At 44.1% G+C, this 72,089-nt stretch overlaps 1 protein-coding gene across 1 annotated transcript; it reads left to right on the top strand.

Moving 5' to 3' along the window:
- Positions 1-21,826: 21,826 nt before the first annotated feature.
- On the top strand, positions 21,827-67,756 carry DIPK2B (divergent protein kinase domain 2B). The gene is made up of 5 exons (XM_027533775.1): positions 21,827-22,234; positions 28,150-28,414; positions 58,016-58,189; positions 62,098-62,386; positions 64,077-67,756. Exons 1-5 carry the CDS (start codon positions 22,002-22,004, stop codon positions 64,415-64,417), a joined length of 1,302 nt encoding a protein of 433 aa, XP_027389576.1. The 5' UTR covers positions 21,827-22,001; the 3' UTR covers positions 64,418-67,756.
- The last annotated feature ends 4,333 nt before the right edge of the window (positions 67,757-72,089 follow it).

Here is a 72,089-nt window from a genome sequence, read left to right as displayed (position 1 = left end):
CTGGTCTTCTGTGCCAAGGTCTAGGCTGTGCCTGACTGCTAAACATTTCTAAGAACTAGATCTCATGCTTTTGAATACACATAATTTGCCAGAAGAACGAAAGGCAATCAGAGGCCTTATTTGAATTAGAAGACATGTTTTTAAAGTCTATTGACAGTAAAAGCATCAAAATCCCATTGTGTAAGTGTTGTCAAAGCCAAATTAAGCTCCCTAAGGGCAATTTTAGAGATGAGAAGTTCTACTTCTTTAAAAACTTAAATGCTCAGGGGACAGCACACATTCTGTGTGACTTCAATTCTTCTGTTAAAGCTGTAAAAGAAAAAAAAAGGAAAAGAAAGCTACTTTCTTGCTCTACATTTCAAGTCTGAATAGTGAGGAGAGAGAACAACCCACAATATGGCATAAGAATAGCAAACAGATAAAAGAAAGAATACAAAACAGATAAATAGGCTTTATTAATGATTTCTGGCTAGGCAGAGTTTAAAGAGTTCCAGTGTATTCTGCTGGTACATCTATTAACTTTCAGACAGAATTTATATTTTTATGTTTTTTCCTATACTGAAAAGTAAATGCTTGTGTGTGTGCATTTTGTTGTTGTCAAATTGTGTAGGCCCAATAAAAATGAACTGTTTGCTCTTCTATATATTTGATTCAGACTTCTTTAAAAAGACTCAATTTTCATAAAAGAATAAATGAACACCCAATCCTAGAGTGGTTTGGAATCCAATTTAATCAGTTGTAAGAAATCTGTTGTAACTGATTTCTGTTTCCTAAAATGGGGTTCCAATGAATCAATAGCATAGTGTGTAGATTAGAAAGAAGGCTATGAAATTATCTGTTCCCAGAATCCATACCCTTGAAAGGTACATTACAGATCCTTGCATCCAAAGATGGAGTCTATTTTTCCACCTACTGCATCTACTTTGGCCCTTCGACTTGCTTTGGCCAATGGAATATTGGCATATGTGAGGCAAGGGGAGCCTTCAAAAGCATTTGTGCATTGGCGCTTGCCATCTCCTGCTTTTCTTTAAAACCTACCTGCCTCTATGTAAACATGCCATGGCCTGATAGATACATGACCCAGTGAGCCCTGTTGCCACAGCCACTTCCATCCAAACCCTAGAAGCAGAGCCACTAGTTGATGGGGAGCCAACTGCAGAGTTGTGAGGAAGCCCACCTGAGACCAACAGAAGAATCTGCCCAGCTGAACCCAGACCAAGTTACAGATCTGTGAGCTCCATGTAAATGGTTGGTGTGTTAAGCCACTTGTTATGTTTCAGAGTGGTTTGTTATGCAGCAGTGGTTAACTAACACACATAGACTTTCAAGCTTTTATTCTCTTTGAATTCTAGAAGGTGAACTTCTTAGTAAGAGAAGTAGTGTCTGCTTAGTCTCCCAATACAAGTAATTGCTATCACTTTTGATTTTTTTAATCGTATTTTCCGCCTGTCTCTTCCCATGATGACACTGAGTTGGTAGGAGTTAGGTTAAACAGAGGGTATGACAGTTACAGAATGAACATGACTTTACTTAGGATCATTGCTAGAGCTGTAGGGCCCACTGCAATGAGATTTCACAGTGGGGAAGAGAGATTGGGCTCAACTCTGAATACAACAAAGAAAGAGTGAATTTATAGCCAAGGAGTAGGGGCAGGTTCATGATGGAAGGGAAGGGCCAGAGGATGGAAAATTACTAAGAATCTTAATAGGTCAGGTTAGAGTGATCAGACGTCACATGGGGGGTGGTGGGGTATGAGGAAACCAATCAGATACAGAGTGTAATCAGGTTTGAAGGATGGAGTATTCTGGCTAAAATGACTAGGGATACTTGCTGAAAATTAGACAATGTAGAAAGGAACAAAGAAGCCCAAAAGTTAAGATCTAGTTGGGGAGAGGATTCAGAAGAGCCTGCCTGACTAACGTTTGGTCAAGGAGAGACTGTTTGTCAGTGAAGAGACAGAATGTGAAAATGGGCACTTTCAGCCTGTTTTCCACCCAACACTAGAGGGCACAGCAGCCAAGTAACCGAAGCTCCCTGCGCTCACAGCCACTGACCCTGAGGACTTCCATCCTCAGAGGGCAGGCTGTACTCCTCACTCTGCTGTGTCCTCTCCTGGAGCAAGGCTTCTTTACAGCAGCAGTCCTAGAGCATCTAGGGCCAGCTTCTGCGAGGTTGTGCAGGGCCCACGTTCAGAAGGTTCCCTATGCCAAAGAGTTAACACAGCAGGTTGACTGCTTATCCTTGGGGAGGCCTGCTAGCAAAGTTGGCTCTTGTCTGGAGACTGGGAACTTGGACATCAGGAGAGTTCCCACCATTCCCAGAACTGATAAGGGTGGTTCACTGTGCCTAGACTGTTTGCGCAAACATGAAGGTTTATGCTGAACACCTGCTTGCCTTCTGAGAATGTGGCATTTGGTGACGTGCCAAACAAGGGGTGCCTATATGAACAGCCCTCAATAAAAACATTGAATGTTGAGTCTCTAATAAGCTCTCATGGTTAGGGACATTTCGCATGTGTTGTCACAACTCGTTTATGACTCCAGTGGGAGAGAGCTCTTGGAAATTTGCCCCTGGTCTCTCCCCTGGCCTTCACCCCACACACCTTTTCCCTGTGCTGATTACACTTTGTGTCTTTTCACTGTGATAAATTGTAGACATGAGTACAACCATATGCTGAGTCCTGTGAGCCCTCCTCGTGAATCATCCAACCCGGGGATGAGTTTGGTGAGCCCCAATCCAGTCTCACACTTGGAGATTAATGCTCTGTGGTCACCGTCTTGACATTCTTAATAAGCTTACCTTTGCATCGGTGTTTCCTAAGTGACGTCAGATGGGATAATGGAGCATGTGCCAGAGGCCTGGGGATTGTTCCCACCCCTATCCCAGCCACCCAGGATCACCACTGCACTCTGCTCCCACCAAGGACCTAAGCAGAGGCACGCAGCCCTGTATATGTGCCCTGTGGCATCTCTGGGTGGGGCATGGTGGCTGTGGTCCTTGCCAAGGCTAACAGCTCCTTGGCACACTTTGTGTATGATTCAGGGGGGTGTTGGGAGACTAAGCCTCTTAGCCATCACCAATCCAGATACTGAGCAGGCCTAGGTACAGAGGTTTCAATCCTTTGTGTGTGTGTGTGTGTGTGTCTGATTCTGTGCGACCCTATGGACTGTTGCTCGCCAGGCTCCTCTGTCCATGGGATTCTCCAGGCAAGAATACTGGAGCGGGTTGCCAGGCCCTCTTTCAGGGGATGTTCCTGACCCAGGGATCGAACCGGCGTCTCTTAAGTCTAACCTACGTTGGCTGGTGGATTATTTACCACAAGCACTGACTGGGAAGCCCTTTGGGAGTCAATTATTTTTCATCTGCTGTGGTTTGCACCAGTGGGCCCTTTGGAAGGGGAGCTGCCTGGATAGACTTCTCCAGGTCACTGCACTGCTTGTCAGTCTCACAGCTGGAGAGTGGAGGAAACCTAGAAGCTGGAGAGCCACAAGCACCCAGTCTCAGGGCACAGCCCCAGGGTCACTGTTCACAAACCCTTCAGGACTCCATTTGACCCACAAGGTGCATGCCCAAGGGAAACTGAAAGTGTTAGTCACTCAGTCATGTCCAACTCTTTGCGACCTCATAGCTTGCCAGGCTCTTCTGTCCATGGGTTTCTCCAGGCAAGAATATGAGTGGGTTGCCATGCCCTCCTCCAGGGGATCTTCCCAAACTCAGGTATCCCACACTGCAGGCAGGTTCTTTACCATCTGAGCCACCAGGGAAGCCCATGCCCAAAGAAGCACAATTTTAAATAGAAAATAAAAGGAACATGAAAAGAAAAGTCTTTATATTTTGGTACTTTTAGTGGTTCATTTTTCCTGCTTTTTGAACAAGATGTCACACGTTTTCATTTTGCACTGGGCCCCACAAATTCTGTAGCCCATCCTGACAACAGCTGTGTATGTTGAACTCTTGGCACTTTGCCTGAATCATCTCCCGTCATCCTCACAAGTGTCCCTCACGCTTTTGAGCTGATATCCTAGAACTGTGTTTCTCAACTTTTTCAACCTTGACTCTGATTAAGAAACACACATACACTGTGACTCATACATATGCGCATGCTTAGTCACTCAGTCATGCTCGACTCTTCACGACCCCATGGACTGTAGCCTGCCATGCTCCTTTGTACATGGGGTTCTCCAGGCAAGAATACTAGAGTGGGTTGCCATGCTCTTTGCCAGGGGATCTTCCCAACCCTGGGATCGAACCCAGGTCTCCCGCATTGCAGGCAGATTTTTTACTGTCTGAGCCACCAGGGAAGCCCAAGAATACTAGAGTGTGTAGCCTAGCTCTTCTCCAGGGGATCTTTCCGACTCAGGAATCAAACTGGGGTCTCCTGCATTGCAGATGGATTCTTTACCAGCTGAGCTACATATAAATTAATCAAATGTTTCACTAAATAATACTTATTTTTGAAGGATTGATTAAGATGTCAGAGTAGGAGCATGTGAAACTCATCTCCTCTCCCCCATGAACACATCAAAAATACATCAATGTGTGGAACAAGTCTTACAGGAAACTAACTAGAAACTGGCAGAAAGAGTCCTGTATGATCAAAGCTATAAGAAAGGTACATATGTAATCAAGTAGGAAGGGAATAAAACAATTGGGTTAGAGCTTCTTCCCCTGGGAGGAGACTCAGAAGAAAAGGGAAATGACACAGGTGGAGACTCTCCCCTGGAGAGTAAGCAGCTTGAGCTGCATACTGGGCATCTCAGTTCTAGGGTCCTACACAAGAGAGACAAGCTCCCTTGGCTAGTTGGAGGGCTGAGGGAAGACTGGACTCCACTCATGAGGAGCACGCAGTGTTGGCTTGCTCATGAGGCAGAGGGAGAGGGCGGATTGAAGACTGCTCCAGTGACTGCCCAGTTTCCTGTGGCTGCTCTGGGGTGTGCCCTAGCATGAGCCAAGCAAACACTCCAGGCAACTTACTTCACCTCCCAGCTCTGCATTGGAGTGAGGGCTGCCACAACCAGGGAGAGAGCTCAGCCGTGGGACACCGAGGAGACTCTCACCCAGGACAGTGTCTGGGCAGGGCAAGAGTAGCCACTGCTGGCGCTTACACAGATAATACATCAGGATGGTCCTAATCTCTAACAAACCTGGGACTGCCACAGCCCACACCATGATGCACACCAAGAGCCCACGTGGGCCCCACCAGCTCTGTGGTGTGTGTCCACATTGGGGCAGTGGAGGTTGGGGGTAGTGATTGGCTGTAAGGGACAAATTCCTAGAAATGTACAATCTCCCAAGACTGAACCAGGAAGAAATAGAAAATGTGCATGCTCAGTCGCTTCAGTAGTGTCTGACTCTTTGCAACCCGATGGACTGTAACCTGCCAGGCTCCTCTGTCCATGGGATTCTCCATGCAAGAATACTGGAGTGGGTTGCCATGCCCTCCTCCAGGGGATCTTCCCCACCCAGGGATTGAACCTGAGTCTCTTGCATCTCCTGCATTGCAGGCAGATTCCTTACCCACTGAGCCACCTGGGAAGCCCCTGAAATTGAAACTATGAACAGACAAATTACTACCAAATGAAACTGAATCAGCCAAAAAAAAAACCCAAACAAACAAGCAAAAATGGACAGAGGGACTGAATAGACGGCTTTCCAAAGAAGACATAGAGATAGCCAACAGACACATGAAAAATGCTTGACATCACTAATTATCAGGAAAATGCAGATCAAAATCACAATTATATATCACCTCACACCTGTCAGAATGGCTATTATCAAAACTACAAGAAATAACAAGTGTTGGCAATGATGTGGAGAAAAGAAAAACCCCATTCACTATTTGTGGCAATATAAATTTGTGTGGCCACTATAGAAAACAGTATGGACATTTGTCAAAAAATTAAAAGTAGAACTACCATATGATTCAACAATTCCACTTCTGTGTATTTCTTTGAAGAAAGGGCAAACATTATTTTGAAAAAATATATGCACCACTATGTTTATTACAGCATTATTTACAAAAACCAAAATATGGAAGCATACTTAATGTCCATCAGTAGATGAATGGATAAAGAAGTTGTGTATATATACAACTGAGTATTACTCAGCCTTTAAAAATCATGAAATCTTGTCATTTGCAACAACATGGATGGCCCTCAAGGGTATTACGCTAAGTGAAGTTAAGTCAAACACAAAGACAAATACTGTATGATTTCACCTATATGTGGAATCTAAAAAACGAAATGAACAAACATAACTAAACAAAAACAATCATAGATACAGAGAACAAACAGGTAGTCGCCAGAGGAGTAGTTAAATAAGTGAGGGAGATTAAGAGGAACAAACTTTCAGTTACAAAATAAATGTCACAGTATGAAATGAACAATGTGGGAAATATAGTCAATTATTATGTAATATTTTTGTGTGGTGACAGATGACAATTAGACTTATCATAGTAGTCATTTTGAAATGTATAGAAATACCAAGTCAGCATGTGTGTACCAGGAACTAACATAGTGTTGTAGGTCAATATACTTCAAGAACAAACAACCTCATAGAAAAAGAGATTAGATTTGTGGCTACTGGAGGCAGAAGATAGTGGGAGGAGGGAATTGGATGAAGGTAGTCAAAAAGTACAAACATTCAGTAATACGATAAATAAGTACTAGAAATGTAATATACACATGATAAAGGAAATTAACACTATGGTACATTATATATGAAAGTTATTAAGAGAGTAAATCATAAGCATTCTCACCACAAGGAAAAAAGTTTTTTTCTATTTCTTTGATATTGTATGTATATGAGATGATGGATGTTCACTAAACCTATTGTGGTAACCATTCCATGATGCATGAAGTCAAATCATCATGTTGTACATCATGCACACAAAAAAGAACCAAAGCTGCCTGATATAACGCCACATCTCCCTTCTCTTACATTGTAGAATCTTTTTGCTAAGTTTAATCCCCATGACTAATGGATGTGCCACAGGGTACAAAGTTTATTCCAGCTATACATGCATGCATGTTAGTCGCTCTGTTGTGTCCAACTCTTCTTGACCCCACTGACTGTAGCCGACAGGCTCCTCTGTCCATGCACCTCTCCTGGCAAGAATACTGGAGTGCGTTGCCATTTCCTCTCTCAGGACCATTTCCTCCTCCAGTAATAGTATCAGCCAAATCTATAGATGATAATAAGCCACGTGGGGAGCATGTACTTGTGATCTTAGCCAGGGGACCCCCACACATAGTTCGTGTATCTGTTAGCTCAGGCCTATAAGGGTCTGGCTGCTGCTGCTGCTGCTGCTAAGTCGCTTCAGTCGTGTCTGACTCTGTGAGGCCCTATAGATGGCAGCCCACCAGTCTCCGCCGTCCCTGGGATTCTCCAGGCAAGAACACTGGAGTGGGTTAAGGGTCTGGCTATGGCAGTCCAATTCACTCCAAGTCTTTCTCTTCCAACAAAGAGTCAAGGCACAGAACTCGGATTTGCTCCACCACAGCCAAAAGCAGCCTCTTTTGACTGTGTCACAAAAAAGGAAAGGAAATTGCCATTTGAAAATGGTTTGGGAATGAGAAGACTTCTGAAGCACTAAAATAAAGCCTGCTGGTCTGCTGTTAGGGTTCGTATTTCAACCATCCTTGGCAAATTTGCAGACTCTGCCTCTTGGCTCTCAACTCTTCACTGAGCAAAAGACCTCGCAAATAGAAGACACTAATTTATTGATCTCATGCAGACCACAGCAGCCTTTTCCAAGAGAAGACAGTTAGGAAACACCATTGAAAAAAGAAGCTGGAAGGATGGTCCCCACTCCCAGGTCCTCAGGGGCCACTGAAGTTTGTTCCACTGGTTGGAACATAACCACTATGGCTCATATGGTTTCACATTTTGCCTGGTACAGATCATCTGGTTTTGATCACAAGACAAGCAGAGTAAGCAAGTATAGCTGGATTGACAAAAACCCTCAGCTGCTCCTGGAAAACTAACTACAAATATACTTTATGACAACGTCAATAATACCATGTCCCACTGGGAAAGAAACCATAGCCCAGGCCTCAATTCCTCATCCTGAGCTTTCCCTATTATAAGAGGACTCAGGCAACCTAAGACTTTCACAGGAAGACTGGTTAGGTAGAGATCATCTTAGCATGTCTGAGGGGATGTGAGGAACATGAGCTTTGAAAGTTTCTGCTAGAAAGTGTTCCTTGTTCAAAAGCTTGTACAAAACTGCATACTATTGCTTTCTCTTGGAATTTCATAGAACATTTTGACATTTCAAGAACTCTAAAAAGCCTTGAAGCAAGAAAACCACAACAAAAAACACAACAGCAACAAAAACCACATTTATGCAATCAGAGAAGCCATTATTCTTGTAAAACCTATGAGCATTCTTACAGATGTGCTTTTTCATAGACCACACTTCAAGAAACACTGAGGGTAATCCACATGTATCTTCCCACTCAGAAGTTCCACTTTCTTTTTTATCATTTATTTTATTGAAGTATAGTTGATTTACAATGTCGTGTTAATGTCTGCTGTATAACTAAGTGATTTTACATATATATATATATATATATATATATATATATATATTCTTTGTGACCCCATGCCCCATTGACTGTAGCCCCATTAGGCTCCTTTGTCCATGGAATTCTCCAGATAAGAATACTTGTGTGGATCAAAGAGGACACTAATAGATGGAGAAATATACCATGTTCATGGATCAGAAGAATCAATATAGTGAAAATGAGTATACTACCCAAAGCAATCTATAGATTCAATGCAATCCCTATCAAGCTACCAACGGTATTTTTCACAGAGCTATAACAAATAATTTCACAATTTGGATGGAAATACAAAAAACCTCGAAGAGCCAAAGCAATCTTGAGAAAGAAGAATGGAACTGGAGGAATCAACCTGCCTGACTTCAGGCTCTACTACAAAGCCACAGTCATCAAGACAGTATGGTACTGGCACAAAGACAGAAATATAGATCAATGAAACAAAATAAAAAGCCCAGAGATAAACCCACGCACCTATGGATACCTTATCTTTGACAAAGGAGGCAAGAATATACAATGGAGAAAAGACAATCTCTTTAACAAGTGGTGCTGGGAAAACTAGTCAACCACTTGTAAAAGAATGAAACTAGAACACTTTCTAACATCATACACAAAAATAAACTCAAAATGGATTAAAGACCTAAACGTAAGACCAGAAACTATAAAACTCTTAGAGGAAAACATAGGCAAAACACTCCGACATACATCACAGCAGGATCCTCTATGACCCACCTCCCAGAATATTGGAAATAAAAGCAAAAATAAACAAATGGGATCTAATTAAAATTAAAAGCTTCTGCACAACAAAAGAAACTATAAGCAAGGTGAAAAGACAGCCTTCAGAATGGGAGAAAATAATAGCAAATGAAGCAACTGACAAACAACTAATCTCAAAAATATACAAGCAACTCCTCCAGCTCAATTCCAGAAAAATAAACTACTCAGTCAAAAAATGGGCCAAAGAACTAAATAGACATTTCTCCAAAGAAGACATACAGATGGCTAACAAACACATGAAAAGATGCTCAACATCACTCATTATCAGAGAAATGCAAATCAAAAACCACAGTGAGGTACCATTTCACGCCAGTCAGAATGGCTGCCATCCAAAAGTCTACAAGCAGTAAATGCTGGAGAGGGTGTGGAGAAAAGGGAAGCCTCTTACACTGTTGGTGGGAATGCAAACTAGTGCAGTCACTATGGAGAACAGTGTGGAGATTCCTTAAAAAACTGGAAATAAAACTGCCATATGACCCAGCAATCCCACTGCTGGGCATACACACCGAGGAAACCAGAATTGAAAGAGACACGTGTACCCCAATGTTCATCACAGCACTGTTCATAATAGCCAGGACATGGAAGCAACCTAGATGTCCATCAGCAGATGAATGGATAAGAAAGCTGTGGTATATATACACAATGGAGTATTACTCAGCCATTAAAAAGAATACATTTGAATCAGTTCTAATGCAGTGGATGAAACTGGAGCCTATTATACAGAGTGAAGTAAGCCAGAAAGAAAAACACCAATACAGTATACTAACACATATATATGGAATTTAGAAAGATGGTAACGACAACCCTGTATGCAAGACAGCAAAAGAGACACAGATAGAAATGAATCAGCAGTCCAGGTTTGATGCAGGATACAGGAAGCTTGGGGCTGGTGCACTGGGATGACCCAGAGGTTTGGTATGGGGAGGGAGGTGGGAGGGGGGTTCAGGATGGGGAACACGTGTACACCCGTGGCGGATGCATGCTGATGTATGGCAAAACCAATACAATATTGTAAAGTAAAAAATAATAATAATAAAAAAATTAAAAAAAAAAAGAATACTGGTGTGGGTAGCCATTCCCTTCTCCAAGGGACCATCCTGACCCAGGGATCAAACCCAGGTCTCCTGAATTGCAGGCAGATTCTTTACCATCTGAGCCACCAGGGAGGCCTATATATACATATTCTTTTTCATTATGGTTTATCCCAAGATATTGACTATAGTTCCCTGTGCTATATAGAATAACCTTGTTCATTCATTCTATATATACCAGTTTGCATCTGCTAACCCCAAACTCCCTGTCCATCCCTCCCCACCTTTCTCCCCTTTTGGCAACCAAAAGTCTGCTCTCTCTGTTTGTGAGTCTGTTTCTGTTTCATAGATAAGTACGTTTGTGTTATATCTTAGATTCCACATACAGGTGATATCATATTATACTTGTCTTTGACTTATTTCACTTAATATAATCTCTAGGTCCATCTGTGTTGCTGAAAATGACATTATTTCATTCTTCTTTATGGAGCAGCTCAATTCTTGATGCTGAGTCGACCTGGAGGACAATGCTCTCAGAAGATCAAGGTGGCCCCAGGCCCGTTTGAACTTGGCATTGACAGCAGCCCTGGTGCAGAGCAGTGAAAGTCCTTCCCTTGAAGGGAGCAGCCTGGTATATGTAGGGTGGTGCTCAATAGACTGAGCCCAGATCCCTCAGTTTAAGTCTAGGTCAGGAACTTCAGAAGAAGCACAAAGCCCTAAAAATATTATATGCCCCACTCCATACATATATGCTCTAATTAAAAATAAACTCAACTTAAATTGTAAAATAAATACAAGGAAGCATAACAGAATTCTGAATGGTTCCATAATAACAACTTCAATATTTGAACTGCTTGTCCCCAAATTAATACTCCTGCTCTGCCTAGTGTCCCAAACACTAGTCCTGTCAGCATTCCTACCCCAGGATCTGCCACTTGCTTATTCCAAGTTCATCAGTTGATCTCTTTTGGCTCCAGTTAAAATAGCAAAGGAAGTTAAACTAGTCTAGACCCTAGACTTCAGATAATTGCTATGATTACTTCCAGTTCTAAGGTTCTGTGATTCTTCCTGCTCTATTAACCAGCCCTGATATTGGAGGATGAAAGTCTTCCCCGAAGCAATTCCCAAGGTGCCCACGGTAGGACACACTGCTGGCTTCTCACCAGTAGTTGGAAACTGTGGATGTCTAGTCCACCTGCCCTCGGTGCTTCCTTCATTCCCATCCTAACTGATGGCATCCAAATTCAAACACTGCAGCACTTTGCCTGAGATCTTCCTCTGACTATTGACAGCCTGTATGAGGCAGGCTGGAACTACCATGGAGTTAATATCCCTGAGAGCACCCCTCAATCAACGGTGGCTGAGAGTTGGTCTATAAACACTCCCGCTGTATGATCCTCAGTTGGAGTAACTCCAACGTGTGTGCTCTCCACTATCTCCCAGAATTCCCCAGCAGGACTGAACCTCAGTTATCTACAGTGGTAGCTAAGTTGGCAATATACTCTTTTTTGGCTTCTTTCATTTCCCTATCTTTGCTCCCTCTTCCCCAACCAGTATTTCCTGAGATCACCTCTCAATCCTCAAATCCTTGTTTCAGAGTTTGTTTCTGGGGAACCCAAGCCGAGACACTACTGGCCATTCATTTCCCCACTTTCTTCCCCCTCTAACCACACCTTGTTTTGGTTTAGCTGTCTACCCTGCAAGAAAATGGACTCCTACATGATAAATTCAGTCCCCTTCCCAGTGATGAGGTAGGATGTGATCCAGTGCTAGCCAATGAGATCTGAAGGGAGGATTGGAGGATTCTGGGAAACAATTTCTTGCTCTAAGAGATGTCTCCTGTTCTTCCGCTAGGAGTTGATATATCTGAATGTGAATGCCCCAAACTGCAGCCACCAATTTATGACCAGGGAAGCCAACCTGGAGGGAAAACTGACTCACTTAACATGGAAAGTGGAGAGATGGCAAGATCCTGTCTCTTTTTAAATTATTTATTTATTGACCACACTATGTGGCTTGTGGGATCTTAGCTCCCTCACCAGGGATTGAATCTGGGGCCCTCAACAATGAAAGGGCAGCATCCTAACCACTGAAGATCCTGCCTCTTTGATGTGTTTGAGCTTCTGGAGCCCACTATATCTCTGGACTTTTTACATGAGGTAATAGATTTTGTGGTATTTAGACAAATTTCAGGGGATGACAGAGGACAAGATGGTGGATGGCATCAACAACTCAATGGACATGAGTTTGAGCAAGCTCCGGGAGATGATGAAGGACAGGGCAACCTGGTGTGCTGCAGTTCATGGGGTCACAAAGAGTCGGACATGACTGAGTGAACAACAACAGTAGGAAAATTCTGTTGCTTGCAGTTAAAAATACCCTATCTGATCAACCTTCCCAAAGATTTCAGGAATAAAACCAAAGTTTGTTTTGGAACTTTGCCACTTGAGAAATTAAATCCTGCATAATTTCTAACAGATGTCTTAATAACAGGGACTGGTTCAATAAATTATGGCACATATCATACATCCATGAAAAATTCTCCTTTAAGAAAAATAATGACACAAAATTATTTCAGTGTATTTTTAAGTTACAAAGCAAGTATGGTATAAATGCATTGAAAAAATGTTAAAGTCCATTCCCAGAACCATTAACATTTCATCCACCAAGTTTCTATTAAGAAGATGTATTGCTTTTAATACTTGAAAAAAAGGACAGGATATTTGATAAAGTAACCTAGGCTCCTTCAAGTGTTCCTTCTCTTTCCTCTCCATCAGGTAAAGAAGCAAGTGTCCAGCATCAAAGTACACATTGAAAGCAGAAAGCGATCAGAACTCTTTAAGAACCTAAATTTCAAAAGGTTAGCTTCATGAGCTGTTCAGGGCAGAGCTTTCACAGAAGTCATAAAAGATAACCATTTCTCTTGCTACAAGGGTTACAGGCAATGTAGAATGGCCAACAGCCTGATGGAGATATCTAGGTTTGCCTTCCTGCCTGAGCCACTGACCATCGGGAATACTACAGATATATAAAAAAGAATACCTGATCACCTGGTTTCAGAAGAGGTGGCAGGGTTTGAGGAACATCTTCTAGGAGCTAATTTACTAAAGAGGAAGTAGGGTTCTATTGTGTGTTTGTTTGTTTGTTTGTTTGTTTTGCAAGATGAAAGGAAAACATCCAAAAAGGAAGCCAGAATAAAAATGCAGAGAGAAATTAAAACCAGCCTCACGAGGGTGATGGTGAATGGAGAAAAACAACACAGAGTGAAGCAGGAAGAGAAACAATAGCCAAGAAGCCCAATGGCTGACAACCTCTCCTAAGGTGAGCCCTGGACATCTGAAGTTGCTGACACTTCATGATAACATACAGATAGTCACAGGCACCAGCAATTCATGCATTGGTCCCTGATGAGTAGAGCAATGAGGGCACAGGCTGGTCCCACACGATGGATTCAGAAGGATGCCATGTTCCTTGGGTATGTGGGCAAGGTGGAAAGCCTTCTGAGAACCCAGTGCTGCTTCTGCACATTTGGGAATGCAAGTTAGACTCCCTGAAACCATCAGTACAAACTCAAACCACATCTTAAGAGGCTTTGTCATAGAGGAGCTGGCACACTGTGTTACGCTTCAGAGGAGCTGAGTTCAAGCTTCAGGTCTGGTACGTATTAGCTGTGTGACCTTGGTTGTCCGCTGTGTGCATGCGTGTGTGCGTGCTGAGTCACTTCAGTCATGTCTGACTCTGCATGACCCCATGGACTATAGCCCATCAGGCTCCTCTGTCCATGGGATTCTCCAGGCAAGAATATTGGAGTGGGTTGCTGTGCCCTCCTCCAGGGGATCTTCCCTACCCAGGGATCAAACCTGGGTCTCTTATGTCTCCTGCAGTGGCAGGCAGGTTCTTTACCACTAGCGCCACCTGGGAACCCCTAGTTGTCCATTAAACATCTCTAAACCTCAGTTTCCTCATCTATAATAATAATTATTAGCTTTGCATCCTTCATAAGTTTCTTATAAGAATCTAGTGGAATAATACATGTGACAGCACTTTATAAAACTACAGAAGTCTCCACACTGTAAGGTACTATTAGTGATTTTGAAGTCCTAGTCAGGAAAATCTGAAAGTGGGGAATTAGGGATGGTTAACATGCTAAGGGAAAAAATTTTTTAACGATGGTCATCCAGAGAAGAAACACAAACGTATAGATTTACCACCTTGGAGCAGATGGTGCTGACAGAGAGAAAGCTGAACACCATTAAGTTGTCATCTTTTATATCAAGGGAAACAATTTTAGAAAGAATTTTGAGAAAAGAATCGAAGCCCAAGAGAGCTGAGGGAATTAGGAGATCTCTTCCTTGGGACTTCATGTTAAATAACTTATTTCTGTTCTCCCCCCACCCTAAAAAGAGAAAAAACTTAGACATTTGATCCTAAGACCAATGTCAGGAGAGCATAGAAGAATCACATTTGTGTCATTTGGGCCCTCCAGGAAGCAGACTCTGAGAAGCAGCTGAGTGCATGAGGTTTATGGATTTGCAGATGCCTGAAGGGAAAGATAAGGGGAGAGGAGGCAATTTGGGTCAGGGAGCACCTCAAACCATAGTGCATCTCTGACAAGGCCTCAGCCACCCAACAGGGAGTCCTGGAGCACAGATTTTCCCTTTAAAGGAATTCTGATGGGCAGGGGCAGCCAGACCATACTACCTTCATTGTGCTCAATCATTGACTAGGGGCTGCCCAGAAAACCTGTAGCCTCAGCTCAGAAGTTGAGCTGGATTCTGAAGTGCTAACAGTTGATAGGTTTGATCCCTGGGTTGGGAAGATCCTCTGGAGGAGGGCATGGCTACCCACTCCAGTATTCTTGCCTGGAGAATCCCCATGGACAGAGGAGCCTGGCCGGCTACAGTCCATGAGGTCACAAAGAGTCAGACACGACTGAGCGACTAAGCACAGCATAACAGTTGGAGAGCATCAGCTAACTGCACTCTTCAGCGTGGATCTGCACCCTCTTTCATGAAAAGAGATGGAGCAGTACATCTCCACAGCTGCCACAGTGTTGACTAAGGGAGATGTCAGGAGATCAAAGATATTCAGATATACTGGGGGTTTTTTTTTTAGGGTGGCCTCTAGAAAGTCTAGACTGGACTACTGAGCAAAACTTCAGTTTGTGAGCACTTAACAACAGGCAGTGGAGATCAGTAAAGGCCAATATGGTTCATCAAGAAAATACCTACACCCATGGCTGATTCATGTCAATGTATGGCAAAAACCACTACAATATTGTAAAGTAATTAGCCTCCAATTAAAATAAATAAATAAAAATTTAAAATACCATAATAGCTCATCTCACTGTTTTGTTGTTGTTGTTATTGTTACTTGTTTCTATTGATTTTTATTCTTAAAATTTTTTTTATTTTATATTGCAGTATAGCCAATTAACAATGCTGTGATATTTCTGGTGCAGAGCAGAGCAACTCAACCATACATATGCTTGTATCCATTCTCCCTCAAACTCCTCTCTCATCCAGACTGCCATGTAACATTGAGCAGAGTCCCCTGTGCTATACAGTAGGTCCTTGTTGGCTAGCCATTTTAAATATTGTTTATTCACTAGGTCATGTCCAACTCTTTTGCTATCCCATGGACTGTAGCCCACCAGGCTCCTCTGTCCATCAGATTTCTCAGGCAAGAATACTGGAGTGGGCTGCCATTTCCTTCTCCAGGAGATCTTCCTGATCAAGGAATCAAACCTGCGTCTCCTGCATTGGCAGGCAGATTCTTTACCACTGAGCCACCAGGGAAGCCCATTTTAAATATAGCAGTGTGTAAATATCAATTTCAAACTCCCTACACTGTTGGTGGAAATGTAAACTGGTACAGCCACTATGGATAACAGTATGGAGGTTACTTTAAAAAATAAAAATAGAGTTGCCATATGATCCTGCAATCCCACTCCTGGGCATATATCCAGGGGAAAACATGGCCTGAAAAGATACAAGCACCCCAGTGTTCATTGTAGCACTATTTACCATAGCCAAGACATGGAAGCAACCTAAACGTCCATTGACAGAGGAATGGATAAAGAAGATGTGGTACATATACACAATGCTTTGGGTTTTTTTTCTTTTATTGGGTTTTTTTTTTTTTTTTTTTGGCAGCGCTACACAGCTTGCAGAAACTTAGTTCTCTTACCAGGGATCGAACTCAGGTCCTCGGCAGTGAAAGCACAGGGTCCTAATCACTAGAATGCCAGGAAATCCCCTCATTTACTGTTTTTTACATCACTAGTCTGACACATACATCAGGAGAATGTTAATAATACAGTATAACCAGATTTCAGAAAGATATTTATTGAAATCTAAAGCCATAGCTTTATCATCAAAATGGAAATATGGGAACTGGGTAATAATTTAGTTGGGCACATTCTGATATTCTAAAGCAATCATGCCCATTGAGATCAATTAATAAGACATACATAAGCAGTTAATGTTTTAAATTCAAAGATCCAAAACCAGGATTTTTGGCTTCCAACACCAACTCTTGTGACATCTGTCAAGAATATTATATTTTCCTAGACATCCAAGTATGAAAACTCTGAAATTCCGTGACTTCTTCCTTCTCCCTTGTTCTCTTCATTGACTATGTCTCTTATGACCTCTCACATTCATCCCTTTGCATTCCTTGGCCTTGAGCACCATTTCTTCAAATCAACTCCGTGTCATGGCCTGCCCAGTGTTCTTCACACATTAATCCATCCCACACCATTCACACTGACCTTCCACACCACTCCAAATCATTGGCTTGCTAGCCAGGGCCCCTTCAGTGGGGCCCTTCATTTATGCTTCTCATCTTACCATTTGCCCATGTGTCCACCTGCTAATGGCTCAGCTGGTAAAGAATCTGCCTGCAATACGGGAGACCTGGTTTCCATCCCTGGGTTGGGAAGATCCCCTAGAGAAGGGAACAGCTACCCACTCCAGTATTCTGGCCTGGAGAATTTCATGGACTGTATAGTCCATGGGGTCGCAAAGAGATGGACATGACTGAGTGACTTTCACTCACTCACTCCCACCCCTGGGATTAAACAAATCAAAGTATTGCTCTTACTGTGCCTCCTGCTGGCTGTCGGCTGCCTTGCAGATTTCTTCAATTCTGAGTCACACATTTAAAAAAAAGAAAAAAATCTTCAACGTTTCTGAAATTAGGAAGCACCTTATATTCAAGATCATACAAAACTGTCAGCCTCAGAATTAAGGCAGAAGTGATGATAGGCTCCTTGCTGCCTGTGACTGAGAATTTCACAATGTGTAAAAGGGATAGGTTCATCTAATTGTCATTGCAGCTGTATATTAACTTTGGATACCTAATTTTTACTTAAAATGAGGCAGCATATGCTATAAACTGCTCTGGATGCTTGAGGCAAAAGAGGGGAATATCTCTGCCCTGGTGGAGCATATGTCATGAAGAACTATTGCCAGGTTCTGAAGACTCTGTCACAGGATCTGGTGGATTTTAAGAGAAGATCTTTAACTTCTAGTGACAAATAACTCAATTAGGGGAAAAAGTGAAACTACGGTTCCACCAAATAAGTCATGAAAGCACAATCTGTTATACTTTGTGTGACAGAAAATCATTTGAAGACAGTAACCTGTGTTTTGTTACCCTTGTCCTTTCCTCTTTCCTCCCCTCCCACCAGTTCAAGCAGAGAGTTAGTCCCTTTCTCATTTACTCGGAGGGAGAATATGGCAGGGAAGAAAGAAAACATGGCCTAAAAGAGAGGGAATCTTGGCTTTACTTCCTGGTGGTACTAGGAACAAAAGGGTAAAGTGAAAAAGTGAAACTGTCAGTCGCTCAGTTGTATTTGACTTTTTGTGTCCACATGGACTGTAGCCTGCCAGACTCCTCTGTCCGTGGAATTCTCCAGGCAAGAATACTGGAGTGGGTAGCCATTCCCTTCTCTAAGGGATCTTCCTGACCCAGGGATTGAACCCGAGTAAGGGAGTGGCAAAATTCCAGAAAGAATGTGACACTCAAGGTACATCTAAAGGCATGATGGGCAGTCTTGCAGGCTAAAGCATGTGTCCCAAGTAGAGTTTGAAAGGATTAAGAAGAAAGAGTGGTACCAAATATCTCCATCCAGTGCCTGAATGTTGAGTAAATCCCACAGAGCCACAAAGAAATTCCAGAAGAGAAGGGAAAAACTCAAGAAATAACCATGCTAAGTTTTTCCAGCAATCCAGAATGGAAAGCTCAAAGTAGAAATCAGGTTGAATTATAAAGTGTAAAGCTGTATGTCTTCACATCTGAACATATAGACTGAAAATCTTACCTGCTATACTTGCCATGTCACTGAATTAAATGTTCCAAAGAGACTGAGAATCATGTGAACATTATGAACAGCAGTAAGTCCATGGAAACAGCAACTCAGGAAAATGTTCAGACTCCAAATGTGAAAAACACTTTCAAAATTTGGTCAGGATTCGAAAAAGGGAAGTAGCAGATACTTAAAGTTATAAGGATAATCTTGATCATTTTTAAATGGTTACTTGAAATGGTTACTTGTTTCTTATATTTTTCCTCTAAAAAGCTGCTACTTCAATTGATGCTGGATATTACAATTCACGGCATTTTCAAAGTGAGGAAAAAAATCTGTTTTTCATCATTCTGAGGAATTTCTGCTGTCAAAATCCTACCCATCAGCAACCAAAGTGTCAAAAACAAGGGATTTGTTAAATAATTGTGCTATACCTATATAGTAGAATAGAGTATTTATAAATGGTCTCATAGAAGAATATTTAATGAATAAGAAAATGTTAAAGTTAACTAAATTTTTAAAAACCTGTGTGTGTGTGTTTGTGTGATATCTATAGGTCTGCTTCAAAGTGTCTCTCAAGACCTCCAAGCTTTAATGTTATCTTTTAGTCTAATAGCCAAATGGCACACCTGAAATGTCATCTCATATACCTCATATGGGACATCTACCAGTACTAGGGTGATCAATCATTTGAGTTTTCCCAACTTCCCTGGTGGCTCAGAAGTTAAAGTGTCTGCCTCCAGTGAGGGAAACCCGGGTTCGATCCCTGGGTTGGGAAGATCCCCTGGAGAAGGAAATGGCAACCCACTCCAGTATTCTTGCCTGAAGAATCCAATGGATAGAGGAGCTTGGTAGGCTACAGTCCACGGGGTCGCAAAGAGTCGGACACGACTGAGTGACTTCACCAACCTGAGATTTCAGGACTAATATCAGGACAGCCCTGGGCACACTGGAACAGCTGGTAACTCTAATCAGTACCTGATATCAGGAGCTGAATCAAGCCCCTAGTGTAGCAAGCTGCTGCTGTACTATCCATGACCAACTTTCCTGAGCTCTTGGTCCCCCTGCTGCTGATACCATCTGCAGGACCTAAACTAAAGCCTCGAGGTAACAGTAAGTACAATATGAATGTGCACTCAGTTGCTCATGTCTTTGCGACCCCATGGACTGTAGCCCGTCAGGCTCCTCTTCCATGGGATCCCAGCAAGAATACTGGAGTGGGTAGCCATTCCCTTCTCCAGAGGGTCTTCCCCACCCAGGGATCAAACCCATGTCTCCTGCATTGCAGGTGGATTCTTTACCACTGAGCCACCAGAGAAACCTGGTGTAATATATATTTTGTTAAATCACACTGAATCTAGAACATCATTTCTAGCACTTTCTCCAGGGATCTGTACTCAGCCCTGTACCATTTTTGGTATTTCTGTACTTTTTATAAATGCAAAAGACCCTGTTAAGAAGATGAAAGACAAGTTACCACCTGGGACAAAATATTTGCAAGCCACCTAACCAACACAGAACTAGTGTCTAGAATATATAAAGAATTCTCACAACTTCACAACAACAACAACAAAAAATGACATTTCATTGAGGAGGATATACACTTAGCTAATAAGCACGTGCTTAACCATCAGAGAACTGCTCTTATCCTGCTCTTCCCACCAATCTTTAGCAAAACTCCCCAGTTCTTCAGAGGCCACCCCCAGCCTCCTCTTGACTCCCTTTTCCCCTCTCTCAACCCAAGCCTGCCTTAATTAGCACAGTCATCTACCTCATGCTCTGGACCTTATCTTGGTGTCAGGAGGAAGGCCATCCTGGGGCATCCAGTCCCACCAAGTCAGCCTGGCCACTAAGAAGGGAGTGAAAGTTGCTCAGTTATGTCTGATTCTTTGCGACCCCATGGACTATACAGTCCATGGAATTCTCCAGGCCAGGATACTGGAGTGGGTTGACATATACTCTTTGCCAGGGAATCTTCCCAACCCAGGGATCGAACCTAGGTCTCCTGCACTGCAGGTGGATTCTTTACCAGCTGAGCCACCAGGGAAGCCCAAGAATACTGGAGTGGGTAGCTTATCCCTTCTCCAGTGGATCTTCCTTACCCAGGAATTGAACCAGGGTCTCCTGCATTGCAGGCGGATTCTTTACCAACTGAGCTAAAGGAAGAGGGATTTTCAGGTAAGTGGGGATAAGGGTAGACACAGCTGGGTGCAGGCACAAGGATTTTTCTGGTGCTTTCCCCATCACACCAGAGGCCATTGGGTCCTTTCCCCTCCTTTCTTCTCAGATAGGCAAGAAGAGCTGAAGCATAAACTCTATTGAGTTTTTCTGTTTCCTAAGCCAGGGGTCCCCAACCCTTAGCCATTGACCAGAATTGGTCCATGGCCTGTTAGGACCTGGGCTGCACAGCAGGAGGTGAGCAGCAGGTGAGCAAGCAAAGCTTCACCCATATTTGCAGCTACTCCCCATCACTCTTGTCACCACCTAAGCTCGGAAAACAAGTTCAGGGCTCCCATTACAGTAAGCTGTATAATTATTTCATTATTTAGCACAATGAAATACTAATAGAAATAAACTGCACAATAAATGTGATATGCTTGAATCATACCCAAACCATCCCCCCATCCCCGTTGTCCACGGGAAATTTGTCTTCCATGAAACAGTCCCTGGTGCCAAAAAGGTTGGGGACCCCTGCCCTAAGCGGTAAAAAGGCTTCACCTTTCAAATCAAAATGTGCTGCTTAATGGCTGGTGAACTGACTTCTAGTTCTTTCATAGCCAAATATGGCTGGTGAAGGGGCAGGACGAATTATCCACAGCAGGGGGCTGGGGAGGGGTTGGTGTGTGTGTGTGTGTGTGTGTGTGTGTGTGTGTGATCCATAGGGACAGATACACCCAGAATTAAAACAGTGGAGGGTGGAGGCCTTCAGGATCCTTTAAAACTCCCAGGTGGAAACCAGGTCGGACATACATCCTGCCTGGACCTTTCCTGCATAGCCAGGATATCCTGTGTTTGTCAAAAGGACTGCATAGGGAGGCCCTGGCCATTGTCCATCCCGAAATCTGCCCTTCAGCCCCTCCCCAGCCTGCAGCAGCCGCCCCGGGGCAGAGGAAGAGTAACTCTGGAAACGGTTTTATCAGCATCCTCCACGGACTTCCTCACCTCCTCCCCAGCCTCGTTAGCCCCAAGGTCCTTAGCATCCTCCAGCAGAAACCTGTGACGCTGGGATGGGGTCAGCGCCCTAAAGCCAGCCCCTTCTCTTTTGCCAAGACCTGCCTCTGCGCAGCCCTAAGTGGGTGCAGCTGGAATCCTGAGCCTGCGATGGAGCCTCGGCTGGGGCCCAAAGCTGCCGCCCTCCACCTGGGCTGGCCGTTCTTGCTGCTGTGGGTCTCCGGCCTGAGCTACTCTGTCTCCTCACCGGCTTCTCCCTCTCCTTCTCCGGTATCCCGAGTCCGAACGAGCTACAATTTGGGAAAGACTTTCCTTGGTCTTGATAAATGTAACGCCTGCATCGGGACATCTATTTGCAAGAAGTTCTTTAAAGAAGAAATAAGGTCAGAATCTCAGTTGGATAACTCTGAGGGGCAAAATGTTGTTCCCTTCATGTGATGAGGTCCTGGAATTTCTTGAAAACAAGTCAGGGTGTAGTTTTTGGGTGCGAGCTGAAGCAAAGCCATTTAATTATAGTGGTAATGGGTTAAGGTTGGGATGGAGAGGAGGGAAGGTGTGAAGTCTAATTTCAGCTCTAAATGCTAAATCCAACATTTCCTTTGGAAGTGGGAGCATAAAGTTTTCTTTTTCATGAATGAAGTAGCCCGGGACTATTGAGTTTACCAAGTTCATTTCTCATAGTAGCAGGGAAATAAAATTTATATAAAGCTTACTATGTGATGAACGTTTTTAAACTATTGTTATTTTCGCCTCACAACAATCCTGGGAGTTAGAGATTCGCACCCATGATTCAGATAGTGAACGGAAACCTAGCAAGGTTCAGTGACTGGCTCAAGGTCACCACCTAATAAGTGGCATATCTGGGACTCAAACCAAAGCAGTTCGCTCCAAAGTTTCTGAATGAGTTTTCTGTTGTGAACTGTTACCTTGATCAGAGGAAAACCTAAGTTTAATAAATCTCATGCACATGGCTCTCTCCAGAGAATGGTACCATGCTCTGGAATTCAACCCTGTCAACTCATGTTCAATGAACCTTTACTTAGGCCAAGGCCCAGTACGTGCTATAATGACATTGCTATAACTCTGGTCCTTGCACTCCAGGGGTTCAGGAGGTAGGGAACAGTGTTACAAATAGCAATAAGGCCTGATCTGATGCAGGCCAGAAGTGAAGTGTAAAGGACCTTGGGGAATTCCAGGGAGAGAATTTTAGTTCCAAATGGGGACTAGAGAAGGGCTTCTGAGCACAGCCATGAAGGATGATGAGCTGAAATTAAGTGGGAGGAGAGCAGCTTAAAGTAGAAGGATCAGCTTAAGCAAAGGCCCAGAGGTGTGCCTTCGTGGCTGGAGCATAGGGCCCATGTGGAGGCATGGCACAAGGAGGAGATTGCAAGGGGCAGGGGGCCTTGAATGCCATACCAAGGAATTGGGACCCTAACCTGTGAGCCAGTGGTCTCCAACTTTCTCAATATCAAAGACACTTTGTAATAGACCTCTTCTCTTATGCCCTTGACTTGTAAGATTTGGTGACCAGGCAGAAGGCATTAACTGACAATAATTTTATTTTCAGTCTACATTAACCAAAACTTGAGTATTCCACTAAGTTACTAAACAGAAATAACAAACAGAAAATACCAATAAAAATGTTGAATTTCTTTTGTGAGATGGTAGATATCACAGGGAGTTGAAATGAACTTTTCCTAGTAGACTGTTTTTTTAAAATTTGTATTGGAGTGTAGCTGATTTACAATGTAATGTTAGTTTCAGGTATATAGAAAAGTGAATCAGTATCTATACACATATATTAATTCTTTTTTAGATTTTTTTTCCCATATAGGTTATTACAGAATACTGAGTAGAGTTCCTTGTGCTACACAGCAGATCCTTATTAGTGATCTATTTTATGTATGGTAGTGCATATATATATGTGGAGACATATATATGGGTTTCCCAGGTGGCTCAGGGGTAAAGAAAATGCCTGCCAAGCAGGAGACACAGGAGATGCAGGTTTGAGCCCTGCATTGGAAAGATTCACTGGAGGAGGAAATGGCAACCCACTCCAGCATTCTTGCTTGGAAAAATCCCATGGACAGAGGAGCCTGGCGGGCTATAGTCCATGGGGTTGCCAAGAGTCAGACACGACTGAGCGCAAATACACACACACACACACACACACACGTGTGTGTGTGTATTCTATTATCATTTTTAAAGCATTTTGAATGTTGAAAAATTGAAAGACTTCCACCTACAGGAGTTCTGTAGCAGGCAATGGTGAGAGTGTTACGTAGGGTGGGGACAAGATGAGGCCAGTATTTTGCAAAGATCTTCTGGAAAGCAGTGTGCAGAATGGCCAGGTGATGCAGACCAGTTCTCCTCATCCAAGAGAAAGATCATTGAGAACAAAGCTGAGCAGGAAGGATGCAAGTCAATTTAGTTGGAGACTTATTTTGTTGATCAACTCAATGCAAGAGGAAAGAAAGATGGAGATGTGGAAAATGAACTCAAGAATTCCCACCTAAGAAATGGGATGAATAAAATCAGTAACACAGGGGAAGTGGGTGGAACTGATTCCTTAGAGAAAGAAGGCAGTGAAAATATGGACATATTTTAAGATAGGAGGGAGGGAAATTAAGGGATTCACCTGAGGAAGAGCTCCAGACTCACCTCCTCCTCCAGATAAGTAAACAAGAATATATGAATGTTACAGTCGACTCTTCACCAAGTGGAAAGAAATGAGGCTTTTCTCAGCAGGCAAGTAACGGCCAAATTCAGGAAACATTTCCCCAAATAGGTTTGTGTTCCAGTTCGAGTTCAGGATATTACTTCAGCTCCCTCAGAATTCATTTTCCACATGTGCCTGCCTGAAAGGGAAGTGTGCAGATCCAAGCAGGAAATCACTAGGCAGGGCAGTTTGGGGTCTGGAACGCTTCACGTTGAGAAATCACATTCTCAATGCAAGGAAACTGAGGCCAGTGAATGGGTCTGGAAATGTAGCCTTGTTTATAGTCCTTTTCTCTACATCGTAAATAGTTATTTCCTTATTTTAAAAGTGATATATTTTTATTTTAGAATCTTCAGGAAATATCAACTAAAGAAAACACAAAATAAAGATCTCAGACAATCCCTCACCAAGGATCACCGCTTCATTAACATTTTGGTGTATGACCCTTACTACCTTTTTGCTAAGTGTGGATTAAATTCTTTTCAACAAAAATGTGAGCATATTATGCACTCTTTTGGAAACTTTTATTTAACAATATATCGGGAAGATTTTTCCACATTAACTATTCCCCACAATTTGATTTTTAGCGGTTTCATGGTATACAATTGCATCAGTCAATCCTAATGTATTTAACTAAATCACTGTGGTGGGACAACTAGGGCTTTTTGCACTTTATGTTATTAAAAACAGTGCTATGTTGAACCTCCTTGTGGTTAGACTTTTATGCATATCAGTAATTAATTCCTATAACAAATTCTAAAAGGTAAAATTTCTGGGTCAAAAAAATCTAGTGAATTTTTAGAATTTTGAGACATATATGTATATATAGCCAAATGGAGACTTCTTCCTATAGAGTTTACTTCTTGCACACTCAGAAATGTTTACTATTACTATTATTTCTGCTTTGTATATTCTTCTGAGTTGAGCCCTTTTTTCAGACTTCTTGGCCTTTTGTATTTCTTCTTTGATAAATGGTCTGCAAATTCACATCCTTCGCCTCTCTTTCCAAAGGTGTGTTTGTTCATCTTGTTCTTGTTCAGCTCCAAACATTTCTCCACTTTGAAAAATGATCATGATGCTGCCTTTTGAGAAAACCCACCCCAGACTTTCAGATGGTAAGCTGAAATGCTGTTGCCAGACAAGCATTAGCACTCCAAGACCTGTCCTCATTAAGAATTGGACAATGCTTGTTGTTCAACAACAGAGAGTGAGCTCCTGAGGCTGACTGGGTAGGCTGAAGACACATGATTGGTGGATGATGTCACCTTTCCTTCTTTCCTTATCTGTTCCCTATTGATTCCTGGGTCAGGAAGAGCCCCTGGAGAAGGGATAAACTACCCACTCCAGTATTCATGGGCTTTCGTGGTGGCTCAGACAGTAAAGAATCTGTCTGCAGTGCAGGAGATCTGGGTTCAATCCCTGGGTAAGGAAGATCCCCTGGAGGAGGGCATGGCTATCCACTTCAGTATTCTTGCCTGGAGAATCCCGTGGACAGAGGAGCCTGGTGGGCTACAGTCCGTGGGGTCACTAAGAGTCAGACATGACTGAAGAGACTTAGCATACAGCTATAACCCCTAATAATGTTACCAGTCTGTTCCCAAGAGCTAATTCATAAAATGGATGATAAAGGACTAAGTAGCAGCAAAGTGGTTGAGAGGACAAGCTCTGGAGCCCTGAAGGCTACTTCCTCCAGTTCCTGGCTGTGTGATTTGGAGTAAAGCACTTAACATTTCTGTGCCTCAGTTTCCTTATCTGCATGATAACAGCAGCGCTGACCTCATAGGTTTGTTGAAAGGTATAACTGAATTATGGCACATAAAGTGTTTAGCAAAGTGATTGCTAAAGTGATTCATAAATGTGCGTTGCTGTTATTGTTATCTAAAAGAGCCACCTGGTTGTAGACCCTTAGTTACAGGCCCTTGGGGAGAAGTGGTTTGAACCCACCTGAACAAGAACAGCTACAGGAAACAGACAGGCCTGCCTCAGGGCCCTAGGCCCTTCCTTATCCTCCCAGTGGGGAGGATCAATTCCCATGATTGTCCTAAAAATGCCAGTAAAATTGATTCCTTGCAAGTTTTTGGCATTCGGTCTTTTTAAACAGATTTGTGGCAATGTCCTGGAACAGAATTCTTTGTGCCTATTTCCATTGAAGTTTGAACAGTCCAGTATCACAGAAGGTATTGACTGACAGTTTCTTAGAGCATCTTCTTAGAAAAGCTTGCAGTCTCTTAGGGTAACTGTGTCATGTAAGTGAGAAAAAAATACAATGTAGGGTGTGGAGCTAGTTCCTCGAAAACTCATTATCATGAGGTTGCCCAGTAATGCCCAATAATAAGAATTTAAAGATTCTTATTGAAATTAAATTAAAAGTGAGGTCCTTCTGTGTAGCACAGGGAACTATATTCAATATCTTGTGATAAATCATACTGGAAAAGAATATGGAAAACAATGTATATACACATGTAACTGAATCACTTTGCTATACAGTAGAAATTAGCACAACATTGTAATTCAACTATACTTCAATAAAATAATTATTTATTTTTTAAAAAAGAAAATATATAACATATACACCTAATTTTCATTTGCTGTGTACCCTCAATAATAATGAAGATACACAATTTTCTTAGTAATTTTTCATACATGAATGAGAAGAAGATTTAGCATTCTTTCCTGATGGAAATGTTGACACACAGCTAGAGTGATGACTGGAGAAAAGGGTCACTGTGGGTGGGTGTAGAAAATCAGCAAATGGTAATAGGCCAGTTCCTCTCCCCTGGGGAGCATGTAGCACCGCCCAGGCCATTGTGTGGAATCACACACCTCCTGGATCCCAGATAGTTTTGAGTCTGCTGACCCTTTAACAGCCACTGTTCCCTGACACTTGGCTGGGACTGCTAACTTAAATCTTTGGACTGAAAGAAAAATTGACGGGGCCGTTTGGGGTTGGATATGAAGGGGGTAGTGCTCTCCCCAGCGCAGGGCAATAAGCTTCTTCAAAAACTTTGGTTTCAGGTCTTCTCTGGTGGTCCAGTGGTTAAGACCCCACACTCCCAACTCAAGGGGCCAGAGAACTAGATTCCGCATGCTGCAACTAGAACCAGGGTAGCGAAGGAGAAAGATCATGGGTTTTGCTGACAGAGAGCCCTGGGTTTGCACCCCTGCTTAGCCACATATTATCTGACCTTGGGCAAGGCACTTAAGCTCTGTAAGTCTGCTTCCACATCTGTAAAGTGAGGATGGGACATGAGGAGAATCAAAGGTACCAGCATGTGTAAAACTGCTGCCTTCACAGAAAGCCAGTTAAGGGAAGAAGATAAAGTTTGTGTCTGGTATGCAGATCCCTCACCGTTTCTGACATCACATATAAACTTCCTTAAGCCTGAGAAAACAAAAATAGTCCTTTGACAGAAAGAGCCTGGAGCACCCCAGTCTAAGGAGAAGAATTGGATCCAAGCAGACGTGGGCCCCTATGTCCCTGTCCCCGGGCTCTGCTGGCTCTGGCAGTGTGACTGGTCCCTGCCTAGTTCCTTCTCTCCAGCTCCCAGGCTGATCTGAAAATGGCTGATGCTTTTTCAGGTTTGACAACGGGCTGGCCTTACACCTCGGACCACCTCCTGACGACTTGCCTTCTTACTCTGCAAATTACTCAGATGATTTCAAAACCTGGCGCCCAGTGGAGATCTCAAGGCTGGTCAGCAAACAGCAAAACAAGATCTCAGACGGGAGGATCTGTGCCTCCGCAGCTGCCCCCAAAACCTGCAGTATTGAGCGTGTCCTGCGGAAAACAGGGAGGTTCCAGAAATGGCTGCAGGCCAAGCGACTCACACCAGACCTGGTGCGGGTGAGTGTCCTGGCTGTGGGGGGCAGGAGAACGGAGGGTACCATTGCCAGCCCACATCTCAGTCTGTCTGGGCAAAAGGAATTGTAGTTTGTCTAAAGTGGAACAAAACAGTGTCATGAAACAACATGGCTTTTGACAAGACAGGAACTAAAGAGGTTTCCTGATGGCTCAGACAACAAAGAGTCTGACTACAGTGCAGGAGACCCAGGATTGATCCCTGGGTCGGGAAGATCCCCTGGAGAAGGAAATGGTAACCACTCCAGTATTCTTGCCTGGAAAATCCCATGGACAGAGGAGGCTGGCAGACTACAGTCCATAGGGTCACAAAGAGTCGGACACGACTGAGCAACTTCACAAAGTGGTTTAGTTGTAGGGACTGCTCCCATTGTCATGCTCCATTCTCTCCAATGTGACCCTGAGGGACTCTTTGGGAAACAGTTCCTAGCTGCCATCTCTGGTCTGAACATCTGACGGGATGACCATCACCAACCTTGCCCCCTCCCCCAAAAGGGCTTAGCTCGCCTACAATGTTTGCTAACCCCTGAACTGTCACTGTTCTTTTTTTTTGGAATATTCATAACGATTTTATTTTTAATTGAAGGATAATTGCTTTACAATATTGCATTGGTTTCTGCCATACATCAACATGAATTAGCCACAGGTATACCTATGTCCCCTCCCTCTTGAACCTCCCTCCCACCTCCCATCCTTTCCCACTCCTCTAGGTTGTTACAGAGCCCTGATTTGAGTTCCCGGAGTCATACAGCAAATTTCCATTGTCTGTTTATCTTACATATGGTAGTGTATATCCTTCCATGATACTCTTTCCATTCATCTTACCTTCTCCTTCCTTCCCCTGCCCATGTCCATAAGTCTGTTCTCTATACTCCATGTGACTGTCTTAGACGCTTCCATATACATCCTCTTTCATGATCCAGAGACCCTACTTTGAAAATCAGCTTCCTTTTTCAACTCCCACCATAAAGAAGAACCAAACGTAAGTCACTGTGAAAGTAGACTCCAGTAACGCAGCTCCCTCCTCCCATTTGAGAGTTCCCACCCACTCCCATGAGTAGGCTGCCTTCAGAGCTTTGGCACATGCTGGTGACATCTTACCCTGTGTTTGTCCCCTCCTGTGCTGTCATTGCTGGTATCATCTGATTTTTATCCAAACCAACATAGTCATGCACCTCCATGCCCATCCAGCCCAGCCCCTTAGGGCAGACAATGCCACCTCAAAAGATTGAGGAGCCACTCACCTTTAGCAAAGATGAGGAAGAAGAACTCACCTCAATCTTCCTGCCATGATGAGGCTGGAGGATTTGGCATTCCTCGGGGGCATGCCAAGATTGTTTCTTGAAGTCCCCAGACCACTAGCCCCTTCAAATGGGCACATAAGGCTGCCCAGGTAATTTCTGAACACTAATAGACCTTCCCTTTGGTGTGTTCAAGATGAGTCACCCAGAATAAAGCAGAATCACTGGTCCCTAGATACCTCAACCACGTGGCAAGGCCATGTGACTTTGCCTTATGGTTGTGTGGAAACTGCTTAGAAATCAAGAGGAATCAAGCTGCTGGTAACATGGCCATCATCTGACACTGAACTTTACACGTAATCCTTTTGTACTCTGTACTTTACAAATCTCACTAGCCTGGAATGGGGAGAGAATAAGCCAGAGGAAGTCAAGCTATTCCCAGGCTGGGGAGGTGGTGGCAGGACCCAGCCTAAGGATCTTGGAGTTGGTGTGGGAGATAGGAATTGGAGACTCAGGTGGGAAGAACCTTATGGGAGCTGCTCAACACTGGGCAGAAACAGAAAACAGAGGACAGATATCAAAGCCCACACCATGATACACACCCTAGGTGTAATGGCCTTGTGCCTCTTTCTGCACCTGCAGACACATCCTCTGCCTGCAGACACACCCTCCCTGCACTGGCCTGGGGTACCCACCATCTGTCATTCTCAGGCTGGCCACATGGGAAGGACTAATATGAGACCTCCTGGGCTTTGCTTCAATTATTTGCTCAGGCACAAATAGGAGTCCCCAGGAAGAGTAAAACAAGATACACAAGGAATTGTTTCAGAACCCCTTGAAAATCCCATCACTTCTTCCTGCTCTCATTGTTGTCTGCTCCCTTGCTGACAGGCACAGTTCTCCCAAGTCACTGGCCCCAGACTATTTCCACCTGGGACCTGGACCATGTACCAAAGGACAGAACTTCCTGGCACATAAGATACATTTGGGATTCCACAGAAAGTGACCAAACTGGTCTTGGGCTTTGAACTAAGGAAGACTCCCTCTTTTCCTCACTTCTAGACACTTCAGAATGCAGTGGAGATTATCCTGGGGGTGCTAGAAAGTCCAAAGCAACCTGCCATGTACATCTAGTGTCACCTACCTTGATGAGTATAGATGCTGTGGTAAAAGCAGAAGATCCCTGGGAACTAGAAACTGTGGCTGAGTCCTGAAAGTAAAAGTGTTAGTTGTTCAGTTGGGTCCAACTCTTTGCAACTCCACAGACTGTAGCCCACTAGGCTCCTCTGTCCATGGAATTCTTCAGGCAAGAATACTGGAATGGGTTGCCATTTTCTTCTCTAGGGAATCTTCCCCACCCAGGGGTCAAACCTGCGTCTCTTACATCTCATGCATTGGCAGGTGGGTTCTTTACCATTATCTCCACCTGGGCAGCCCATCCATATTGTAGTCGTTGCCACGGGCTGAGAGGAGAAGAGAATTAAGAGTGACTCTTTAATAGATACACGGAATCTCTTGGGGTGATGAAAATTTCCGGAGTTAGATAGTGGTGATAGTCGTACAACTAAAAGCCACTGAATTGTTCACCTTCAGTTTAGTTCAGTTCAGTTCAGTCACTCAGTTGTGTCCGACTCTTTGCGACCCCATGAATCGCAGCACGCCAGACCTCCCTGTCCATCACCAACTCCCAGAGTTTACTAAACTCATGTCCATCGAGTTAGTGATGCCATCCAGCCATCTCATCCTCTGTTGTCCCCTTCTCCTCCTGCCCCCAATCCCTCCCAGCATCAGAGTCTTTTCCAATGAGTCAACTCTTCACATGAAGTGGCCAAAGTATTGGAGTTTCAACCTCAGCATCAGTCCTTCCAAAGAAATCCCAGGGCTGATCTCCTTTAGAATGGACTGGTTGGATCTCCTTGCAGTCCAAGGGACTCTCAAGAGTCTTCTCCAACACCACAGTTCAAAAGCATCAATTCTTCGGCACTCAGCTTTCTTCACAGTCCAAATCTCGCATCCATACATGACCTTAAAATGGTCCAAATGATGAATTTTACGTGGTATAAATTTTACCTTAATAAAAAAAAGGAAAAATAAGCCATTTACAAAACTTCACCAATCCTCTGACTCCATTCACTTAGAGCCCTGAGGAGTGACAGGTGACATTAATAATTTAATTCATGCCAGGATGTTAACAGCTAATAGCATTTCACTGTAGCCCTCTGAGAAACCATTTGTGTGTAAAGTCAATATTATGATGCTCCCACTAGCCCATCCCATGTCTATCTCAGACCTTCCTAATACCTCCCTGCATTATTTTCCCCACAAAACCCAGATGTGGCCCTGGAATTCTCCTTGGTAGTGTTCCATGCAAGCAGCCTTTGTCATGATTTCAGCTGGACTATGAGGTGACATCTATGTAACTGCCAATTCATCCTAGATTTGGCCAAATAGCTCTACCCTATTTTTCTGATAGTCGGTCAGACATGAAGTCCTGATTTCTAATTTAGAAATTATAGTATTTCTCTTTTCACATGGAAGTTTCAGGAGTCAAGTGGAGAGAGATTGTAGAATGGGTGGTAGGGAGACTTGCCTCATCCTTCAGCTCTATATTAAATGGCCCAATGCCAACTCTGCCTATCGGCAGGCCATTCGGCACATGGCTTCAGTGTGCTTTCTCTGAATTCCTCAAGAGCCACTTTCCACCAGGGATCTAGGCCAGGACCCTCAAGTGTGAGTATTTGAGTGAGGATGTGCTAATGTGTGTTTGGAGGAGACAAAAGCAGCCACAAGAAACTGATGAGTTGGCTCAGAAAACTGGCAAGGCAGGGAAGGAAGGAGAAATGAAGAAATAAAAGAAAATTGAAGGCAGGAGGGATCTGACTGGTGCAGGGCCCTCAGAACCTGGACTGATGACGTTGCTTAGAAAAGTCGACTTGGATGAAAAGATCCAGTGCTCATCATCAGATGCCAAGTGCAATTTTGTATTAATACCAAGGACCCTCTCTTGAGACATAGGCAATACACTGCAGCTAAGGGCTGCCAAGGAGGCTGGACTGGACCAGGAATCAGCAAAAGGGTGAAACAAGGCAACGTACGTGGGTGTGTGTCTGTGGCACTTACGCTAATAAAACCATGACTTTTCTCTTCCAAAACCTGCATTGTTCTGATGGGAATATCCCACAGCCTAAATTACGAGCCCACAAACAGAGCCATGGCCAAGGACAGCACCCAGAGTTTATCATGATGTGCTTGTTCACAAAGCCACAAAGAAGGCTTCCTCTGCTGTTACGCCAAGTGCCAAGAAGCAACCATCCTCAGCAGCACGTGGCTAATCAGAGGAAAAACAGTTCCTCCATCAGGTCCTCCTCCCATCCCCTCAACTGTCATCCACTCGACATTGTTCTATACGCTAACCCTGTTTCTTGTCAGGTGGGAAGTGGAGTTTTTTCTCTCACTAGATGGTGGTATAGAGTGTATAGAGTGTTCAGGAAGCTTTGTTTAAAGCAAGATGCCTGGCAATTTTACTTCCCTTGTCTCAATTCCTTTTTTTACATAAATACAATAAGAGATGGGTTTCCCAGGTGGCGCTAGTGGTAAACAAGCTGCCTGCCAATGTAGGAGACACAAGAGGCACAGGGGGTTCAGTCAGTAAAGACTCTGCCTGCAGTGAAGGAGACCCAAGTTCAATCTCTGGGTTGGGAAGATCCCCTAGAGAAAGAAACGGCAGTATTTTTATCTGGAAAATTCCATGGACAGAGGAAGAGCCTGGTGGGCTACAGTCCATGGAGTCGCAAAAGTTGGACACGACTTAGCGACTAAACCACCATCAGTTCAGTTCAGTTTAGTCACTCAGTCATGTCCGACTCTTTGAGACCCCATGAATCGCAGCACGCCAGGCCTCCCTGTCCATCACCAACTCCCGGAGTTCACTCAGACTCACGTCCATAGAGTTAGTGATGTCATCCAGCCATCTCATCCTCTGTTGTCCCCTTCTCCTCCTGCCCCGAATCCCTCCCAGCATCAGAGTCTTTTCCAATGAGTCAAATCTTCACATGAGGTGGCCAACGTACTGGAGTTTCAGCTTTAGCATCATTCCTTCCAAAGAAATCCCAGGGCTGATCTGCTTCAGAATGGACAGGTTGGATCTCCTTGCAGTCCAAGGGACTCTCAAGAGTCTTCTCCAACACCACAGTTCGAAAGCATCAATTCTTTGACACTCAGCTTTCTTCACAGTCCAACTCTCACATCCATACATGACCACAGGAAAAACCATAGCCTTGACTAGACGGACCTTTGTTGGCAAAGTAATGTCTCTGCTTTTCAATATGCTATCTAGGTTGGTCATAACTTTTCTTCCAATAAGTAAGCGTCTTTTAATTTCATTGCTGCAGTCACCATCTGCAGTTATTTTGGAGCCCAAAAAAATAAAGTCTGACACTGTTTCCACTGTTTCTCCATCTATTTCCCATGAAGTGATGGGACCAGATTCCATGATCTTCGTTTTCTGAATGTTGAGTTTTAAGCCAACTTTTTCACTCTCCTCTTTCACTTTCATCAAGAGGCTTTTGAGTTCCTCTTCACTTTCTGCTATAAGGGTGGTGTCATCTGCATATCTGAGGTTATTGATATTTCTCCCGGCAATCTTGATTCCAGCTTGTGCTTCCTCCAGCCCAGTGTTTCTCATGATGTACTCTGCATATAAGTTAAATAAACAGGGTAACAAATAGGAAAAGGTATTCCTTTTCCTATTTGGAACCAGTCTTTTGTTCCATGTCCAGTTCTAACTGTTGCTTCCTGACCTGCATACAAATTTCTCAAGAGGCAGGTCAGGTGGTCTGGTATTCCCATCTCTTTCAGAATTGTCCACAGTTTATTGTGATCCACACAGCCAAAGGCTTTGGCATAGTCAATAAAGCAGAAATAGATGTTTTTCTGGAACTCTCTTGCTTTTTCGATGATCCAGCAGATGTTGGCAATTTGGTCGCTGATTCCTTTGCCTTTTCTAAAACCAGCTTGAACATCTGGAAGTTCACAGTTCATGTATTGCTGAAGCCTGGCTTGGAGAATTTTCAGCATTACTTTACTAGCGTGTGAGATGAGTGCAATGGTGCAATAGTTTGAGCATTCTTTGGCATTGCCTTTCTTTGGGATTGGAATGAAAACTGACCTTTTCCAGCCCTGTGGCCACTGCTGAGTTTTCCAAATTTGCTGGCATATTGAGTGTAGCACTTTCACAGCATCATCTTTCAGGATTTGAAATAGCTCAACTGGAATTCCATCACCTCCACTAGCTTTGTTCATAGTGATGCTTTCTAAGGCCCACTTGATTTCACATTCCAGGATGTCTGGCTCTAGGTGAGTGATCACACCTTCGTGATTATCTGGGTCATGAAGATCCTTTTTGTACAGTTCTTCTGTGTATTCTTGCCATCTCTTCTTAATATCTTCTGCTTCTGTTAGGTCCATACTCACAGGAAACTAGTCAATCTAATCACACTAGGACCACAGCCTTGTCTAACTCAATGAAACTAAACCATGCCCGTGGGGCCACCCAAGATGGGCGGGTCATGGTGGAGAGGTCTGACAGAATGTGGTCCACTGGAGAAGGGAATGGCAAACCACTTCAGTATTCTTGCCTTGAGAACCCCATGAACAGTATGAAACCACCATACACATACATTAAGAGAAATAAAGTAATCAAAGTGTGTATTAACCATTTAATCAGAATATAGTTTTACAGGTAACTGCTAAATGAATGATAAAATTTCTTTTTGTTTAAATTTTATAAAAAAAAAAATATTGAAGGGGTATGTGCAGGACATATCCTAGACCCTAGGAGGGTATAAGGCTGTCCAGACAAGGCCCCTGCACTCTGAGAGATAACACCCCAGTGGGGGAGACAAAGCATATGTGATGAAGTCTGATAACTTAGCAGTGTGTATGCGTTATTGCTCAGTTGTGTCTGACTCTTTTTGACCCTGTGGACTGTAGCCCACCAGCCTCCTCTGTCCATGGCATTCTCCAGGCAACAATACTGGAGTGGATTGCCATTCCCTTCTCCAGGGGATCTTCCCGACCCATGGATCGAACCTGGGTCTCCCATACTGCAGGCAGATTCTTTACCATCTGAGCCACCAGGGAAGACCTGGTGAGCCATAAATAAATAAATATAGCAGTGTGTACACGTCAAAAATAGATAATTTTTTTAAAAAAGAAATAGCACTCATAGATTATCCAACCCATCCTCGAAAATGACTCCTAAATTATTATTGATCTCATGAGTGAAAAGGAGACAGTGAAAGGTTTCCCTTGACACAGACAGGTTCGGAGAAGAAAATGGAGGCAAGAGAAGACTCAGGAAAGGTAGACATGAGTTGCCAGTGGCTCCTTCCCTATGAGTCTCAAATGCAGAATAGAGGCAGTCCCCAGACAAAGCATTACTGAAGCCTGGACAGTCACCAAGACAGACCATCAGAGCAGACTTCATCTTCCCTGGGCCCCCAGCTTTTCCTGAACTTAGACATTAGCCAAGCACGCCCCTTCTTAAATCAATCAAGCCATCCTTTGTTCTTTCTACGATGTCTTTCCTGGCTATCTAGCTATCCCTATCACTATCACAACCTACTCTGGAGCAAACGCTTTTGATAGAGTGTAGCTTGTCTCAGAGTCCTGGGGACTGGCTATCTACATAGTATATAATATATAATCTATAAAGATATTTGCTTGAAAAAATTGGTAGAAGTAATTGATACATGTGTTACATTCTAAAAACCATTTATTAAGCCACAGAAACATTCAGTACATTTTAAAAAGTAGAAATGCCAAAGACCAGATCAAAGAAAAAGAGTTATTCTAGAATAATTCTGTTAAATGATTTCCCGGTAATGACTTAAGATCATCTCTTCCTCTTCTCAGTTCAGTTCAGTTGTTCAGTCGTATACAACTCTTTGCGACCCCATGAATCACAGCACACCAGGCCTCCCTGTCCATCACCAGCTCCCGGAGTCTACTCAAACTCACGTCCATCGAGTTAGTGATGCCATCCAGCCATCTCATCCTCTGTCGTTCCCTTCTCTTCCTGCCCCCAATTCCTCCCAGCATCAGGGTCTTTTCCAGTGAGTCAGCTCTTCGCATGAGGTGGCCAAAATATTGGAGTTTCAGCCTCAACATCAGTCCTTCCAAAGAACACCCAGGACTGGTCTCCTTTAGGATGGACTGGTTGGACCTCCTTGTAGTCCAAGGGACTCTCAAGAGTCTTCTCCAACACCACAGTTCAAAAGCATCAATTCTTCGGCACTCAGCTTTCTTCACAGTCCAACTCTCACATCCATACATGACCACTGGAAAAACCATAGCCTTGACTAGACAGACCTTTGTTGGCAAAGTAATGTCTCTGCTTTTTAATATGCTATCTAGGTTGGTCATAACTTCCTTCCAAGGAGTAAGTGTCTTTTAATTTCATGGCTACAGTCACCATCTGAAGTGATTTTGGAGCCCAAAAAATAAAGTCTGACACTATTTCCACTGTTTCCCCATCTATTTCCCATGAAGTGATGGGACCAGACGCCATGATCTTCGTTTTCTGAATGTTGAGCTTTAAGCCAACTTTTTCACTCTCCTCTTTCACTTTCATCAAGGGGCTTTTGAGTTCCTCTTCACTTTCTGCCATAAGGGTGGTGTCATCTGCATATCTGAGGTTATTGATATTTCTCCTGGCAATCTTGATTCCAGCTTGTGCTTCCTCCAGCCCAGCGTTTCTCATGATGTACTCTGCATATAAGTTAAATAAGCAGGGTGACAGTATACAGCCTTGATGTACTCCTTTTCCTATTTGGAACCAGTCTGTTGTTCCATGTCCAGTTCTAACTGTTGCTTCCTGACCTACATATAGGTTTCTCAAGATGCAGGTCAGGTGGTCTGGTATTCCCATCTCTTTCAGAATTTCCCACAGTTTAGAGGTGCACAAATCATTCTATTAATATCTTGTCTTAAGAATATTTCCTATCATGCAGTACTTTGAAAAATTTATCCTCTTGCTCCTTTGAATATCAGAAATGAATTTTCATGCCTTTTCTATTTTCCCCTTTCACTGCCCGAGATTCAGCAATATTGTTTGCAAGGTCTCTGAATCTTCCAGGTGGGAAGACTCGTTCCAAACAATGAAAGCTTCCTTTACACATACTGGCACCCCATTCTTGTTCACCACTGTTTTGCTCCACCAGATCAAAGAAGACAGACAAACATTATGAACATTGGGGCTTCATTTTGTTATCCACCAAAATTCTCCCCATGGCCTTGGTCTGTAGTTTATTTTCACTTAATACTTTGAAAAATAGAGTTCTCTCCTAAGTTTTTCAATCAAAGTATAACCTATGCTCTTAAATGTGCATATATAACATGTAGAGCTAGATAAATTTTTACACATGTGTTCATTCCTGTAACCACTGTCCACATCAAGATACTGAATATTTCCAGCCCCTCAGAAGGCTCTTTCATGTCCCTTCCCTAAAAAGACTGCCTCTAGGGTGACCAACCATCTGATTTTCTTGACACTAGACTTGCTTCAGCCCTGAAAGTCTCACATTCTGTGAAACCCCTCAGTTCCAGGAAAAATGGAACAATCAATCACCCCACCCATCCCTTCCCAACAGTAACCATTCTGAACTAAATCACCATAAATCAGTTTTACCTGGTTTTGAACTTCATTTAAATGGAATCACACAGTACATCTTCAACATGTTGTCAAGCTATTTAACCATAGTGTTGCATGAATCAGTAGCTTGTTTTTCATTGCAGTAGACTAGTCCATTGTATGATGAAGTCAGTTTATTCATTCTAATGTTGATGAACATCTGTGTTGTATTTAGTTTGGGTTATTGTACATTAAAACTTCTGCAAACATTCTTATCTATGTCAGTTGGTGAACACAAGCATACAGAAAGGATATTTTGGGGTTTTATTGTGTACCTATGGATAGATTTAGTCAATACTGCCCAACAGTTTCCCAAAGTAGTTGTACTGATTTCTTCCTATAAGCAATGGAAGACAGAGTTCCATGGTTCCACATCTTCATCACACTTGATATTGTTAGTTTTTCATTTTAGTCATCTTGGTGAGTGTCTACCAATATCTCATTGGGTGAGCTGAATTTGTATTTTTCTCATAACTTAAAATATAAAGATCCTTTTCATATACTTATCAGCTATTCTGGTTTCATCTTTTGTAAAGTGTTAGCATATGTTGTTTGTCCATTTTTTATTGAGTTGTCTGTCTCATTGCGAAAGTTACATTTATATTCTGGATACAAGACTTTTTGTTGGATATATGTATTACAAATATCTTCTCCCAGCCTATGGCTTGCCTTTTCACTGTCCTAATGGTACCTTTTGATAAATTGACATTCTTAATTTAAATGAAGTCCAGTTTATTAATTATTTTAAATGTCCTAATTATCCTATGGCTACAAAGGTATTCCCCCATTTACTTCTGAAGTTTTCATATATTATCTCTCATACATAGCTCACTAATTTTATGTTCTGCTCTGCCCAGTTTGGGGTTAAATCCAGTCAGTAACTTTGTAATTTCAGATACTGTACCTTGTATTTCTAAACACCAATTTAACTTTTTTTCATAGATTCCAATTCTCTATTGAAATTCTCTCCCTTTCATTATTTTTGTTTGTCTTTTCCTCTATTTTCTTGAAATCTTAATCATAGTTACTTTGACTTCTATACTTGCTAACTTTAATATCTGGATTATCTCTAGTTCTACTTCTGCTTTTATTGGTTGTTTTCTTTTTTCTTTATTTTGTTTTATTTTTAACTGCGATGGGTCTTCATGGCTGCATGGGCTTTTTTCTAGTTGCGGCAAGTGGGAGCTCCTCTTTGTTGAAGTGCACGGGCTTCTCCTTGCGGTGGATTCTCTTGTTGCAGAGCACAGGCTCTAGGCATTCGGGCTTCAGTAGTTGCAGTGTGTGGGCTCAGTAGTTGTAGCTCAAGGGCTTGAGAGTTGGTCTGTTGCTGGGGTCCAGCCCCAGCTGATCCAGGGTATTCGAAGGAGAGACGGCCTAGGCGACTATTTATATGCTAATTAGAGATATAAAGAGTAATAGAATGAGGATAGCTCAGTAGGAAAATTCAGTGGAGAAAAGAGGCTGAGTAGCTTGGTTTACGCGAGACATCAATAAAACTTCAAGACAAGAAGTTTGCACCACTTACGTAGGCCGCAGGTGCCCTCTCGAATAGCGGAAGGTGCCCCACCCTAGACACCTTTTCAAGTGGGTCTTAGAAGCCCAGGCATAATTAGTAAGCATGATGGGTTCCGCGCTCCAGATGGAGACTCAGCTGGAAGTTAAAGGGAAGAATGACATGCGGAGACCAAGCGTTGGTGAGCAAGGCCCATAGCTTTATTTTCAACAGGAGTTTTTATACCCTAAGTTACACATAGAGGATAATAGGGGATGCAAAGTCAGCAGTTTTTGATCCTTATCAAAAACTAGGGTTTCTTTCCTGCAAATTTATCATATACAAATGGTTTAGGTGATTTACATCATCTTCTGGCCAGAAGGCCTACTAACATTTTATGACTCTTGACAAGGACTTATCAACAAAGACTTATTTTCTCTAAGAGTAATTATTTTAAGGTTTGGCACCATCTTCCGAAGATAAAATTGCATTCCTATAGGGAGGATGTGTAATGGGTTTACAACAAAGGAAAGAATTTATTACCTTAAGGGTCTAAAGTTACTAACACCAAGGCCACTACTTATTTTTTCTACATACCAACTATTAATTAATACATATTCAAGGATACAATTCAGGGGATGTGAAAACTTGGCAACAAGCATTGGCTCATCAATGAAATCTTTTACTAGTTTATTCTGACAGTTTCTAACTCTCTGAGAGGCTCTAAGCTATTTGAATATCTTAAGCTTCCTGTGCCTCTTGAGGCTGGGAGACTGTAAACAATCGTATGCATAGCTGTAGGAGTCCGGGTAAACTTGTCAGGCGAGTTAGAGAGCCATCTGAGGGGTTTGGATTTAAACACTCCTAATTGCCCAGGAACTTTATTAATTGGAGCTGTAAGTTAACTCTTTGACAGAGAGAGCGAGATGGTGGTGGGGGACAGCCCCCAGTAAAGTCAGAGGTGAGAGCACAAAGCAATAAAGTAGGCAGACTCTGGTTTTTTGGGGGGTAGATGCTCGAGAATATCCGGGCGGACTCCTGAGGCTCGATCCCGCCTTTGCGTATGCCGAGCCTCCTTCCTCATGACTTTTGTCACGAGTGGAATGCCTCATCAGCTCCCGGCAGTCTGTGGCATGTGGAGTCGTCTCAGACCAGGGATTGAACTCATGTCGCTTGCATTGCAAGGCAGATTCTTAACCACTAGACCACCAGGGAAGCCCCTTTTTTTTCTTGATTATCGGGGAAAGGCTACCCACTCCAGTATTCTGGCCTAGCGAATTCCATGGACTGTATAATCCATGGGGTCACAAAGAGTTGGACACGACTGAATGACTTATATTTTCACCATTGGAATGGGATGGAGGAGAACAGGGTACTGGTGTGTTTATTACTCTTAAATCTGATAGAAGTGAAGTATATAATAACTGTAATACAGTGAAGTAAGTGTTCTTTTTGGGTAATTTTTCATTATATGCTGGATTTTAAGGATAACACATGAAAGAGACTCTAAATTATGTTATCTTCTCCTAAAGATTACTGAGCTTTGTTCTAGCAGCCAATGAAATTGATCACCTAAATCCAGGGTTTCCCAATCTTGTCCCTATTGACTCTTGAGGCTGGATCATTCTTTGTTGGGAGGATAGGGTGGGGGTGCTTCCGTACATTGTAAGATGTTTAGCAACATCCACAGCCCTCACCTGCATGGTACCAGTAGGATCACAACTCCCAGTGGTGACAATCCAAATTGTTTCCAGATGTAGTCAAACGTCCCCTGGGGAACAAAACTGCCCCTATGGACCTAACAGAATCATAAGATATTAAGAAGAGATGGCAAGAATACACAGAAGAACTGTACAAAAAAGATCTTCACGACCCAGATAATCATGATGGTGTGATCACTCACCTAGAGCCAGACATCCTGGAATGTGAAGTCAAGTGGGCCTTAGAAAGCATCACTATGAACAAAGCTAGTGGAGGTGATGGAATTCCAGTTGCGCTATCCCAAGTCCTGAAAGATGATGATGTGAAAGTGCTGCACTCAATATGTCAGCAAATTTGGAAAACTCAGCAGTGGCCACAGGACTGGAAAAGGTCGGTTTTCATTCCAATCCCAAAGAAAGCCAATGCCAAAGAATGCTCAAACTACCGCACAATTGCACTCATCTCACATGCTAGTAAAGTCATGCTCAAAATTCTCCAAGCCAGGCTTCAGCAATACATGAACCGTGAACTTCCTGATGTTCAAGCTGGTTTTAGAAAAGGCAGAGGAACCAGAGATCAAATTGCCAACATCCGCTGGATCGTGGAAAAAGCAAGAGAGTTCCAGAAAAGCATCTATTTCTGCTTTATTGACTATGCCAAAGCCTTTGACTATGTGGATCACAATCAACTGTGGACAATTCTGAAAGAGATGGAAATACCAGAACACCTGATCTGCCTCTTGAGAAATTTGTATGCAGGTCAGGAAGCAACAGTTAGAACTGGACATGGAACAACAGACTGGTTCCAAATAGGAAAAGGAGTTCGTCAAGGCTGTATATTGTCACCCTGTTTATTTAACTCATATGCAGAGTGCATCATGAGAAACGCTGGACTGGAAGAAACACAAGCTGGAATCAAGATTGCTGGGAGAAATATCAATAACCTCAGATATGCAGATGACACCACCCTTATGGCAGAAAGTGAAGAGGAACTCAAAAGCCTCTTGATGAAAGTGAAAGAGGAGAGTGAAAAAGTTGGCTTAAAGCTCAACATTCAGAAAATGAAGAGCATGGCATCTGGTCCCATCACTTCATGGGAAATAGATGGGGAAACAGTGGAAACAGTGGCTGACTTTATTTTTCTGGGCTCCAAAATCACTACAGATGGTGACTGCAGCCATGAAATTAAAAGACGCTTACTTATTGGAAGGAAAGTTATGACCAACCTAGATAGCATATTCAAAAGCAGAGACATTACTTTGCCAACAAAGGTTCGTCTAGTCAAAGCTATGGTTTTTCCTGTGGTCGTGTATGGATGTGAGAGTTGGACTGTGAAGAAGGCTGAGTGCCGAAGAATTGATGCTTTTGAACTGTGGTGTTGGAGAAGACTCTTGAGAGTCCCTTGGACTGCAAGGAGATCCAACCAGTCCATTCTGAAGGAGATCAGCCCTGGGATTTCTTTGGAAGGAATGATGCTAAAGCTGAAACTCCAGTACTTTGGCCACCTCACGTGAAGAGTTGACTCATTGGAAAAGACTCTGACGCTGGGAGGGACTGGGGGCAAGAGGAGAAGGGGACGACAGAGGATGAGATGGCTGGATGGCATCACTGATTCAATGGGCGTGAGTCTGAGTGAACTCCGGGAGTTGGTGATGGACAGGGAGGCCTGGCGTGCTGTGATTCATGGGGTCCCAAAGAGTCGGACACGACTGTGCGACTGATCTGATCTGATCTGATCTGAGTCAAGAACTGCTGCCTTAATTCTGTTGAGATTGGGTTTGGGACTTTGTTACTGCAGTTCTCTTTCAGTTTTGTCCTTACTCCTAGGACATAGTCCTTGCTGATAGAACACGAGCCTTACTACTAGAATGTGGACTTTTTGAGGTCCAGTCAAAAGCCCAGGGTGCCCACTGAGAAGTCTAGCCCAAACCCCCACCTCTCCAGCACAATGTGGCCTCTAAACTCTGCTCAGTGATACAGCCATCTAATGTGGCCCTAGAGTCCCACCCTGCTCCTACACAGTTTAGGAGTTGGCCAAAGATCTGAAGGAAAACTTTCACATACTTTTTAGGTGCTCCTTCTCTGTGACTTTTCCTGTATGGGACCTTGCCCCCCAGATTCTAGCTACTCAAGTAGCCTCAAATCCTGCTCGCTGGTTCTTCTACCTAGCAGGACTCTGCGTGCAGCTTGGAAAGTGTCCTCGGGGGAAAACACAGAGAGATATGGGGCTCAGCTCATATGCATCCTTTCTCTCAAGGATCACTGCCTTATGTTGGTCATGGTCCAATGCCCATAGTTGTCTTACATATTTTGTCCAGGTGTTAGAGCTATTTCCATCACAAGGGTAAGCCTGATACCACTTACTCTGTCATGACCAGAACTAGAAATCTCAAAATGATTTCCAGGAGAGGAAAAAGCTAGTGCTGTTGCATTCATATATCCAAATCCAAATATAACTATGAAAACCATCTTCCTTTCTTTTGAAAATCTCACCTTATTCTAAAAACCTTTGGCATTTTGGATGCTATTTCAAGGCTGAAGAAAGCCTGGGGAATACCTATGGCTTTCAGCCCAGCACATGTGAAAGGAATCAAGCCTGTCATGGGAGCCAGTGGAGAATCTGACTTAATAACACAGTTATAGCAGACCAGATGGAGAAGGCAATGGCACCCCACTCCAGTACTCTTGCCTGGAAAATCCCATGGACAGAGGAGCCTGGTAGGCTGCAGTCCATGGGGTCGCTAAGAGTCAGACACGACTGAGCGACTTCACTTTCACTTTTCACTTTCATGCATTGGAGAAGGAAATGGCAACCCACTCCAGTTTTCTTGCCTGGAGAATCTCAGGGACGGGGGAGCCTGATAGGCTGCCATCTATGGGGTCGCACAGAGTCGGACACGACTGAAGCGACTTAGCAGCAGCAGCAGCAGCAGACCAGAAAAGCACTTTCCATAGAGTACATGGCATTGGGTTTTTTCTCTTTTCTTTCATTTTCTTTCCTTCCTTATTTCCTCCTTTACTCCCCCACCCCTTCTTTCTCTCTTTCATTCTGTTTTTGCCTCTTCAACCAGACAGAGGGCCACTTGAGGGTAGGGACTGCATCTTATTCATCAATGTCTTCCCTCACACATGTCTGACATGGAGTAGACACTTCATAAATCTTTGGGAAATGAAGGAGTGATCAAATGAGTGAATGAACAAGACCTCATTCACCAATCATTATTCATGGCTTCAGGGTGACTCTCAATCCACACCTGTGCTAACTCCCCAGTCGATCAACTCTGGAGGCAATCAGATTTCAGAGTCTTGGAAAGCCAAGTCTTTCCCCAAGAGAGCATCTTTCCTGGCATGACTCAGGTGTTAACAAGCCTGAAAGTCCCGTGGTTCCTACTCCTTGGAAAATGACTTTTGATACCAAAAATGTCTACCTAATTTGGGTGAGGAGGGATGGTGACACAGTTATCTATTAGCTTCCCTAGGGTTTGATCTCTCCATAGTTATCTTGGAAGAGAGACAGCTGAGGCATTTTGACCCAAAGCATACAAGGGAGAAATAGATAGTTGGCCTCTTGCAGAGGAGGAGGAGTGATCCCTCCAGAGGCTTGTCTGATAGGCTGGCCCAAGCACTTCTGAGGACAGCACCTCAAAGAAAAGGTAATATACCAAATACATTTAGGATGGTTGGGGTCCAGTGAAATACTTCAGTCAGGTTGAAGAAAAGTCACCAAGAGAGAAGCAAAGAAGCCAAGGGTGATGTGGTGCCTTTGGAATGTATCAATGTGACCAAGCAAAAGTCATTCAGTCATGCCCCACTCTTTGAGACTCCATGGTCTGTCCATGGGATTCTCCAGGCAAGAATACTGGAGTGGGTTACCATTCCCTTCTCCAGGGGATCTTCCTGACCCAAGGATCAAACCCAGCTCTCCTGCATTGCAGGCAGATTCTTTACCATCTGAGCCACCAGGCAAGCCCTATAAGCTGAACTACATTTCCCAGAGATCTCTTCTCTCATGTTTCCGGTTAGAGTAGACTACAGAGATTCTATTAGGAGTTTGAGAGAGTGGAAGGGCAATAGTGGCCATTCTGTGGCTCACACACATTGTTGTCCCGGCTCCCCTCACTGGGGTGAAGCAGCAGCCAGGCCTGCAGCTTTGCTTTCTCTTGGTTCCTCCTTCAGCTTCTCTGACTCCAGGGTAGGGTTAGCTCCACACCAAAGGGCCCCAGCTTCTGCAGGTCTCGACACTATCAAACTCAAGGGCAATAAGAACTGACATGGGTTTCAGTTCATCCTCATGAGCTCCATCCATCTTGTGCTTATGGATTCAACCCTGTCCTTGATCTTCCCCCATTTTGCATCTGTCTTTCTTTCTCAAGTGCCTGCCTATGGACTTCAAGCTCCAGTATCATATAGGAGAATAGCTGCCTTACAGAGGCTATTTAACCTACATGTACAATTCTGTAAGTTCAAATCCCGTTTTTTTTTTTTTTTTTTAAATCTAGTGATTCTGCTTCTCTGATTGAACTCTGACTGATATAGGTGGTATAACCTCAACAGAGGTACGTGCTAAGTCACTTTAGTCGTGTCTGACTCTTTGTGAACCCATGGACTGTAGCCCACCAGGCTCCTCTGTCCATGGGGATTCTCTAGGCATGAATACTGGAGTAGGTTGCCATTTCTTTCTCCAGGGGATCTTCCAAACCCAGGAATCAAACCTGCATCTCTTACCTTTCCTGCATTGGCAGGCAGGTTCTTTAGCACTAGCACCACCTGGGAAGAGGTGAATCTTCCTGCAATGCAGGAGAACCCAGTTCGATTCCTGGGTCAGGAAGATTCCCTGGAGAAGGGATAGACTATCCATGCGTATTCTTGGACTTTCCTGGTGGCTCAGATGGTAAAGAATCTGCCTGCAATGTGGGAGACTTGGGTTCTATCCCTGGGTTGGGAAGATCACCTAGAGGAGGGCATGGCAACCTACTCCAGTATTCTTGCTTGGAGAATCCCCATGGACAGGGGAGCCTGGTAGGCTACAGTCCATGGGGTCACAAAGAGTCTGACACAACGGAGTGACTAAGCACACACACACACATACACACACCAGGACTTCCATTTCATTGAGTTTCTATTAACCTCTCCCTACTGGGAAGAGCAGCTGGGGCTAAAAACTAGCCTGGTAATCCCTCCCCCCAGGCAAGCTTGAGGCTGGTTTGAAGGTTTTCCTGATAATCAGAATTCTATCTGGGCTTCCTGAACCACCAGACCTTTGCACAGCAGAAGCCACTGAACTTCAGTGGAAATTTCTGCAAGTTTGCATGCACAAATGAGTTGTCAGAAGCACTTGGCTTCCTATATTTTGATTTAAAAAGAAAGAGAGAAACAAAAAAAAAAAAATAGCAACCTATAAAATGAAATGGCCCAGGGGAGAATTATGACCAACCTTGGTGTACCTGAATCAAAATGACAAACCATGAAATAATGTGTTTTACTCTGTGTCAGCTGCCCTGCCTGTCCCAACTATCAGCTGAATTGCCTGCCACAATGATTATTTCATCTGCCACAGTGAAAATCTTGGAGCAGGCCACAAAGACTTCAGTGGCAAAGCCTCTGGGACCCTGGAATGCAGGAAGATGGAGGATGAGGTGGGAAGAAAGAGATAGACTCTTATAAGAGGAAAAAGCTAGTTACCGCTTCCACCAGCAGGGTCACTCAAGGTGTTGACTACCTCATAGATGAAGAGGCCATGATCGCCACCAAGGGAGCCTCTGGCTGCCAAAGGTTTGACAGTAAGAGACACAGTAAGGGACAGTAAGCAAGAGGAGGTAGCCCTGACCAGGGCAGATCTGCCAGAGAATAAATGAAGAGTGTCTGGGCAAAGCCATGAAAGTGAGAATAAGATGTAACTGTGGAAAGTGGCAAATGTCACAACCCATGATTATAGTATGTGTCAAGAGCAGTGGGTGGATGTAATGGTAGGTCTGGGGCAGGGGGGTGGGAGGCTACATTTTATTCTGTAAGACAGTGGTTCTCACACTTGAGCAAGCATCAGAATCCCCTGGAGGATTGGTTAACACTGGCATTGCTGGGTCCTAGCCCCAGAGCTGCTGACTCAGCAGGTCTGGTACAGGGTTTGAAAACTGGCATTTCTAAAGAAAAGTGATTTAAAGACAGTGGCTCTTTCCACGAATGGGACCTAAAAGTGGTATGTGGGGTGGATGGGCAAGGGAGTGAGGTCAGTGAGGCTGTGTGGCAGAAATAGGACAGGGCCCCCAAAACACAGCTGCTTGTGAAGAAAATAGGGAGGAGAGGCTGAGTTTCAATGCAAGAAAGCAGTACCATCTGACCTGGAACTTAGGCCTGAGTTCAAATCCTGACTCCACCACTAAGTAGGGTTCCTCAGTGGAAGACAGCTCCTAGTCAGAAGCCTGCTAGGTGGGTGCTGATCTGAGAGGAAAATCGGCCAAGTGATCTTTAGTGGCCTGGCCACCTACCCATGGGTTGCAGGAGACCACGGGCTGTGCACCCTCTTCCCCCAACCACAAAGCCAACTCCCAACCCTTGGATTTCCTGTCTGAGTTCCCAGTGTAACCAATCCCTATGTCTGCTTGGCAACTCCAAAAAGGGGACAAGATGATAACACTCATTCCCCAACCCTTCTCTCTAAAGTTCCTTCCATAGCTCCCTCACCAGGGTTTCTTGGGGTTCCCAACTGTTTTTTCCAAATTTAAAGACAGTCCTGGGTCAACCAAAGTCACAGCACGGAGTTCATTTGTTTGACCCTCCAAAGGCTACCTTGTTTCCTACTCAGAGATCCAACTTATTGTGAAATTTAGGGAAGGGGGATATTCCCTTTGACCCTGTTGATCTCTGGAACTGATAACACTACCTTATGTTTACAAAGCACTCCACAGCGTGTAAAACAAAATGAGATGTTTATCATACTTTCGGGAAAGTCATATCAGGTATCTACAATGTCCAGACAGCCAGTTAGAGCCAGGCAATGGAGTCATGTATCTGGACCATAAAGAAAGCTGAGTGCCAAAAAATTGATGCTTTTGAACTGTGGTGTTGGAGAAGAGTCTTGAGAGTCCCTTGGATTGTAAGGAGATCAAACCAGTAAATCCTAAAGGAAATCAACCCTGAATATTCATTGGAAGGACTGATGCTAAAGCTGAAGCTCCAATACTTTGGCCACCTGATGAGCAGAACCGACTCATTAGAAAAGACCCTGATGCTGGAAAAGATTGAGGGCAGGAGGAGAAGTGGGTGACCAAGGACAAGATGGTTGGATGGCATCACCAACTCAAGGGACATGAGTTTGGGCAAACTTCGGGAGATGGTGAAGAACAGGGAATCCTGGTGTGTTGCAGTTCATGGGGTGGCAAAGAATTGGACACGACTTAGTGACTGAACAACAACAACAATCATATCCTCATGAGAGATGAGGAAACAGCCTCAGAGAGGGAAAGAAATTTGCCTAAAGGCATACCCTTGGGCCAGCTAAGCCCAGGGGGAGCACAAGCTGGGGGAGAGTGTCAGTAATGCCTAACGTGGCTCCCGACAGAAGAGGTGACTGAGGTCACAAATAGACACAACATAATACATGTTGGAGATCACACTGACAATTGCACAACTTGACATGGTGAATCAAATATGGAAGAGATCAGCCATTAAGATAAGAAAGTCAAAAATAGCTCCAGATATTCTTAACTTGGAAGACTGGGAGAAGGGTCACTAACAGAAGTGAGAAAACTGGGAAAGGTCCTATCTTTGGGGTAAATAATAGCAAATAGTCATAGAGCCCTTCCCATGTGTCAGACACTTTTTCCAAAGATTTGACCTTCCCAACACCCTGATGAGGTAGGTACCATAATTATTAGAGCAACCATACATTCAGGTTTGCCAGAGATAGTCCCAGCATATGCCATCTGTCCTGATCGAATAACAAGTATCATCCCATTCAATCTCAAAAATATCCAGGTTTAGAAGATAAGAGTCCCCTTAATTATTATCCCTCAGTTACACATGAGGAAACTAAGGCATAGATCATTTGAAGAAATTTTTCCAGGTCATGTGGTTGTTAAATGACAGCTGGTATTAGAGGTAACTTGCCTCTAAAAGACATGCTTGTAACTATTTTGTCAAGTGCACGCGCTAAGTCGCTTCAGTCGTGTCCTACTCTTTGCAACCCCATGGACTGTAGCCCTCCAGGCTCCTCTGTCCATGGGATTCTCCAGGCAACAAGAATACTGGAGTGTGTTGCCATTCCCTTCTCCAGGGGATCTTCCCAAACCAGGGATTGAACCCACGTCTCTTATGGCTCCTGAATTGGCAGGCAGGTTCTTTACCACTAGCACCACCTGGGGAGCCCCACTGCCTCTCAAAGTTGCTACTGAATCCAGTTTGTCACCTTTGCAGTTGGGTTGCCACCTACCCAGGCCAATGGATTCCAGGATGAAATAAGAGGGGAGCAGGCAGTGGCCTGGAGAGGTTAGATATGCAGAAGATCCACCAGGAGGCACTGCTAGAAGCAGGAGACAGGATAAAGCCACATAACCACCCAAGGGGGATCCCAGCGGGGAATCTCCATTACTCCTCTCCTGGGAATCCTCTCCATCGACTTAAACAGAACTTATCAAACATTCCATCAGGGCTCAACCCAGAAACTCTGCGGAGTATCAAGAATCTAAACAAACAGAAACCCCACCCAAAGAAAGGATGTTGCAGAGCTAGAGGCTCTGTTTTATGTGGAAATGAGAGCTCTGTCAGAGACAGGCGTTCCTGTGCAAGGGAAATGTTTAATAGCCCTCGCCCCGCCCAACCAAGTCTGTTTAGTTTTTAATTTAATGTTGTTTTAACATCTAGTCACCCCTCCGAGGTATGTTATCCACTCTGAGGTGATCCAAGGTAAACTCCAGATTCTGGATTCATTCTTGGCTGACTCCCTGTCCTTGCTTCTACCCTTTGTGACTAGCTTTCCTTCAGGGACTAAACTGCAGGGAACCTAAATTGATCCGTAACAGAGAGAAGCTTCCTGGGCGGGGGCCGGGGGGAAGGGGCCTATTGTAAAGCTACCATAGCTTATGGATTTCAAAGCAAAACTGAAACGATTTGGGGACCATCTATTGTACAAAATTCCCTCCCTCCTCTAGTACCAATAACAGCGGCTGAGACAAGCTGTGTCATAAAGTAACATAAAACGTTGTTTTATGAGGACATTTTTGGATGCTTTAATCATCCGTATGGTTTCTCCAAGATAATCACTGTGGTGGCCAGCATTTGTAGAATGAAAAGTTAGCAAACTAAGAAACCTCACATCAAGTCTGTATTTCAGATTAAAAAAAAACCAAACAAACAGGAAGCACTTTAATAAAAGGTGGGAGAAAAAAATCCATCTACTGGAGTAGGAAAAGAACCATGAGCTGTTTCTCTCAGTATCATAAACCAAACAGGGATTTTCATGGTTTTGAATACAATGCAGCTTGAAGAAATGTTCAAGCAACTTTGGGCTTAATTATCCACAACCAATACAGTTATTGAATTGTCATTGTTCTAATCAAGACAACTGATTAACTCTGATACATAATTAACCTAACCCTGCTTCACAAGCATATTTAACAACTAAATCATGTGAAAAGTGTTGAGTCGTGCAACCAGAAAGACAACTCACACGTTTATTAGCCCTAGAACTTTCTCTTCTCCCTGGGTGCTAGGAGCTTGACAAAAATAAATTCACTAAATGTAAAAACTCATTTGTTCAAGATTTCCCTCAGCTTTCCAAACTGAGCTGGCCAGAGAAACCTTACTGGAAAAGCTAACTTCAGATCTTTTTTTTTTCCTGGCATCACTACATGTGTGTATTCATACATACCCACACAGAACAGTGGTGGCCTCTGTGATTTTTTTTTTTACTTTCACACTGTATACTTCCATAGCGTTTGAGTATCTCACAATGAACATGCTCGAGATGGCAAACTTTAGAAATGTCTATCCTCTTGGTGCATGGAAAAAAGTACACAGGCTGACCATTCTCTACAGACAGCGTGGGCACCGCCTGTGTTCTGATCCACCAATGGGGAAGATGGTGGTAGCCCTTACCCTTGGAAAGAGTAAGGAGGGGAATAAAGTGATTGGAGTCAGCACATCTGATATCATCTTCAGATGTGTGTCATAATTTGCAAACATAATTTTTATTTGTCTTATTTTTACGTTCTTTAAAGCCTTAGGACCGAAGAACAGATCCTATCTGAGAAGTGAAAATCAACTCTCATTTTAACATGAAACTCTCCATTAGTCAGTTGTATGTGTCCTTGGAAAGAAGCTCAGATTCCTGAATTAAACTGTGCCTTTAGTTAGCACTGTGACCATAACTTGCTGACTTCCAATCTTAAAAGGAAGCCAACTTCTTGTCTTAGATTTTTCTTTCTAAAAGCAGCTAGTGTTCTTTCTTCTACACATTTATTTCCATCAGAACAAGTGTATTCAGTGGTGGTAAATTTTTGCCTTTTTCAAAAAAATAATATTGGCTATATTCCCTGTGGTGTATACAATGTACCCTTGTAGCTTATTTTATGCATAATAGTTTGTACCCTCTTAATCCCCAACCCCTGCATTGCCGCTCCCTACTTCCCTCTCCCCACTGGTAACCACTAGTTTGCTCTCTCTATCTGTGTCTTTTTTCATATTCACTATTTTGTCTTTTTTTTTTTTAGATTCCACATGTAAGTAACAAATCATATAGTATCTGTCTTTCTCTGACCAACTTATTTCACTTAGTATAATGCCTTCCCAGGTGGGAAGTATAAGCCCTTAGTATAAGGGCTTCCCAGGAGGCACTAGTGGTAAAGAATCCACCTGCCAATGCAGGAGACATAAGAGACACAGGTTGTATCCCTGGGTCGGGAAGATCCCCTGGAGGAGGGCATGGCAACCCACTCCAGTATTCTTGCCTGAAGATTCCCATGGACAGAGGAGCCTGGGGGGCTGCAGTCCATAGGGTCACACAGAGTCGGACACGACTGAAGGGACTTAGCACACAATGCCCTCCAAGTTCCTCCATGTGGCTGCAAATGGTAAAATGTCATTCTTTTATGGCTGAGTAGTATTACATTGTGTGTGTGTGTATATATATATATACATCACTTTATCCATTCATCTGTTGATGGACATTTAGTTTGCTTTGTAAATCTTTGCTTTTTAAGTAGCATTTGCTTTGGAGAAACAGCTAAAAACCATCCAGAACCAAGTGAGATCATTAATACGGGAAATGAACTTGAGGATAATATGCACCCATAAGCAACATGGTCTTTAACAAGCTACTTCCCTTTCTTGTTCCTTACCTTAGTATTCTCATCTGAAAAATGGGAATATTTTACCAGATCTCTTGATAACACAGTCTACCATTTGCACTGGCCAGCACAAGGTGCAAAAATTAATGTTACTGCATTTCCAACAAATCCTTTAAGCTCTTTTCAAAATCAATCACTTTAAATTTCCAGGAGCATCACAGAGCAAGAGAGAACTAAAGGCTAAGAGTTCTTGTATGCCGGGATAATGTCTATGTAAAGGCTTGCCATATGGCCTGACATTTGGAACTTCCAGAAAGTGTTACCCTCCTTTCCCGAACTGTGTCCCATCAACCATGGCTTGGAACTTAAGTCCTAGGGCAATTCTGGCAAGGTTACTGAAGGTCCACAGAACTTCTAAGTTGTGGTCTGCTTTGAGGAAACCCCCTTCCTGCTCCCTTGACTCTCTTATCTCTGGCTCCTAGGGAGAACAACAAGCAGAACTCTTTTAAGTTTTTAAGGACCTCCATCAGAGTCACAAAGTCATTTGTCTAACAATTTCGCTTTCATGCTTTTGTTCTGGTAAGAACCCTTTACATGAGGACACTGCTGATTGCTGGTGATTTTGTTGAGCAAACACAGGCAAGGATGTGGATTTAAGCCAACTGAGGGTCAAACAGCTCATTGGGGAAGTTATTTCTGGTGTACTCAGATTTCACTAGAAGCTTCAAAAGTGAAAGCAAATCTAGATTTCCTTCTCAGTTGCTATTGTTTCCGCAGAGAGCAAGTGCTTTTCCCTTGGCACCAGTGTATAATATGTGTGTGTATATAATATATATATGTAATGCATGTATTGTATAATGATAGTATATTATACAAATATACAATATTAATAATTTGTTAACCAATATTAATACAGTATAAATTATTAATATAATAAATTTTATACAAAATAATTTATGTAATGTAATTATATATGACATATATGATATATTTGTGCACACACACACACACATATATGTAAACAGATTTATTTTAAGAAATTGGCTTATGAGATTGAGGAGACTGGCAAGTCCAAAATCCATAGGACAGGCCAGCAGGCTGGAGACCCTTGTGCAGGACCTGATATTATAGTCCACAAGTGGAATTTCTTCCTTTTCAAGGAAACCTTAGTTTTGCCCTTAAGGCCTTTCAACTTCTTGGATCAGGCCCATTCACATTATCAAATACAATCTCACCTCCTTTAAGTCAACTGACTGTAGATGTTAACCTCCTGTACAAAGTTTCTTCACAGCAACACCTAGATTAGTGTTTGATTGAATAACTGGACACCACAGCCTAGCCAAGTTGACACATAAAACTGACCATCACAATGATATACCCATTCTATTTCATTGACTGTTTTATAGACTGTTAGGGACTGTGGTAGAGAAGCTTGACAATCACTCAGTACCGCCTTGCACTGAAGGTCCCTGTAAAGTGACAATGCAGCAGAGCAAAAGCCCGGTCCCTATCACTGCACCATGAAGACCCTGACCTACCAATGGCACCACCAGGAAATACAAGGATGAGGAAACTGGGCATGAGGAGGGAGGGGCGACGGAAGCTCAGGGTTTGGTTTTCTTTTTGTCTTTCACTGGAAGGTGATGTGTTAGCCCTGTTGCCCATGTATAGAGAATGGAGTAGTGACTTGGAACCTCCAAAGTAATGGGAAATCCAGAATGAGTCATTATTTTATTGGAAATGTTTAGTGTCCTACTTCTGTTTGCCATTGGCCAATGTCACTGTGGGCTTGCACGTGGCCATCACACAACAAACAGAAGTTTACAGAGCCCCAATCTGTGAGTGGGGCCTTGGGAAGCAGTTGCCTCCACCTTTAAGGGAGACTGGGGTACCAGATGGTTTTAAAGCCTCTTTTGGTGATAATTCTAGAAGTGGCCCTGAACCTTTTCAGCAAATATATCAATTATTTATTGCTGAATAACGACTCACTTCATAACTAGGGGCTTAAAACAACAGCAATCATCAATTTTCCTCATGAATATTCAATTTGGGTAGGGCTTGGTAGGAAAACTCCCGAGGCCCCACACAGCATCAACTAGGATGCTCAATACAGCATTGGAGGAGCCATTCCCAACATGGCTCAGTCACTTGTCTGGCAAGTTGGGCTGGCTGTCAACTAGGTACTCAGCTGAATGAGGGCTAAGGATCTTGCTTTTTCTCCAAGTAGCCTGGGTTTCTGTACAGCATGGTGGTTGGGTACAAGAGAGAGCCAAGTAGAAGTTGTATCTCCTTTTATGGCCAAGGCTCAGAAACCATATAGCATCACTCCCATAAACTTTCCAGTCACTGGAAGTGAGTCACCAAAGCCAGTCTGTACTCCAGGGGAGAACTAGACTCCACCTGGATGGGAGGCATGTCTTCTGCTCCAAACCTTTTCTGTTTTTCTCTCTTGGTAATGCTTTTAAAAACTAATGAATTTCTTTCCTCCAACCTCCCACCCTTTCCCACCCCTCTAGGTTGTTACAGAGCCCCAGTTTGGGTTCCCTGAGTCATACAGCAAATTTCCACTGGCTATCTATTTTACATATGTTGGTGTATATACTTCCATGCTATTCTCTCCATATACCTATAGCTAATTCGTGTTGCTGTATGGCAGAAATTAACCCAATATTATACAGCAATTATCTTTCAATTAAAAAAATAAATTAAAAAAAAGAATTTCTTTAAATAAAGTTTTTAAAGTGTGAAAAAAAAAATTTCTTGGAAATTCCAAGAATGGGCTCTTTATTCCATGCTGTCATAGCATCACTAAGGTTTTTGCACATCTTGTTCCTTCTGCACAGATACCCTCCCCACCTCTTTGCAGGCTCACTCTATTCTTGCTTCAGGCCTCCACTCAGACTTCACTGTCTTCCAAGAAGCCTTTGAGGGGCCCACAAAAATGTTTTGATTTCCTTCAAAATCAGAAGAAAAATAATCTTTTAGGCCTAAGAACATGTTTGAATGTATAATATTAATGTATTTATCTTTATACCAATGCAGTTGTAAAATATCATTTTAAGCATTTTTTATGGAGAAAGGGGCCCATGAAAACAAAGGATTTTGTACCAATGCTTCCAAAAGCTTTAATGTGGCCCTGCACCCATGGGCTCCCACAGCTCCCTGACCTCAGGCCAGTCATTAGCACTCCCTACACCATATAGTAACTGCTGGGCATTTGACGGTCTCTCCTACTTGGTGGCTCAGATGGTAAAGAATCTGCCTGCAATGCAGGAGACCTGGGTTTGATCCCTGAGTCAAGAAGATCCCCTGGAGAAGGAAATGACAACCCACTCCAGTATTGTTGCCTGGAGAATTCCATGGACAGAGGAGCCTGGTGGGCTACAGTCCATGGGGGTCACAGAGAGTAGGACATGACTGAGCCACTAACAACTGTCAACTGCCCAGTTGACAGGCCTGGAAGGGCAGTGTCTGCTGTGGCCCCCCCTTACATCTACAGTGCCTAGAATACAGCCTGGTCTTTGGTGGATTCTCTGCAAACATTGGTAGGTGAATGAATGAATGAGTGCTCTGAGCTTACTCAAATACAGAGTTACAACCCCAGTAAAGATAAGGATGCAGGTCCTACCTGGCTCCACCTACCTACCTCTCACCTGGTGTACTGTGTCTTAGTACAAATACTAGGTATGTGTGACCTGAGGAAACTCACTTAATCTCTCTAAATCTCAGTATTGCCATCCACAAAATGGGCAATAGTAGTATCTACCTTATTAGGTTCTTGGAAGAAGGAAATGAAAGAACACACTACCTGTGAGGGTCTTAGAACAGCGCCTGTTGTATAGTAGGCACTCAATAATTATTACCTACTATTATCATTGTTTTATGGCCAATACCTCTCCCAGAGGTATTTTTTATTTACAAATCAGCTCTTGGAAAAGAGAAGAAGAAATTACTTACCTCCAACCCTAACCATCAGGCTTCTCAGGTGGCTCAGTGGTAAAGAACCTGCCTACCAATGTAGGACACATAAGAGACACGGGTTTGATCCCTGGATTGGAAAGAGTCCCTGGAGGAAGTCATGGCAACCCACTCCAGTATTCTTGCCTGGAGAATTCCATGGACAGAGGAGCCTGGTGGGTTACAGTCCATAGGGTCACGCAGAGTCAGACATGACTGAAAGTGACTTAGCACGCACACACGCACACAACCCTGCCCCAACAATGACTATCTTTAATGGCAGAATTTCAGGCCGTGCAAGAAAAGATTATCAGAAGCAGAGATTGTCTCATAGCTTCAAATTATCTTCTATGGTCTCCACCTGGGTAGCTTATCAGGTTGAGGGAGGGGCAAGGCCTACCACAGGGGAAAAGGCCTGGATGTTAGCGTCTATCAGATTGGGTTCTGTCCTAGCTTGGGGTGTTGTAACAGAAGACCATAGACTAGGTGAGCGAAAAACAAAATTGTATTTCTCACAGTTCTGGAGGCTGGGAAATCCAAACTCAAGGTGCTAGCCAATTGATTGCTGGTGAAGTCTCTCCTCCTGGTTTGCAGACAGCCATCTCCTCATGGTCTCCTTGGGGTGATGGAGAACAGAGAGAGGGAGCAAGTTCTCTCAGGCCTCTTCTTATAAGGTCACTAATCCCATTCATGAGGGCTCCACCCTCATGACCTGGTTGCCTCTCAAAGGCCTCACCTCCTAATACCATCACATTATGGATTAGGGTTTCAACATATGAATGAGGTGCAAGAGAGGAGCAAACATGCAGTTCATAACGGGTTCAAATCCTGAATCCAACCCTTCCAACACTAACCTACAAACTTCCAATTTCTGAGTTGCAAAATGTGTGTGGAGACACAGAGGCTCCGAAACTCTTACTAGGAGCTTGCTAGGGATGCACTGCCTGCCTAGCACCCTCCTACGTGACCCCAGGATCTCTCAGTCCCTTCTCCTCAATGCCAGCTCTCACCCATGTACCCCACTCAGGCCCCTCTCACTCCACCTCCTAGGGGTACTCTGCTCCATACCCCCTGGGGGTCTTTTCCCACCCCAAGGCCCACTTGACCCCCGCAACCCAGGGATCTCCCCCACAGCAAAGCCTGCCCATACCCACTCCTGCCAGCCCCCCACAAGCACTCAGCACCTTTTTCTCCCCCCTGGATCTCTCCTGCCCCACTGCAGGGCCTGTCCAGCCCTCTGTTGCGCTGCCCCTCACAGCGACTCCTGGATCGCGTGGTCCGGCGCTATGCAGAGGTGGCTGACGCTGGCAGCATCTTCATGGACCACTTCACGGACCGGGACAAGCTGCGTCTCCTCTACACACTAGCTGTCAACACGCATCCTGTCCTTCTACAGGTATGCAGTGACCCTGCCCTGGAAAGCCTGTCCAGGAGGGGATTCACATCAGGCTCTGAGGGGGTAGGTCCTGGGTTGAGCTTTCTCTCCCATCACTGGACATCTTGGGGCCACCAGTCCATGTTATAATAGAACCTCTGTGGCACTCAGTAAAAATGTGTTGTTGTTTCAGAGGAAAGAAGTGTGGGAGCTGGGGGGGAGGGGGCACAGCTAGGAGTGGACATTTCATGGCCAGAGAAAGCCCTGAAGGGCTTTGTGGAGGAGGGCAATTTTGACTAGGTGTCTTAAAGATTAGAAAGGTATGAACAAGCTCGGGAGGTGGGGAAAAACCAAAGGATGACCCACTCAGAGGTGTGCTATGCAGCTGTGCTTGGAAAAGATGAAAGGATGGAAGTAACCTAAACCTCCATCAAAAAGGGAAGGGTCAAATAGGTGAGGATGCTCTAGAACACTGGTCAACAAGGCAGGTGTGCTGGTCCCTGCCTTCATGCAGCTTTCAGTCCAGGGATAGAGACAGTTCTTAACAAGTCAACATCTATAGGACACCCATTTCTCCCCGATCCCAAGAGTCAGGACACTTACTTAATGGGCACAAAGGAAACTAGGAAATGGGAGGGAGTAGCAGATTAAGGAGGGAGGAAGAGAGAGGAGATGAGGAAAAGAAAAAAAAGAAGAAGAAGAGGCAGTGGGAGAGGAGGAGAGGGAGGGGAAAGAGAAGAGAAGGAAGAGGAGAGGGAGAAGGGGCAGGGAGAAGAGGGCGTGGAGGAAGAAGAAGAACCATAACAATTAATAATGATTAGTATTGTTATTAAGTATATTATAATTATTTATTATATAATACAGTCATATTGATGATTATAATAATTATATATTACATCGATATTATGATTGATATTATATTACTATTATATTTTAATTATTTATAGTATTGCACTAATATTAATACTTATAATTAATTATTATATTATATTATAATGATTTGTGTTATAATTATATTTTATCCTGGTTATACTAATATAGTATAATATTACTATATAATACTAATATAGTATAATTATATAGTATATATTAGTATATAATATACTAATATATAATTATTTATTCTATATAAATTATTATATAGTATATATTAAATATACTATTATATATAATATATATGTTATTATAACTATGAGATATTATATATTCTTTTTATATATGATATAGTAATTATATATTATTGGCCAAAGGATGATGGCTAAGTACATAATAACAACTCATTTCTCAGCATTGTGTTGAATGTTGTACATCATGATCTCATTTAATGCTCAGGACAAACCCCACAGGGATATTGTTATTGTCCCCTCTTTCAGATGAGGTAAGTGGATCTCAGACAAGTGAAGTGACTTGCTCACAGTACCTTAGCCAGTGTCAGCAATGAAACCCAAACCCAGAGCTGTCTGCTGAGAGTCCATGCCTGATCCGCTAAAAGCCACCTGGTAATGTTGGCAGAGACATTACTTTGCCAACAAAGGTCCGTCTAGTCAAGGCTATGGTTTTTCCAGGGGTCATGTATGGATGTGAGAGTTGGACTGTGAAGAAGGCTGAGCGCTGAAGAATTGATGCTTTTGAACTGTGGTGTTGGAGAAGACTCTTGAGAGTCCCTTGGACTGCAAGGAGATCCAACCAGTCCATTCTAAAGGAGATCAGCCCTGGGATTTCTTTGGAAGGAATGATGCTAAAGCTGAAACTCCAGTACTTTGGCCACTTCATGCGAAGTGTTGACTCATTGGAAAAGACTCTGATGCTGGGAGGGATTGGGGGCAGGAGGAGAAGGGGACGACAGAGGATGAGATGGCTGGATGGCATCACTGACTCGATGGACTTGAGTCTGAGTGAACTCCGGGAGTTGGTGATGGATAGAGGCCTGGTGTGCTGCGATTCATGGGGTTGCAAAGAGTCGGACACGACTGAGCAACTGAACTGAACTGAACTGAATATTAGCATTTCAAATCCTAGAGGAGAAGAAGGAATTGCTGGTTCCTGCACCCTCAGAGGTCTTCTTCTCTCGTTGTCCTACTGTTGGTGGCTGAGGCAGATGATCTGACTACTTCCAGCCCTAGCTCCTGACAAGCCTGCAACACAGGGGTGACTCCGTGGCCACACATTTAGACATTGCCAGGGGACCAGGGACCTTCCTCTGTGGCACACAGTGGGAGAGGTCCCAGTGGACAGAGAAAACAAGAAAAGGTTTCACAACGTGGCAAGTGGACTAAAATGGCAGGAGGCCACAGAACATCATCAGGAAGGGGGATGACTGTTTTTTTTAAGAAGGAAAATAAGAGGAAAAGTGCCAAGTATTTATAGTTTCTGTCATTTCTCCCATAAAGAAACACCATCCTAGATATAGCTGCCTCAATAAATAGAAAGAAAAAAGACAAGCCAGGATTCTCTCCTCCTTTTTTTTCCTTATTGAGATATAGTTAATTTATAATGTTGTGTTAGTTTCAAATATACGGCACAGTGATTCAGTTACATATATATATATGGGCAGGTAGCACAGTGGTAAAGAATCCACCTGCCAATACAGGAGATGCAAATCATGCAGGTTCCATCCCTGGATCGGGAAGATGCCCTGGAGTAGGAAATGGCAACCCACTCCAGTATTCTTGCCTGGAGAATTCCATAGACAGAGGAGCCTGAAGTACTATGGCATTGCAAAGAGTCAGACATGACTGAGTGCACACACACGCGTGCGCATATGCACGACTGAGCACACACACGCACGACTGAGCACACACACACATATTTCTTTTTCAGATCCTTTTCCTTTATATGTTGTTACAACATATTGAGTAGTGTTCCCTGTGCTATACAGCAAGTCCTTGCTGGATATCTGTTTTATATGTATGTACTAGTGTGTATGTTAATCTCATACTCCTGGAGCCCTTACAAGGAGATGGAATTGGCTGGAGCTTTGTGCTTCCCTGGACCAGTGTTAGGCTGTCAGAACATTCCAGTCAGTTGTGGAGTCTTTGTGAATATGTAATTATCCTAGCCAGGCAGATTCGCTCAGGGCCAGTGCAGTGGTTCCGAAAACTTTTTACTCAAGGGTCATCTTCATAATTTTTGCCCTATCCCAGAACTTACTAACTGCACTGTTATTTTTTAAAATGTTTTTCTTTAAATCAGTCTTAAGTTGACCCTTTTCCCCTCCATAGCCTCTTCCTAAGCAGACATATCTGTGAAATCTGAAATGCTAGTCATATTTTTTCAAATATACAACTCTGAAAATAAACACATTCCCCTGATGCCTGAGTGCATGCATGCAAACTCAGTCGTGTCTGGCTCTTTTGTGACCCCATGGACTGTAGCCCACCAGGCTCCTCTGTCCATGGGATTCTCCAGGCAAGAATACTGGAGTAGGTTGCCATGCACTTCTCCAGGGGATCTTCCTGACCCAGGGATCGAACCCACATATCCTGTGTCTCCTACATTGGAGACGGGTTCTTTACCACTGAGCCATTGGGGAAGCTCCCCTGATGCCTGAATACCCTCTAAAATCATGGCAAGTGCATCGGCACTCTCTTACCTCGCTTGGGGCAACTATGTTGAAATATAATCCACCGTACGGAAAGAAGAACTTCCTTTTACGAATCTTTCCATCAATAATAGAATAATAACTGGTGGTGGGTGGTGGGGGAGCAAGGAATTGCCATGTTCCAAGAGGTATAAACAAGGTTAAGAGATGCTTTGCTGACGTCTTGAGACAGTAGGTACCTATGTAAGGCTGATTTTTCTGTGTGCTCTTCGTGAGAGAGAATGAGAGAGAGGAGGGAGGAGAAGGGAGGGAGAGAGAAAGGGAGAGAGCTGCCTCCAGGAGTTTTTTCTCTCTAATCCTCTCATCTTTCCTCCTCTTGGCTTGGCAGATCTTCCCGGGCGCTGAGGGTTGGCCTCTTCCCAAGTACCTGGGCTCCTGTGGTAGATTTCTGGTCAGTACCAGCACCAGTCCGCTGCAGGAATTCTATGGTGCGCCGCCAGACCAGGCGGCCGACCTGGCCTACCAGCTCCTGGGTGTCCTGGAATCTCTGAGGAGCAATGATTTGAACTACTTCTTCTACTTCACCCACGTGGATGCAGACATGTTTGGCATCTTCAACAACGGGCATCTGTTCATCCGGGATGCCAGTGCGCTGGGCGTGATCGACAGGCAGGAAGGTACCCAGCATGGGTCTGGCTGAGCAGCTGTCAGAGGGAAAGTCGGGGTGACAGGAGTTGGGGGGGGGACGGTGATGGGCGGTGGAGGAGGGGTATCACATTACTGGGCTTGACCAGTGTGTCATATTGAGAGAAGCCCAGGTTTGGGAAGAGGAAGGGTCCCTTTCCCCCTTTTAAGTCTCTGCTCCAGTGCCAAAGCAGAGTTGGACTTGACCTTGTTAATGCAGGAGAGGAAGATTGGCATGGTGGTCATGGAGGTATGGCCCCAGCGGCACCCTCTGTGGGCACTGCCATTGCCCGATGTGTCTGTATGGTGCAGGGACCTGCTCAGCCCCTCCTCACACACGGAGAACCCCCCACACCACATCCAGCTCCCCTTCAGAGCCTTTCCCGTCAATGCTTTCAGCCTTTGTCTGAACAATCTGGCAGATTCACTGATACATTTCACAATCCATTTGGGATGCTTTGTTTGTGTAAGGGCTTCCATGTTGGCTCATATGGTAAAGAATCTGCCTGCCATGCAGGAGACCTGGGTTTGATCCCTGGATCCCCTGGAGAAGTGCATGGCAACCCACTCCAGTATTCTTGCCTGGAGAATCCCATGGACAGAGGAGCCTGGTGGGCTGCAGATTGAAAAGCATGGCACCAACTGAGGTGTATGAGTGAATTGTGTTTCTCATGATGTACACAGGTTCAGCCGGGGTTCTAGAACCTTTTGAACACCCCAGTCCTTAATGGTGACCAGATATTCTGAGCCCTGTAGTAGGACAGAGGATTTTAATCTCAAATTTCTGATTTTATTTATATGAGAAGGCCTACAAAGATAGACCAATTAAGCCACACTTACTCCTTTCCTGATTTGCCTTTATTAAGAAGAGAAGAAATGAGGGTGATTCCAGAATATTCAGAGATGTGACTCACTGAATGGCAGTCCCACTCCAATTGGTTGAAGACATATTCTGGATTACCTGTTCTTTCTCCCGACTTTGTGTTTAAAAAGAGCAAATGGAACCGGTCTGAGGAATTTCCTCAGTGTTCCCCAATTCAGTAGTAATCATGGGAGAATCACAGCAGGTATGTCTGCCTTACAATCGTTGTTCAGTCACTCAGTCATATCCAACTCTTTGCAACCCCAGGGACTGCAGCACACCAGGCTTCCCTGTCCTTCACCATCTCCCAGAGCTTGCCCAAACTCATGTCCACTGAGTCCATGATGCCATCCAACCATCTCATCCTCTGTCATCCCCTTCTCCTCCTGCCTTCAATCTTGCCCAGTATCAAGGTCTTTTCAAAAGAGTCAGCTCTTCACATCAGGTGGCCAAAGTATTGGAGTTTCAGCTTCAGCATCAGTCCTTCCAATGAATGCTCAGGACTGATTTCCTTTAGGATGGACTGGTTGGATTTTCTTGCAGTCCAAGGAACTCTCAAGAATCTTCCAAGAGTCTTATAATTAGAAGGCCAAGTTCTGGTACAGAGAAGTGCATTTCCCTGGCCAGCTCATCTTATTTTAGCAGAAGGAGCTCCCCTCCAGGGTTCTCAACAGGGCCTGTCATGTCCCTGAACCCTAAATTTCCTGGGGACTGGAGATGCTAGGAGCCTGAACCACTTTGCCCAGCAATTCTCATTAGGGGCGCCTCTCCCCAGGGAACAGGGGCTATAGGGTGTATAACATCTTCCATCTCTTGTGTAGGCAGCCAAGCAGCCTCCGGCGCAGGAGACAATAAAGACATCTTCAGCTGCCTGGTCTCTGGCTGCCAGACCAAGCTGCCCTCCTGTGACACCATCCCTGAGAAGCAGAACCTGGTGCTGGTGTGCAGCCAGGTGTTGCCCCTGCTTCTCCAGGCCAAGTTCCCGTCCCCAGTGCAGGAGGAGATTGACGCCGAGCTCACTCGCTGCGCAGATGGAACCCGGCCAGACCCGGAGGTCCTCGGGGCTGCCAGCCGGCTGAAGGACATCTTGAGACCCCTGAGAACCTGTGACCCCAGATTCGCCTACCGCTACCCAGACTGCAAGTATGATGATAAGTTCTGAGGGGCTGGAGCCTTGCCTACCCACATCCTCGGAACTTCCACTGCCCACTTGGCTCACTGCATGATTGAAAGAAGCTGCTCCCTTTTAGCCATTGGGAGAAAGGAACTTTGGTGTCCCAGAGACAGAGGAACATGCCAACCACCAGAGGACAGTTGGGCCAGAGGGCGGCGTGACTGCTACCTGTCCCCTCTACCCCTAGCTGGGACATCATGGAAGAGCCCAGGGTTGGGCATTGGAAGACCTGGATGTGGACACTCACTCAGCCTCTTTGAGCCTCAATTTTCTCTCTTCTCCACAAGACTCTTGAGTTAGTGAAAAATGCCAGAGATGTGAAGGGCCCAGGACACACACTTCCTCCTCCCAACCCAGTTGGTTACAAAGAATGTTCCAGAAGCACGCATGCACAGGCAGGGTAAATGAGACAGAGCCATGGAGTCAAAAGAGTGACATGGAGGAAAGACTTGGCCCTGGTGCTAGCCCTCCTGCCACACTCCCCATACTGCCATGGGGTGAGGAGACTGAAGGCCGAGGGGACATGGGGACAGGAGGCACTTAATGGCGTGGGAAGGAAGCAGGGGTAAGAAGAGAAGAGTGCTGGGCTGGGGGCCAACATGTTTGTCCACATCCTCTGAGAACCAGATGTCAAGACAGGATTAAGTGGGCAAGGATTGTATTGAGAAAGATGGCTGTGTGGGAGGAAAGGAGGGGGCAGCCAAAGACCATGGGGAGAACCATAAGGCCAGGCTGGAAGGCTGACGCCCCCTCCCCTGAGTGAAGGCAAGAAGATCAGATGAGAGCATCCCAGAATCCCCTCTGCTCAACCAAAATAAGATTCAGCAGGGCTGTCAGGGTGTCCTTGAGGTAAAGCCAGTCATCAGAGGAACTTCCCAAGGATGGACGGCCCTTATATTCCCGCTGCAGGGAACAGCCCATGGGAAGCGTGGCCTTAGCCCAACTGCAAAGATGGATTTCAAAGCACAGCGCAGGGCACTTAGCCAGTTGAGCTCCCTGGAGCAGGAGGTCTGTGAGTAGAACATTCTTCATAGCCATAGCCGGGGACCAGGGCCAGGTCTCTCTATATAACTTCCTCCAGGGCAGGACTCTAAGGAGTCTGAGAATTTTCGTTAAAACTTGGCCTTATGGGTCATTCTAAAAAAAACTTTTTCAAGGTCAGCCAACAGAATATATTTTATTCAGCAGCTTGCGTGTTTTTATACCTTTCAAATGATTAGCCATGTGGTATGTCAGTTTCCATGTACCCTCTTGCCCAGGCTGCAAACACTAATGGGAGTTCCTTGGACTTTTGCCCAGTCTCCCTGCCTGCCCTCTACCCTCAGAGACCTCTCAGTTGGCCTCCTCTTTTGGGCTTCCCTGGTGGCTCAGATGATAAAGCACCCGCCCGCAATGTGGGAGACCCGGGTTCGATCCCTCGGTTGGGAAGATCCCCTGGAGAAGGAAATGGCAACCCACTCCAGTATTCTTGCCTGGAGAATCCCATGGACAGAGGACCCTGATAGGCTACAGTCCATGGGGTCACAAAGAGTTGGACATGACTGAGTGACTTCACTTTTACTTTTCTACCTCTGAGTCACCACCTTTAAGATAAAATGCCTGGCGTAATAGGCTTCACGCAGCAGATGTGGAAACTGAGGCCCAGGGAGGCAGAGTGACTTGCCAGCATAGTTTCAGAACTCCAGCAACCAGTCCAGGCTCCTCTTGCCTTCCCTTTCAGCCTTGTGTGTGGATGTTAAGTTGCTTCTGTCGTGTCTGACTCTTTGCAAGCCTATGGGCTGTATCCCGCCGGACTCCTCCGTCCATGGGATTCTCCAGGCAAGAATGCTGGAGTGGGTTGCCATTTCCTTCTCCAGGGGATCTTCCTAACCCAGGGATCGAACCCAAGTCTCTTAGTCTTCTGCATTGGCAGGCAGGTCCTTTACCACTAGCGCCACCTGGGAAGTCCCCTTCAGCCTCTGTCCTGCCCAACTTTGGTCCCTTTGTTGACATTTAAAGATGAGCCAAGGAAAGTCATATTTTGTTGTACACTGCGATGCAGTTGGGGGGTCTCCCTTTTGACTACCTCTGGGGCAACCATGACAATGAGGATGCCAAGACAAGCTTTTGGAAGGGCAGATTTGGGCTGCCTGAGAATTTCTGAGCCAGTTACTTCCTGGCTTGGTCTGGAGGGTGACTGATCACCTTTCCCAACACCTTGCTTTTTTAGCCCAGTGAAACTGATCTTAAACTTCTGGTTTTCAGAACTCTCAGAGGATACATTTCTATTGTTTTAAGCCACCCACTTTGGAATAATTGTTATAGCAGCCACAGGAGACAAACACATATCTTGAACTCATCTTAATGTCTGCTTACAGAGAACTGAACTTGCAGTACTCCCTAATTCCAGTCTATTCTGATGGATTCAAAAGCCAGACCCACCAGGAGGGAGTTATTATGTGTCCATATCCAGGTCTGAGGCTTGGACCGTTCTGTTCCTCCACTTACTAAGCCCCAGGCATCTTAACTAGACCTGAGTCCTACCTGGACCCTAAGCTTTTCCTGACAGCCCAGTCCCCATCAAGCCCTTTCTGAATCCCTCCTCTGTACCCCTGAACCCCAAGTCTGTGCCCATATGAGGCTAATCCCAAGGGTATTCCAGAGAGATATATGCCCCTCCTTCCCATCCAGCTGGGCACTCCTTGAAGGTGGCAGTGGCACAGAGCTCTTTGTGTTCCCTGTCACAGCCAGCACCAGGCTGAGCACAGAGCAAGTGCTCAGAAAATGTTCTTGCTAAGAATAATGACTATGTTTTTCAACCCTTTTTGTTTGGTGTTTTTCGTATACCATGTGCTCTAAACTGATTATTTGTGTCCCCCTCCAAAATTCATAGGTTGAGATCTTAACTCCCAATGTGATGGTATTTGGGAGTAGAGTTTTGGGGAGTTAACTATTAATGGGTCATGAGAGTGGAGCCTTCATGAATGGGGTGAGTGCCCTTATAAATGAGACCCTAGAGAGCTCCATCACTCCTGCCTTGTGGGGACACAGCAGGAAGATCTGGTCCTGGCTGTGAACCAAGAAGCTTGTTCTCAGCAGACATCAAATCTGCTAGTGCCATAATCTTGGACTTCCCAGCCACCGGAACTGTGAGAAACAATTATTGGTTATAAACCACCCAGTCTGTGGTATTGTTATAGCAGCCAGAACAGACAAAGACAGCATGCTGGACATATACAGGATATAGCCACTTCCTCAAGACAGTTCTTTCCCCTCAACAGCCAGGAGACAAGTGAGTAAACACTCTAGAGACTTCAGTCAGAATAAAATCATTGTAGTGGAATGTGATTGGAGACAATAGAGTATTTTTCTGGGTTTCATCAGCCACTGTCTTTTTGCCTGAAGCTACATAATTTGTGGGGCCCAGTGCAAAACGGAAACATGGGGCCTCCTGTCATTGAGAAATGCAAGATGGCACCAGCAGAGCATTAAACTAAGTGCAGGTCTTGTGTAACTCTATGTTGCCTGCCCACGCAGCCAGCTCTGAGTGCCTGAGAATGCTGATTAACCTCTGTGTAGTGGGTTCTTGGGATTTACTGGGGTCTCACTTGACCTCCACAACCAAAAGGAGTATCTGTGGAACCAGAGGTGATATAAAATATTTAGTAACCATCATGGTAAAGTGAGAGTGTTAGTCGCTCAGTCGAGTACCCATGGCCTATAGCCCACCAGGCTCCTCTGTGCATGGGATTCTCCAGGCAAGAATCCTGAAGTGAGTTGCCATTTCCTCCTCCAGGGGATCTTCCGGACCCAGGGATTGAACCTGGGTCTCCTGCACTGCAGGCAGATTCTTTACTGTCTGAGCCACCAGGGAAGCCTTATCATGGCAAAGGAACTGACCTAGGAGAAAAGACTCCATTGGCTGCAGTTGTCAGGTCTGCATCCCCACAGCCCTGTGGGCAAGTCCTACTTTTCAAACAAGGAAACTGGTTCAGCGATTTGCTCAAGGCAACAATTTTCAGGTCTCCCGCTTTCCTAGTCCTCCCGTGTAGCATCTGACTTCTGCTGATAAGCAATTGCAAGAGCCTGAATGTTTCCTCTAGAGTTTAAATAAATACTTTGTGGGATTTGTGTTCATTTTGGAAAAAAGTAGAGCCCTGGAATCAGACAGACCTGGTTTCAAATCACGACTCTGCTGGTTACTCGGTAACCTTGGGCAAGTTGCTTAGTCTCTCCAAGTCTCACTTTCCTCATCCATAAAATGGTGAGGAAAAGATTTACCTTCATAGGGTTATTATCCCATTTAAATAACTGATCATTTCTCAAGGGCCTGGCACATGTGGGCATTCTGTATCTGATGGCCTTTCCTTAGGAAAGGGCAGAGGGTTTCCTGGCAGAAAGGGCTCCTCACACAGCCGAAGTGAGTGCTGTAGCCTCTTGGGAGGGATCTTGACCTCTGTCCCAAGGCTCTGCTCCAGACCAGAGGAATCATGAGGGTGCTGCAGGCTGCCAGACAGTGTGACAGGGGCCATTTTTCTTCCCTCTCACTCTCCAGACTCTGGGTTGATCTTGAAAGGCAGCTGGGAAGCCAATACGCTCGCATCCCCAGACTGGCCCTCCACCAGGCTCAGGAGGGAATCCTCCTCAAGCAGGTAATTTGGGGGGCCTTGGGAAGTCCATCCATGCTCAGGAAATTCTAGTGCCCTCTTGGCCCATTGAAAGCTCTTGGCTCACTGTCTATGCATGGTGATATGGCTTTTCTGCCCACTTAGGGCCTGTTGTCCACAAATATTGGCACAGCTGAGCTCACATGCACACAAGTATACTCTGGTCTGTCCACAACAACTTTGTGTCATTGTTTAAAAATGGTTGTGACTGTGGGTTGTGAGGGATGGTTAACACCCAGGCAGGGGGCCCCAAATGTGCAGATATAATGACCCTCCAAGAAGGCAACTTAGAGGAATAGGCCAGCAAAGGGGAACTGAACAACCAGGGGCCTGCCTATTGGAGCTCATCGTAGAAGCAGACAAGGAGAGGGAGAAGCCCCAGCCCACTAGGGCGATCAGGGCATCATCTCAGGCCTGAGCTGCCTGTGGAAGCAGTGTGGCCCTGCAGACAGAGTGGCAGTTCTGGAAGCTGAGTCATCTGCCTTCAAATCTTGTACCAGCCCCTCTCACAAAACTCAGTGCCTCAAAGTTATTGATTGTAGCATTGTTCATAATTGCAAATATCGAAAACAATTTCAATGCCACGGGAGAGTGATTGAAGACGCTGCAGCACACATCCACACAAAGGAGTGCTACGCAGCTCTACAAATGAATAAGGAAGATCTCTAGGAACTGATATGGAGTGATTTGCAAGCTATACTATGAAGCGAGAAAAAAAAGCACAGAGGTGTGTTTACAGAATGCTACTTTTCATATAAGAAAAAATATACAAGAAAACATTTATGCATCTGCTCATCTGTGATGCAAAAAATGATATATATATACACAGATACACACACACACACACGTGTGTGTGTGTCTGTGGGTGTGTAGCTATATAAAGAATAAACCAGAAGCTAATGAGATTGGTTCCCTACAGGGAATGGATGTCAATGGAGTGGAAAGAAGAGAGGAATGGGAGTGAGCCGAAGGGATGAAGAGGGAGTGAAACTTCTCTGAGTGTACCTTTTTTTTTAGAATCATGAGACTACCTCACACAATCCACAAATAAAGAATCAAGATCAGCCAGTATGTGGGTTGAACTAAAATGAAATACAAAGAATAACAAATGGACACAACTGTATTGAAAAAAATAAAGAATAAAATAACTACCAGAGAAACTAACCTAGTTTAACCTAGGTTTCTCTAACCTAGGTAACTTGGAAAGTAAGCCTTTTGACTACATAGTATAAGACAACAAACAACAAGAAGTCTACACACACTTTAAAATGGTTAATTTTATAGTATGTGAATTCTACCTCAATTTAAAAAGAGGGGGGAAAATCCATTCACAAAAACTGTGCTCTGGTTAGTGATTATTTTTCCTATGAGAATCTGGGTTAGCAGTTCTGAAACTACTTTAAGTCTTGAGCAAGTATTGCTTGGAGAAAAAAGTTACAAGTCAGGAAATACAGAATTTTGTGCTCCTTCCAATTTTGAATGTTGTGATGTTAGACTGGAATTGGAAGTATCACTATGAACTCACGATTTTTTTTTTCTGGCCACAACTCAAGGCAGGTAGAATCTTAGTTCCCCAACCAAGGATCAAAGTCAAGCCCCTTGCAGTGCAAGTGTGGAGTTTTAATCCCTGAACCACCAGGGAAGTCCCTGAACTCGGGATTTTTTAGGTATATATATACACAGATGGATAGATATAGGGCTAGAGATGTGAGTGTAGAGAAGTGTATAGAAATATATTTCCAAGCTTTATTCTCTGAGATGGCCTATAAGCAGTGACACTCCAGTACACAGTGCCTAGGTCTTGGTTTCTAAGACCTAGTAAGAGAAACCAGAGCTCTTTCGGGAAATGGCTGATTCTGAGATTACATAGGGAAAGTACAAGATGAGCCTGTAATACTCTTGTGCTGCCAGAAAGGGAGGACGTGCTAAAAAAATTGGGGGCATGTTAAAAGGACACAGGAACCAACTTGAAGGGGCTCCCATAGCCAAATTTGGGACAATTTGAATATTAAATAAGTAATGATAGAAATAATCCATAGAATAAAATCAATTCTTATGAGACCATACTGATACAAATAAATAACCAGATAAGTAAATAAATGGGAAAGGCAAGAGCTCTTCTTTACAGTAGAATTCCAATAAATGCAGAAGAAATGATGCAAGTGGAAAATCACCACTTGGCAAACACCAGATTAATAATGATTGCAGGCAAGAATCCTCAGTAGGGGCTGAAACTGGTTGATCAAAGTAGGAAGAAACAGGATGCTTGCATGATCTCAAAGTTACCTTGCCACAACATCCCATTAATTACAAAGAGGAAAAAAAATTGTAAATTTATGCTTGAAGAAACCTGGCAGACACTACTGTAACCAAGTGATCAAGGTCAATGTCACTTGTCATAAGTCACATAGACATCAGGTACGTTCTGATATGATGCACTGAGAAGGGTATTTTTGCTCCACGTGCAAAACCTCAGTTGACTCATGAGATAACATCAAACACATTGAGGGACAACCTACAACTAGCCATGAGAGACAAGAAAAGAGTCAGGAATTATCATGGATTGCCGGTGCCTAAGGAGACAGGAGAACTACATACAACATGGGGGCCTAGGCTGGATCCTGGAGCAGAAAAAGGACATCAGCAGTGACAACACTCACCAGCCCAAACTCAGCAGCCACAGAGCTGTAGTTGAACCAGTTGAATTTACTGCTCATCAAAACAAGGGAGAACGGGCACCATGGAGCAACATGAAGTGTCTTAGTAAGAGGGGGTTAGAAAGGACTTAGAGATTTGGGCTTATTAAGTGATTTGGGGGAGAGTTCAAGAAAGCAGAGCTTTGCTTTAGATGGAATGCTGTCAGGAACAGGGAGTAAATCCATGATTGCACGCCTCAGTAAATCTTATCTTTAAAGTGGGAGGAATGGCGCAGGGTAACTCTGTAGTTAGGGAAGCAGCAGTCACTCACAGTAGCCAGGATGGGGTGTATTTGGTCATTTTTATTTAAACAATGT

This window comes from Bos indicus x Bos taurus, chromosome X (assembly GCF_003369695.1).
Source record: "Bos indicus x Bos taurus breed Angus x Brahman F1 hybrid chromosome X, Bos_hybrid_MaternalHap_v2.0, whole genome shotgun sequence".
Classification (NCBI taxonomy): domain Eukaryota; kingdom Metazoa; phylum Chordata; class Mammalia; order Artiodactyla; family Bovidae; genus Bos; species Bos indicus x Bos taurus.
Note: the sequence above shows the minus strand (reverse complement) of the source record. Positions and strands in the feature narration are given on the sequence as shown.

What these genes read in the sequence shown, in the direction of transcription:
- DIPK2B (XM_027533775.1), top strand. Translation starts at nt 22,002, where the DNA reads ATGGAGCCTCGGCTGGGGCCCAAAGCTGCCGCCCTCCACCTGGGCTGG. An exon ending in CGCATCCTGTCCTTCTACAG is followed by an intron (nt 58,190 to 62,097) that starts GTATGCAGTGAC and finishes TTGGCTTGGCAG; the next exon opens with ATCTTCCCGGGCGCTGAGGG. An exon ending in CGTGATCGACAGGCAGGAAG is followed by an intron (nt 62,387 to 64,076) that starts GTACCCAGCATG and finishes TCTCTTGTGTAG; the next exon opens with GCAGCCAAGCAGCCTCCGGC.